We start from the raw sequence: 72,089 nt of genomic DNA, 5'->3' as shown, positions 1-72,089 counted from the left end.
TGGCAAATGAGATCTTTGGCTAGCTATGGTAATACAACAAGAAAAAGAAATTATGGGATTAAGTATAAGTAAAGAGGGAACAATTATTACTTTGTAGAAGATATGATTTACTTAAGAGAACCCAAAGGAATCAACTAAAAAACTGAAAACTATTGAAGTTGCAGCATTTGAAATAAATCCACATAAATTAGGAGTTTATTATGAACAAAGTCTAGCAAAAAGATCTTAATTCCTTTTAAGATACAGAACATAGAAAATATATGGGAGCCTACCTGCCAAGACACAAAGAATTATGTAGCCATAACTACAAAATGCTACATGTTCATCTAAAAGACTGAAGAAATACTAATTGCTTACCAATAGGTGAACCAATAGTATTAAAATAAGATTATTACCTAAATTCATTCAGTGTCATTCTAAATGACCAAAGGATCATTTATGTATAGGAAAAAAATCAAATTCATATGGAAGGACAGAAGGTTAAGAATCTCAAAAGGATGCAAAAAAAATTAGAGTACCTAACAGTACCCAATCTCAAGCTATATATTACAAAGTAGTAATAGTCAAAACAATTTGGTATTATATGAAAACTAGATTGATACACAGTATGTAAAAGCAAATGAACCCAATAGTCTTGTCTCTGATAAAACTAAATATCCCAGCTACTGGGGCAAGACATTATTAGACAAAACTTTTGGGAAAAGTGGAAAGCAGTTTGACAGAACTAGATTCAGAAAATCCTATGCTATGATACCAAGATAAGATCCAACTGAGAATGTGGCAGACATGGAGTGATGTTGTAAATTACAGGAGCAAGAAAGAAATTACCTGACCAATCTAGGGATAGGAGAATTCATGAACAAATAGAAGATCACAGAAAGAAGGGACAATTTTGTTCACATAAAATTAAAATATTTTTGTATCAACAAAAGCAATCCAGCTAAAATTAGAGGAGAAATAGATAGGAAGAAAAAGTTTTCAGTGTTTCTATGATAAAGGTCTCATTTTTAAGATATAGAGAGAATTGATTAAAATTTGTAAAAAAAAAAAGAGCCATTCCCCCAACTGAAAAATGGTCAAAGCATATGAAGTTAGTTGTCAGAGGAAAAAAAAACAAACTAAATAGCAATATAAAACATTTCAAAATCACTAGTAATTAGAGAAATGTATCACACTCATCTGACAACATATGAGAAAAGGACAAATGTGGAGGTGTCATGGGAAAACAGGCTCATTATTAATACACTGTGGTAATGGAACTGAACTGGTCTAGTCATTCTTGAACTTAGGAACAATGCCCCCCAAATCATTAGAGTATACCTTTGATTTAGTGATACTACCACTAGATCTACTGCCCAAAGAGAACAAAGAAAGAAGAAACAGCTCTTTGTGATGGCAAATTGAAAAATGAGAGGTTGCCTATTAATTGAGGAATAGCTGAACAAATTGGTGTATGAATGTGATGGAATACTATTGTGCTATAATAAATCAAGAAGATTGTTTCAGAGAACTGAGAAGATTTGTATGAACTGGTAAGCAGAACCAGGAGAACAGTTTATACAATAACAACAATATTATAATGATAACTTGAAAGACTTAAAGATTGTGATCAGTACAGTGTCCAATCACGGTTCCAGAGGACTCTTAATACATGATACCTTTGGTGAGCACATTTGTTTTACTCAACTATATATGTTTACAACAGTTTTGTTTTTGCTTTCTCAATGGAGAGGAGAGAGGAAAAGGAGAGAAAGTCAATCTTCATGTGAAAAAAAACACAACAAAAAATGGATCTTAAGTAACTGGAAAGAAAAATTTCAGTCAAGGGATGAAGTTGGAAGCCAGACTGCAAATGATTGAGGAATGAGTGAGAGAAGTGTAGGAGGTGTGCATATAGGTGCTTTTTTTTAGGACTTTAGCTGAGAGGGAGGATCAACATAGCTTGAGGGATAGTGGGATTTAGTGGAGAACTTTTAAGCATGGGGATATAGGCATATTGGAAGGTTGTAGGAAAAGAATCAATAGGTAAGAAGAGCCAGTCAGCAAACATTTATTAAGCATCTATTACTGTGTGCCAGACACTATGCCAAGCATTGGAGATTAATAAAAAAAGGTAAAAGACAGTCCTTGCTCAGTCTAATGGGAATAGTCAACTTAGCACTAACAAGATATAGACAGGTAAATTGGAAAGTATCAACAAAGCAGAGGCACCAGAATTAAAGGGGATCAGGAAAAAAGTTTTCTCTAAAAGAGGGTTTTTAGGTGGAATTTGAAGGAAGCTGGAGAAGTAGCAATGAGGAGGGGGAATATTCCAGGCATGAGACACAGACACAAACAATGTCCAAAGTCATGGGATGGAGTGTCTTATTCAAGGAATAGCAAGAAGTTTAGTGTTACCAAATTGTAGAGTATTTCAGGTGTGAGGTATAAGAAGTGGGGGTAGGGCAGGTTAGAAGGACTATGCATACCAAATAGGATTTTATATTTGATCTTGGAGGTAATGGGGATCCTTTGGAGTTCATTGAGTAAGAAAGTTGACATAGTCAGATCTTTGGAAGATCATTTTGACATCAGTGGAAGGAAGATACACTGGAGAGAGATGATTGTGGAAAGGAGTTAGAAAAGGGTGGCAATGTCAGAGGAGAGAAGAGGGCATGTATGAGATGTTTTGAAGGTAAAACAGACCTTGACAAAAGATTGCCTATAGAGGGTGAGTGAGGAGTTGAAGATGACATCTAAGTTATGAACATAGGTAGCTGGAATGATGGTGCTACCACTGACAGCAGTGCAGAATTTTGGAATAGAAGAGGTTTAGAGAGAAATTTTAGACATACTGAGTTTAAGATTTCTGTAGAATTCAGTTTGAGATATCTTGTAGGCAGTTGGAGAGTGAAACTGGCAGTAAGCAGAGAGGTTAGGATTGAATAAGTAGATTTGAGAATAATCAGCATTGGGATATGTGGGATAAAAATTGATTACTAGTGCCCACTCACTCAAATAAACAAAATCAGAGACAGAAGGTAGGAGTAAAAGGAGGCAGTTGTTTATTCCCCGTCATGAAAGAAAGCACTTCAATGATGGGCTAAGAAGTGCCGACTGATTAGGCAGCAAACAGTCAATATATACACAAGGCTCCCCTCCAACAGCTCCCCATTTTGACCTACAAATCAAAACATCTGTGCTTCCAACCCCACTCAGGTAAGACAAGGGAAGCAACCAAGTTGTTCATTGCCCCTTCCGTCCTTCACCAGTCTCCTTCCCAAGCCTGTCCTGGAATCCTTAACCAACAAAAATGTAACAAACTAGCTTTTATAAGCTGAATGCTCATTCTGAGAATAGCATTCTCAATCCTGTCCCACACAGAGACAATAATTGAATCCATAGAACTAATGAGATCACCAAAGGAAATAGAGGAAGAAGAGAGCATAGCCCAGGACAAAGCCGTGGGAACACACCCAAGGTTTTATGAAGAGCTAGCAAAGAAAACTAAGAAGGAGCAGTCAGATTAGTAGAAGGAGAACTAAGAGAGAGCATTATCCCCCAAACCTAGAAAGATAGTATCCAGGAGAAGTGATTGGTAACATCAGACATTGCAGAGGGATCAAGTAGGATGAGGATTGAGAAAAGGGTATAAAACTTGACAATTTAGAGTTCATTTGTAACTCTGAAGAGCAGTTTCAGTTGAATGATGAGGTTGGAAGTCAGACTACAGCTAGGGAATAAGTGAAGATAAAGTGAGAAAATGGAGATGGTAGAAGGTAATCTGCTGGATAGGTGAGATTAAATGGGAATCATGTACATAGAGAGGGGGTTGCCTTAGCAAACAGAAGGGTCACTTCTTTATATGAGACAGGGATGAAGGAGGACGTGGTGACAGAGGACAAGTGGATAATGTGAGATGAGGAGGATGGGAAAAGAGGAGCTCTTAATGAATGGCCTCAATTTTTAAAAATACACTATGAAGTCAGATTCTCAGTAGAGATTGGTGGTGGGGAAGAGAAACCATGGGAAGTTTGAGGAGGGATGAAAAGCTGCTATGGTGAGTGGAATAGTGACTTAATTAGGATAAAGATTAGAGAGGGAGGAGAGAATGAGGTTACAATTTTCTGGACAGTTCAGGAGGGAACTATAATAATGCAAGTGGAAAATTGAAAGGCAGCCAAAATCTGATTGATTATAATGATTAATTATAGCCCTGGAGAGCATGTGATGAAACACACTTTCTTACTCTCTCAATGTTCCATATGCTATCAAAAGTGGTCTCTGTCCAGGTTGGTTTTGCTTATCTGTTACAAGGAAGGATTCAGTGGGAAATGACTACTATAAAGAGGTGAGTTAACATTTTCAGGGAAGGGCACTTCACATCTGAAATGAAGCTCTCAGACCTTAAGTATCAGCTCATTTAATATGTATGAAATCTCACACTGGGACAATGCCTGAGATGCTATCACCTATTGCCTCAGCTGTCTTGCAAATGTAGCCTACTATTTATCTCTTCCACTTTTTTCATCTGGCATCAATGGCACAGTCATATATTAGTTTAATTTTGTTTTATCCTAAGAACTTCTAAAAAACTAAAGGGCAAATTGGATGGAAATGTAGTTCATTTACTCATTCATCTTTGACAGGGCCTAATACAAGAATGACCAAATTTCTTTTTTACAATAAAATATTTTATTAAAAATTTAATATTGAATATCATACCACCAACTAAGCTTAATAATTGGTTATAATTAAATTAATTTTCATACAGAATATAATAGTTTTAGTAATTTCATTGAAGTCCCTGCTCAAATTCTTTGTCCATTTATTGTCTTTCATTTCTCATATATTCCATGCTTCTGATTCTGCATTTTTTTGGCCTCATATTATTTCATAATGATCTTTTCGGATTTTTTTTTGTATTTCTCATGCTTCTCTTAAGGGCATAATAGTATTACATCAAACTAATGTGACATAATCCATTTTATCATCCCCTCATTGTTGTCCATTTATACTTTTTCCAGTGTTTTGTATCCAAAATAATGCTAAGGTAGCTTTTTTTTTTTAACAGTGTCACTCAAAGCATTTTCAGGTGTATTCCTAACAAAAGAATTATTGTTTAGAAAGATATTATTTGTGTTAGTTTTACAGTGTACAGCTAAGTTGTTCTCCAAGAGTTCTACAAGCTTGAAATTCCACCACTAATACATGTGTACACTTGTTTCTCCACATCCCTGCCAGCACTAATGATTTCATTAGTTTTTTCCAGTTTGATAGGTTAAGTTCAAGTTATTTTAATCTGAATCTCTGGTAGTTAGTGAGATCTCAATGTTTTTATTTTTAAATGCTTTTTTGGGGGCAAAATTGTATTTATTAGAGTGTTTTCCCACAATAATAAAAGCCTAAAGAAAAATCTCAAAACAATCCCTTTAAAGTAATAATGAAGAATGACAAAGAGGGAAATTCACCAGAACTTCTTTTGAAAACTGTAGTTCTATATCCATCATTAAAAAAATTAGAAATAATAGTAATGCATTCTTTGCTTGAAAGGTGAGGACTTTTCATTCTTTAAAACATTTTCTTTTCTTTGTCTATATGAACACATGGTTATTTAGAACATTTCTGTTTCAACTGGATGTGGCAGTTCAATTTTTTCCCCAGCTTTACAAGGAGACATCCTTGAGTTCAAGTGAGCTTTGTAAAGGTTTATTCGTAATTTTTTTGTAAATTTGTAAAGGTTTATTCAAGGGAAGACTTAATCCTTAAAATATATGTCTGGCTATTCTGCTGCCTTCAGTGAAAAGCACCTCCCCCTTAATTTATCAGTCAACTCTTTGCATGCTGGGTTGGTTTTACCTAATCCTTAGCTCCATTGGAGTCAATCTTTTGGTCTGTTTAAAAATATGTACTCCCCCCGCGCCAGGCCAATAAGTAATGGTTACCATGACCTGCCTTGGAGCTTGACATTAACCATATATTCTCAAAATAGCTAATTTGCTTATGTCACTGTCCCTGTCCCAGAGAGATCAATAGTGACAAATTACCACTAACCCATACCTAAAAAGCCACAGACATCCTGCTCCTTTCTGCCTTTCAGTGGTATGGCATCTTAATATTTTTCAAAATGTTTCCCATCTACTCATTTTTATCCAAAAAATGCATGCAGAATGATACTCCAGTTTCCCTTTCATTCCCTATGGGGCTTAGTGGATTTTTAAAATAAATGCTAAATAACTGCAAGCGACCAGTATTTGGCCCTAATTTAAGTTATGTGGCATTTACATCCTTAGCAAACCTGTTAAGTTAGTTTAGCAAGTTTGTATGTTTATTGGCTATTTTACCTTCTCAGTATTGATTTAGACCAGTAAATCCACACCCTTTTTTCATGCTGTTACTTGAACTACATTGAATGCCTGGGGAAATCAAATTCACTTTTCTATTGAACTAATGCAATACATTTTCATTTGACTTAAAAAAATGGATTGAATTTAAAAAAATAAAACCTAAGACTTCATAGAGAAAGTTTTGAACAAGAATTATAGTTCCTATTAGCCATATTACCACAGGCAAACACTTGAAAGTAAAACATTTTATTAGTTAAGTCATTTATACCACAAGGAGACATTTTCATCAGCCCCAAACGTTTTCAGAATGTAACTGGTTCCTGTAGTGATGGTTTTCAGCAAACAATTTAAAATGTCATTCTGCTAGAGTAACCAAGTAAGCTTAAATGTTTACACTCATCTTTCTCTGGAGAATGGTGGAAATGCACGAAAACACTATTTCCAATCAGGCCACAGCTTTTGGAAAAGGATCACATTTTCATATATTTTTAAATTTTTCCTCCCAAGCCTAAAAAATCTTTGGGTGGTTTCCTTGGATGGTAGGCAAAAGATTTTTGATATTTGTAAAGGCATTAGCTCCAAGTAATAAATTAGCTATTTGAACAGAGATATCACCATTAAAGACTGACTCTGATGTCCTCTCACTTGCTCTACTTCAGCTACATACAGAGATATGGTGTTACCCTTTTGTTTGTCATCAACCCACCACACGTGTTTCCCTTCCATGTTCACAAATGCTGAAATTCCCTTATCTGAATATAATCTTTTATATTCTATATTTTCCTCTGCCTTATGACTACTAATCCTATTTTTTACCCTCTCTATGACTTCCTATCACTCTACCCCTCAATTCTTTCCCAGAACCACCATCCCTGCACTGGCTACACGCTTTTACCTTCCATATCTTGGTGAGCCGATTCAAGTCTACTTTTCTTTTACAATTGAGATCTTTGTCCCCTTAACCTATTGCCAATCATGTCTTTTTTTTTCAACCCTTACTTTTTGTCTTAGTAACAACTTTGATTCAGAAGGGTAAAGGCAAGGCAAATAAGGTTAAGTGACTTACCCAGGGTCACATAGCTGGGAAGTGTCTGAGGCCATATTTGTACCCATCTCCTCCAGACTCCAGGCCTGGTGCTCTATTTACTATGCCACCTAGCTGCTGTCCCTGCCAATCATGTCTTGACAAGCCTCAACTTTGAATTACTCTCACTATGCATCTGCTGCCTTCATTCCTACTCACATACTACTGGAACAAGATTAGAAAAAATCATAAAACCATTCTTCCTGAGTCTACTCTGAATTTATATCATACGATCTCAACTGGATCTCACAATGGCAAGGCAATCTTTTTAAATATCCCTAAATCATTTCATCATCCCACTCACCAAAGAAGCTATTTCAGACTTTTTTGTCCTTTCTCAAGAATCCTTCCTCCTTCCCCCACCCTCTCAGCCAAGAACTTTGCTTCATGTTTCACTGAAAAAACTAAGAGCATTTGTCAAGATCTTCCTCTTCTCTTCTCTCCCTTCTGATCTCACATCATTTAGATTTCTTCCCCTACTCTGTCCTGTTTTAGCCCTGTCTCACGTCAGGAAAAGCCTTTCTCTTTGCCAAGAAAAGTCCCTCTACATGTGTCCTTTATCCCATTCCTTTCCATCTTCCCCAGATTGCCCCCTCTGTCATCCCCCTTCTCACTAATCTTCAGTCTTTCCCCATCTAAGCAGCTTCTTCTCTGATACTTATAAACATGTCCATGTCTCCCCTCTCCTTAAAAAAACCCTTATTTCATCCTACCATCCTTTTTATCTTTTATGCCATATTTTCTCCATAACCTTCCTAGCCAAACCCATTGGAAAATCCCTCTTCAGTCAGTGCCTATGATCTTACTCTTTTTTTTTAAACCCTCTAGTCTGGTTTCCATTTTACTAATTCCTTTTTCTTTTTCTTTTTTCTCTTTTTCTTTTTTTTTTAAACCCTTACCTTCCATCTTGGAGTCAATACTGTGTATTGGCTTCAAGGCAGAAGAGTGGTAAGGGTAGGAAATGGGAGTCAAGTGACTTGCTCAGGGTCACACAGCTGGGAAGTGTCTGAGGCTGGATTTGAACCTAGGACCTCCCGTCTCTAGGCCTGGCTCTCAATCCACTGAGCTACCCAGCTGCCCCCTCCATTTTACTCATTTAACTGAAACTCTTTCCAAAATTATGAATGATCCCTTAGTTGCTGGATCTAATAACTCTTTTAAAAAACTCCTGAATTCCATGTGAACTGCAATGACCTCCAGGAAGTGATGCAGAGTGAAAGGAGCAAAACCAGGAGATCATTGTACACAGACACTGATACATTATGGTACAATGCAATGACCCAGGGAAATCCAGAGGAACTTATGAGAAAGAATGCTATCCACATTCAGAGGAAGAACTGTGGGAGTAGAAATGCAGAAGAAAAAAACTGCTTGATCACATGGGTCGATGGGGATAGGATTGGAGTTTTGATGTAGAAAGATCACTCTACTGCAAATATGAATAACATAGAAATAGGTTTTGAACAATGATATATGTATAACCCAGTGGAATTGCTTGTCAGCTCCAGGAGTAGGGAGGGAAAGAGGGGAGGAGATCATGTAAACATGGATATATGTTCTAAATTTTTAAAAAAGGGAAAAAATAATAAAATACTCTTCCTTTTTCTTTCAGCTTTACAGACTTTAACACTGTTAATCACCTTCTTGATACTCCATGTCACAAAAATCTAAAAGAAAGACTTTTTGACATTTCTCTTTCTTGGTTTTCTTCCTGTCTTCCTCCTACCATCTACCATTCCTCAATCTCCTTTGCTCTTCATCAAAGTCACAACCTCTAACCTAGGGGTCCTCCAGGGGACTATCCTCAGCCCTCTTCTCTTCTGCCTCTATAGGGCTTGCTTGATTTCATCATCTTCCATATCTATGCAGATGACAGATTTATTTCTAAAACCCTAACATCTCCAGCCTCACATCTCCAACTGCCTATTGGATATCTCAATCTGGATGTCCCATAGATATCTTAAATTCAATATATCAACAACAGAACTCATCTATCTTTCTCCTAATAGCTTCCCTGCCTTCTGAGCTCCCTGTTATTGAGTCCACCACAAAATCCTTCTAGTCACTCAGGTTCAAAAATTTGATGTCATCTTTGACTCTCCATTCTTTCTCACCCTACATAGCCAATCTATTGCCAAATATTGTTGCAACATTTGTCTTTTAGTTTGCTTCTCTCTTTTGACACTCCCACTATTCTAGCGAAGGCCCTAATCATCTCATACCTCATGCCTGGATTATTGAATTAACCTGCTGACCAGGCTCCCTGCTTCAAGTCTCTCATCCCCACAATTCATTCTCCACCTGGCTAGCAAAATGACTTTCTTAAAGCATAGATTTAACCATATTACCCCTGTCCCATAGTAAACTCCAGCATCTTGCTATTAGTTCTAGGATCAAATATAAAATCTTGTATGGCTTCTTCCTATATTTGCAATCTTCTGACACTTTATTTTCCTCTATGTACTCTCTGATCCAGTGACATCCAGGGCCTTCTTGTTGTTCTTCACATAGGATCTTCCTGACTCTACTTTTTCACTGGGTATTCCCCCTTGGCCTGGAATGTTCTCCCTTCTTGTCTCTATTTCCAGGATTCCCTGGCTTCCTTCAAGACTCAATTCAGATCCTACTTTCTATAAAACTACACATCTCCTCCCCAACTTCCAAAATCTTCCCTCTGGGATCACCTACCATTTTCCATTTCTATATCTAAGTATACAGATGTCTCATACATACACAATTGTACTGACCATGTGATCCTGGGCAAGTCACTTAGCCCCCATTACTTATCTTTTACCGCTCTTTTGCCTAAGAACCAATGTACAATATTGATTTTAAGATGGAAGATAAAGGTTTTAAAAAACAGTACAATCAGGGGGCAACTGGGTAGCTCAGTGGATTGAGAGCCAGACCTAGAGATGGGAGGTCCTGGGTTCAAATATGGCCTCAGACACTTCCTAGCTGTGTGACCCTGGGCAAGTCACTTGACCCCCATTGCCTACCCTTACCACTCTTCTGCCTTGGAACCAATACACAGTATTAATTCCAAGATGGAAGGTAAGGGTTTAAAAAAACAAACAAAAAAACCCAGTACTATTAGCACAAACAGATAAATCAACAGGGAAGATATTAATAACAGAAAGGAAGATGACCTTCAGGATATTTAAATGAGTCCAAACATTTCTAAGCAAATATTAGAGGGCAAAGGAAAATGAATCAGCACCTGATGACACAAAAGGTCCTGAAGAAGAACCACAGGACTATGTTCTTGAATGAGTATGTTCCTGAAAGAGAGAAATAAGAATCAGAAACAGAATCTATGTCATACACTATAGAAATAATAGGCAGAATTTAACAACTTCAGTCTTGAGTGGCAAATTTCACTAAAGAAACTAATTGTCAAGCAACTCACAGGAAATGCAGATCCAGTACTTAGAAATGAAGAAAAATCTGGGAGGAGCAATAAGCATTAATGTTAAAAGAAAACATCATCTCTGTATAAGCATAACAAATTGATCTTGAAGACAGACTGTGCAGAGATGCAGGATTATTGGTCTCCCAGAAGGAAACAAGTCAAAAAACATGAATACCATAATGCAAGAAAGAATACAAGAAAACTGCCTATAACTTCTGTTTTCAAAAAACCAAAGACCAGAGCTATGTACCAGAGCAAGAGGAGGACTTGGATCCATACTGGGACAGCTCATGTTGGGTGAGAGAATGCATGACATTTGATATTTTTGTCACCTACTACCCAGTCCAGAATCATAGACCCAAGGTAGAGAGACCTATGCCCAGAGGTGGAATTCAGAGAGAGTGAGTTCTCTCAGGCTAAGTCCTGAGTAAGGAGGAAGTTTAGAAGCAAATCAGTAGATGTAGCTTAGACCTTAGTAACAGAGTGGGCTCTCATTTCCAGCTATCAGTCAGGCTGAAGGCTGCAGAGAAATAACTAAGACAGAAATCCTAGACCAAAGGGAAGTCTCCAGTTCACTCCCTTTAAACAAGGAGAGTTTTGAGTCCAGTAAAAGTCTTACTCTTGCTCAGACTCATACTTGAGTCAGGAACTTGCAGAGCTCAGACCTGAGGGAGAGCAATCACACTTTATCCTGAATCAGATCATTTTGGGATCACTGAAAGCTTGTAGATTCCTAGCTAGAACTATTTCTGAATTCCTGGAATGATACTATATACTCTCAGAAAGCAGCAAAAACAATCACAAAAGCTGTAAAAGAAACCCAGAATTTTTCTCCACAAGTGTGCAGACCCTGGTCCTAAAATAAAGTCAGAATAAAGGGGTAGGCTGGAAGGAAGAGCAAAGAAAACGAAACCAAAAAAAGATTCCTTTCATATAAATCTATTAGGTTGACAGGGACACCCAAGACACCAAATCAGAAGAACAGAATGATTCTAAATTATCTACACCCAAAGCTTCAAAGAAAAATACAGCATGGGCATAAAAGAATTCCTAGAAGTGATGAAGTAAGAGTTGTGTTTTTTTAAGAGTTTTAAAAATCAATTAAGTGAGAATTCTTAGAGGAAAAAGTTGGAAAAGAAATGAAAGTTTTGGAAGAATGAATTGGAAAGGTAGTTAATAGGTTGTCACAGGAAGTATAAAATATTGACCAAAAAGTAAACTCCCTGAAAATTAGAATAGTCCAAATAGGAATCAATGACACCATGAGGAAAAAAAGAGATATTAAAATAAAATGAAAAGATTGAGAAAAAATAGAAGAAAATGTTAGCAAAAAGTTTCACCTCAAGAGTTAAAACAGCTGGCCTGGAGAACAAATCAAGGAGAAAAAAATTAAGAATGATCAGGCAACCTGAACAGTATGGAAAAAAATAAAAAGGAAAAGGAAAAAGAGCCTAAACATAATATTTCCTTTTCCCCCCCTTAACTCTTACCTTTCATCTTAGAATCAATACTGTATATTGGCTCCAAGTCAGAAGAGTGGCGAGGGTTAAGCAATGGGGGTTAAGTGACTTGCCCAGGACCATATAGCTAAGAAATATTTGAATCCAGATTTGAACACAGGACCTCCTGTCTCTAGGCTTGGCTTTCAATTCACTGAGCCACCTAGCTGCCCCTTAAATATAATATTTTAATAAATTTAAACACAAACTGTCCAGATCTTTTAGAACCAGAGGACAAAGTAGAAATATAAATAATCCATCTATCACATTCTGAAAGAAATCCCCAGGAATGGTATAATCACAATCCAGATCTTCTAGGGCAAAGAATAAATATGACAAACAGCCAAAAGGAAAAAAATTCAAGTCCAATTTGCCACAGGCAGGATCCTGTACCAATTTAGCAGCCACTACTTTGTAAAGGAGTGCAGAGTTTATCCAGAAGACAAGGATGTAGGATTGCAGCCAAGAATAACCTACCCAGCAAAACTGAGCATAATCCTGTAGGAAAAAAACACAAAAAACCAAACCAAACTAGTGAACCTTTAGTGAAATAGAGGACTTTTAACACTAGAGCTGCAGAAAATCTTTGATGTTTAAATGTTGGAGTGAAGAGAAACAAAAATGTAAACACAAATGGTAATAAAGGACCAAAAGAGGATAAACTGATTATACTTCCCTCTTCCTTTCCAAAGTTCTTTCACCTTCATTTTCACCCTCGTGAGGTAGGCAGGGGCAGGGACTTCCCTCTACCCCTCATTACAGATGAAGAAATGAATCTCCAAAAAGCAAAGTAGGATGTGTCCAAGGTCAGATTGGTGGCAGAACCCAAGGTTCACAGCCCAGGTTGTCAGATTCCCAGTCCTCTGTATTTCAGCACTTTAAATTAACTAATGCTGGGCACCCCAGGTCTAACAAGGGACCACTAGGGATGGAGAGAGGGAGAAGGAAACAAAGCTGTCTCTTAAGTACTAGGGACTTCCTGGGACCTTAGAATATGGCATTGCCACTGTGCATGATGGGGACTCTACTCTGGAGGAGGAAACAGCATCATCCCAGGGAGTGCTTCCTCCCCTTCTTGAGCCCATCCCAAGTGACATTAGTAGCTACCTTTTCCCAGGAGCACCTCCTCTGACCTCAGTGGCTAAGAAATCTTGGGTGTCACACCAATGGCTGTACTAGTCCAGATTAATCAACTTTGACCCTAAACGAACCTATCATAGTCACCTGTGCCAGGTACAAAGATCAATAGTTATGATTCTGCCCTAGAAACTATCTTGTCCTTTTAAAGAAGAAAGAAATTGTATAACCCAGTTGAATTGCTTGTCAGCTCCTGGAGAGAAGAGGGAGACAATATGGATCATATAACCTTTAGAAACTTATGTGTAAATTTGTTGTTGTAATAAAATAAAGATAAAAATAAAGAAGAATGAATTAAGGTTTAGAGAGGGAACTCTATGCCCAAAGTCACATAGCAAGGTAGTAGATGAGTTGATTAGAATCCTCTTGACATCTAGTGTAGGGCTTCTTTTTTTTCTTTCTCATTTGATTATTCTGCCTCTCTGGAAAGAAGAATGCCGACCTGGAGGAAAGGAGAAAGTAAAGTGGAGGATGGGGCTCAGCTGCTGGAGCACTGCTGGCTTTGATTGCTCAGTCCCTGAAGACTAGAGACCATGGATGGGGAGGAAAGATGTCTTAGGATTGGGGCTGCTTTCCCTTGGCTCCAATAAGAGAGTCTTTGTGTCACCTGAAACCAGGGGCCATCAAATGCCAGACCTCAAGTTCAGATACGTTGGGGTTCTATCTTCCTTCAGGGCAGGCAGGGGAACAGAATTCCCTGGGACTTCATACAACAATTGAGGGCAAATCCAGGCATAAGGGCAGAATTGGAGGGGATATATTTTACAATGGCTCCAGAGGTGGAAGACTGAGACCACATACACCTAAGGGGGGCAGTGATGCAGCTGTGAACCTGGGGTTGAGCTCTGGAGTGTTGATAACAGGAGACTGGAAAAGGGTTTGAATTTTCCAAGAGTCCTCCAGGGACCATGGGAAAATTTTGACTTTGCTAGAGTTCCATGTTGAATTATTGCCATAGAATTATATGTTTTGAAATTTTCAAAATAATCTAGTTTATACCCTGTCTACGTCATTTTACAATTGAGGAAACCGAGGCAGAGAGGGCAAGTGACTTTCCCATACTCACACATAAATGGGAGAGATAGGATATGAACCAAGTTCCTTTTTCCCTACATGATGCTGCCTTCTCTTTAAAAATTTTCTGCAGGAGATGAGGGTTCCTACCTTTCTTTTACTCATCAAATTTCTATTGAAATCAGGCTTACACTGTATGAAATTTCTCAAGCAGTAGAGTTGGGGAGGGAGACACTCTCACAGCAAGTGAAAGGCAGATTTTACTCCCACCAGTTCTGGTTGGAACAGAGATGGATCCAGAAATTGAATCATGGAAATGATCTTGATACCATTCCAAATCCCAGTTTGGCAATGTGTGAGAGTCCCTTCTTTCTAAGTTTTGCTCTTACCAAGGATAGGATAAGGGTGGGTAGGAGCTCTGGGTCTGACTCCAGCTCTTAATCATATGCAAGCACTGGAGAGATTTCTGGAAGGTCTAAGAGGGATGGTTTTATGTCCCTCTTGTCTCTATGCCTATGACCATGCTCTATGTCGTGACCTCTCTTGTCCCTCTTGGATCTCTGGCTATCAAGGACAACCTTAATTCCAATATAATAGTATTTCATCACATTCATATACCATAATTTGTTCAGTCATTCTCCAATTGATGGACATCCCCTCAGTTTCCAATTTTTTTGCCCTCACAAAAAGAGTTGCTATAAATATGTTTGTACATTTGAGCCTTTTTCCTTTTTCTTTGATCTATATGAGGAATAGACAAAATAATAAGGTCAAAGGGATAAGCACAGTTTTATAATCATTTGAGCATAGTTCTAAATTGTTTTCCCCATCAATAGTGTATTAGTGTACCCATTTTCTCACAGTCTCTCCAACATTAGTCATTCTCTTTTTCTGTTACCTTGGACAATCTGTTGGATGGGTAGTGGTACCTCAGAGTTGTCTTACTTTGCATTTCTCTAATTTTGAGTGATTTAGTGGATTTTTTCATATGGCTATTGATAGCTTTGATTTCATCTTCTGAAAACTGCTTATTTGCATCCTTTGACCGTTTGTCAATTGGGAAATAAAATTTTTATAAATTTGACTCACTTCCTTATATATTTGAAAAATGAAACCTTTATTAGAAAAATTTGCTATAAATTTATTGCCCAGATTTCCTGCTTTTCTTCTAATTCTGGCTACAATGGTTTTGTTTTTGTAAAAAAAAAATTTTTTTGGAGGAATCTTAAAAGTCCTCTAGTTGAGAAGGCAGCTAGGTGGCTCTGTGGATTAAGAGCCAAGCCTAGAGACAGGAGGTTCTGGATTCAAATATGACCTCAAACACTTCCTAGCTACGTGATTCTGGGGTGAATCATTTAAACCCCCGCCAATTGCCTAGCTCTACCACTTTTCTGTTTTGAACCAATACACAGTTTTGATTCCAAGAGGGAAGGTAAAAGTTTTTTTTTAAGTCATCTAGTTGGGGCAGCTAGGTGACTCAGTGGATAGAGAGTCAGGAGGACCTGGGTGCTAGCTTCTGACCTTTCCAAGCTGTGTGACCACCTGCGCAAGTCACTTAACCACCATTGTCTAGCCCTTAACACTCTTCTATTTTGGAACTGATACTTAGTATTGATTCTAAGACAAGAAGGTAATGATTAAAAAAAGTCAGCTAGTCAGTCTTTATTTCATCGCTGAATAAACTGATGACAGTTGAGTTTAAATGATTTGCCCAAGGTAATATAGACAGCTGGGACTCAGGTCTTGTGACCCTAAGTTCAGTGTCCTGCACCACAGTACTTCTTTTCAGTAGTGCTGGAAAAATAAGCAACGAAGTAAAACGTTCCAGAGCTTGAGAACAGATGTAGATGATAGAAATTGAGAATCATCAGCATCCCTGAAGAGTACACAAGAAAACGATGTTGTCACCTCATTTCAAAAATCATTCCAAATACTTCCTAGAACTCTCAAGAACAAATGACCCTAAGGTGGGTGAGTGAGTAAAAAAGAATCTGCAGATGAGAAGAAATTTACAATCCAACTCACCCAGGCATGCTGTCTTCAAAGTCCCAAACTGAAGCACCAAAGAAGCAAAATCCTTCAAATTGCCAGAAAGAAAAAAGAAAGCAAATATTACAAAGCAGTAATCTGGATCATGCCAAGTTTATCTTACAAAAAAGGGGGGAGCAAACAAAATTTGGCACAGAGCCTATTTAAGGGTGGCAAAAATGAATCCAATTTCTAGCAAACCTAAGCGAACTGAACATTTGAAAACCAAAAGAACTTCAGAAAAATTAATGGAAAAAACTTATACCTGAAAAGATTCTGTCAATGTCAACAGTGATGATATCCTAGAGAAATCAGGAACAATATTCAATCTATCTCCCATTAAAAAATAGATACTTAAAATCAGTTCACCATGACTACTCATGCTTCCAAAGTGAAAGAGGAAGGAAATAAATATTTCTTAAGTGATGAGTGCTTTTTATATATTTTATCTCATCTGATCCTCACAACAATCCTGAAAGGTCTTATTATGATTCCTTTCTTACAGTTGGGAAAACTGAGGCAAATAAGGGCTAAGTGCCTTGACCAGGGTGACACAGCTAGTGAGTGTTTGAGGACAGATTTGTACTCAGATCTTTTTGTCTCCAGGCCAGCGCTCTATCCACTGTGCCACCTAGCTGCCCTGGCACATAGTGGGTGCTGTAAAAATGCTTATTCCTTTGTTTTATTCTGTTCCTTTGTAGTTCTCTGAACCTCAGTTCTCTTTTCTATAAAATGAGGTATTTGGATTAAATGTCCTCTAAGGTCTCTTACACTCCTAATAGTCTGATTCAAAGAATTCAGTGTGCTGAGAGCTTATGTAGTTACAAGAAGTTAGCAGTCCAAGGGGATAGTTTGTAAAACACGAATAATTCTTCTTCTGATTCCTATTGTTTATCCTCTTCAATTTTCCTCTTTTTAGTGCACTCCCTTAACTGAAATGCACTCAAGGTGGCATTGAGAGGAATTGTAGAGTCTTTTTAAAAAATTTTTTAGCTTCTGATTTAGAATTAATTTTGGATATTAGTTCCAAGGCAGAAGAGCAGTAGGGGATAGACGATGGGGGTTAAGTGACTTGCCCCGGGTCACACAGGAAGGTGTCTGAGGCCAGATTGGAACCCAGGACCTCCCATCCCTGGTTCTGAGGGGGAAATTCTTAATATAAAAATCCTTCTGTGTAAAGGAGCCTCACTCCTGGCATGGAATTCATCAAACAGGCTGGAGTGGAGTTGCTCTGAACTCCTTCTAGCCACTCCCCTTAATGAAATGTGACAGGATGACTAACTGGAAGGAGGGGTGGTGCATTGTCTCGTTACACCAGTTGGAGCTTTCTTTACCAGAACAGTAAATTCCAAGTTTTACTCAAAAAATCTGGATGCTGCACCAACCATGGCTAAGCAAGGTGAGACATTTTACCTGGGAAAAGACCATTCAGAGCCAAGCTAAGCCTGGACCCACAGAATGGTTCTGAAAGAAGCATCTGCAAACCTGCTTGTGGCACTCTTCTACACCTTGATTGCAACTTTACTCACAGGTAATAACTCAGTAGTCATTTGGGGCCCGAGGATGTATGGGGAGGAACAAGGTAAAATACCTTTCCTTTGGTTTGAATGCTTAATACAGAGGTTTTGGTGGGGGAAAAACACACAAAAAAACTTGGGTCTATGTTTTACAAAAAATAATAATAGCATAGAATATCCCCAAAGCTAAATATGAATTTAATTTAGAATTCCGTCCATCTTCCAACTGCCAATCAGCAAGCCTGAAAGGTAAGAATGATCAAAGGTAAAGGTTCTTGGAACATAAATCAGGACCTCTAAAGGCTAAAGGAATTCTGTGAGTTTTGCTTCTTTTTTCTTTCTTGTTTTCTAGTTTATAAATCTTAAAAATGTAAATGTTGGGGGGCAGCTGGGTTGCTCAGTGGATAGAGAGCCTCGTCTAGAGCCTGGAAGTCCTAGGTTCAAATCTGACCTATTCTAGCTAAGACAAGTCACTTCATCCCCATTGCCTAGCCCTCATCACTCTTCTGCCTTGGAACCAATAAACGGTATTGATTCTAAGACAGGGTAAGTGTTTAAAAAAATTTTTTTAATGTATATGTGCCAGAAGCTTCCTTACATGTATGTTTTAAGGAAGAGAATTATGCTATGAGTTTTTAAGTTCTCCCTTCAGTATAACCCTACATGGGGAGGAAGAATTAATTAGAATGAAACTGGTTCTGAATCATTACAAATCTTGAAAGATAAAAAAGCTTTAAAAGGCTAAGAGAAGGAATATAATAATACTTAATTTTTAATTTAAAAATTTTTCCCCATGGTTACATGATTCTTGTCATCTACCTCCTCTTTTCCTTCCCTCCTCCTGAAGTTGACAAGCAATTCCTATAATAATATTTTAAAAAACAAAACAAACACTTTGAGTTGGAAGGAATTTTCTCAGCCAGCAGAGTTTATAACAGACTGCTCTACCATGCTTCAGTTTACTTGTTTCTGCTTGTTTCATCATTCTAAAATCCTAGCCTCAATTGCCCTAGATTTGTTTTCATGCCGTAGCTTGCTGAAGAGGGGTTTCTTCTTTTAAATTTGCCTTTTAAATGTTGACAGGAACCTATAACAGTGGGTTTTTTTCCTTTGAAAGGAAAACATTTTCAGGGTTTGCATGGAACAGCATTTCATAAATGGTGCCATTTGTAACCTTTGGACCATGTTTCTTTTTTTTTTTTTCTGAGAGTTTAAATATCTGTTTTTTACCTGCTAAATCCTTGCTCAAAACAGATGGTGACTCTTTGCTAACTGTGGCAGCCGGTCTAAACTCTCTAGGACCATCCATGATCTGACCCACTCCTATATTGAAGCAGCCTTCTTTCTCTAAATGGAATGTCAACCCAGGCCTCTCATAGGCCTGAGCACATGGCGTATCATTTCCCCCCGTTTTATCTCTGCTTGCGTCATCGATTGCCTAGAATGGGCTCTTTCTTTTCTTTTCGTCTTCTGAATCCTTCATTGCCTACTTCAAGCACATTCTTCTCTACGAATCCTGCTCTGCTTTGGCTTTCATCAGTTCTGGCTTCCAAACTCCCACTGTACTTATCTGTATGAATAATGTTTAATTCATACATATTACATGCAATGTGTTATAAATCGTATTTTATTGCCCAGTTATGTCCAACTCTTTGTGATCTTGTAGACCGTAGTGTCCATGGGGTTTTCTTGGCAAAGATACTAGAGTGCCATTTCCTTTTCCGACAGATTAAAGCAAACAGGTTAAGTGACTTGTGCAGGGCCATACAGCCAGTAGGTGTTTGAAGCCAGATTTAAACTTCTTGTATCCTCAGCTGCCTCCTTATTGAATCTAACTTAGTATTAATAATGTGTCATATTTCCATGAGTCTTAAGAGGCCTTAGTGCTTTACTCACAACAACCCTCCAAGGCAGGTGGTACAACAAAGGTTTTGCCACTCCATAGGCTCAGAGAGGAGAAAGGTGACTTGGCCAGGGTCATACAACTGCTAATTTCTGGAATGAGGATTCAAACCCTAATTTATTGACCCCAACCAATTTCAGTGCCTTTTCCTATATTACACACACAGTTTCATTTGTATTAATTTTGCCTACCTCAATTATAAATTCCTTCTGAGAATAGGTGGTAGGCACTCTATGCTTCTTTGGAATCTTTCACAGAATATATGTTCAGTGCATACTTCTTGATTGATTTTGTGAGAGAAGGATCAGAAAACAGTATTAGTGGGAGGTAAGAATTCAGTATATTTTTAGAAATTCTCTTTTAGAAAAATCCTCTCTACTTAATTCAGTTGAAAGTTTATAATTTCTGAAACTCTTTTTTATAATATATATAAATATATATAATATAATAAAAATATAATATAAAATAAACATCTTTTTAAGTAGCATATAATAGCATATAAGCCATGGAACTCAAGACTCATAGATCTGGAAAAGGAATTTAGGAGTCATCTAGTCCAGTTCCCTCATTTCTTAAGACAAATGTTACAGTAGCTAGAGTGTTCAGCCTGAAATCAGGAAGTCTCATCTTCCTGAGTTCAAATCCGTCCTCAGACACTTATTAGCTTTGTGACCCTGGGCAAGTCACTTTACCTTATTTGCCTCAGTTTCCTCATTTATAAAATGTGCTGGAGGAGGAAATCACAAACCCCTCCAGTATATTTGTCAAGAAAACCCCAAATGAGGTCACAAAGAGTCTGACATGACTGAATAACGACAAAACCCAGAACTCATGTGTTTGGAGTACTAATTCATCACTCTCTCCATGATACCATGTTTCTGATCAGAGATAAGCCTCTTGAACATTTATCATTTATTTATTTATTTCTTAGATCTTCATTCATCCATTGATTGATTGATTGATTTGTTTGTTTATTCATTCATTTATTTATTTTAAAGCCCTTATCTTGTGCCTTAGAACCAACACATAGTATTGGTTCTAAGGTAAAAGAACTGTAAGGGCTAGACATGGGGGTTTAAGTGACTTGCCCAATGTCACACAGCTGGGAAGTGTCTGAGGCCAGATTTGAACCCAAGACCTCCTGTCTCTAGACCTGGCTCTCCATCCACTGAGCCACCCAGCTGCCCCCGCATTTATCATTTATACCTACATATTGCTCTTTGAACTCTCTTACCTCATTCAGTTTTTTACTTATTAATTTTTCTCTCCCAAGATGCAAATTCTCTGAAGGCAAATGCTCTTTCATCTCTTCTTTTAAATGCCCCCACAGTGCTGAGGCTTTTAAGAACTTAACAAATGACTATATCTGCCATTGGATCCTATGCAGTATTGCCGTCATATTTGGTGTTTCAAATGTTCACATTGTTTGTGGCCTCCTGGGACTATAATTGGTCTTCTGGAGAAGTAGATTGCCTTCAAATTGGTTGATTTTCTTTGGCCCTTTGGAGTGCCTATGGCCTAAATTTGAACAAAACCTTTACTTTCAAGATTTTTCATGATCTATCTGCCCTGGAAATGTTGTCACCTTTGGGGGCGGCCCAGATGCTCACTAGCACCTTGGTTGGGGAGAATCAGGGATGCTGTGACTATATTCTTTCACATCTGCCCACTAAGGACCTCACCCCTTCTGCTGACACTAACCTGCCATAATATTCATTACTAAAGTACATGGGAAATAGAGATAAAGCTACTCGTTGATATTAGTGAAAGAATTTTAAAAATTGAATTAAAGCACTATGTAAATGTGAATTTTTTTTGCACTCTCTTCAGCACTGAATAGCAAATTTGAATAATAGCAAATAACCCCAGTGGGTTATCATTTCTAAAAACCAAAAGAAGCAGTTCATTTTCGTGTCCTAGTGACCGTGAGAGATAGCTGACCCTCCCTCAGTGTGGTTTACTGTAGCACACAGTAGGTGGAGAATGTCTAACTATGTGAATATGTGGTGAATTCTGAGAAGGTGTCAATGTGGTTACCATTGAGGGATGATCAGGTGAGGCTGCTGCAGTGGTGAACATTCATATATGTATGTGCTCATCTAAGGATAAGGAGGGAGGAGAGGAACAAGAAGAACATGGCACATACCAGAGTCATGAAGAATTTAGTGGAAAAAGGAGAGTTTCAGGAGTAGAAATACTAGTGCTCATTGGCTATGGCGGGGGTGGGGTGGGAAAAGGGGAGGGAAAGAACATGAATCATAAAACCATGGGAAAATATTCTAAATTAATTGATTAAATAAAATTTCAAATTAAAAAAAAGAGTAGCAATACTAGAAGAAGACCTTTGAAAGGATGGAGAGAGCTCTAAAAGCATCTCCCTGTAAAAAATTTTTTTAAAATAAAAAAATAAAACAAACAAAAAATAAAATCCTCTCCCTGGCTTTGGTGAAGTCCACAGAAAAGGAAAGTATCCAAGTGGAAGCATAAATGGAGAAGTCGTATGAGAAGAAGTTGAAAGTTTGGAACAAAGAAGTAGGGTGAAGAGGAAGAGAGAAAATGGGGGTGGAGGGAGCCACCGTTGGCACTGTTTGTTTTTTGAATTTTATCTTTAATAGGCATTAACAAAGAGGAACATGTCTGTAACATGATACTTCCTCTGGGGAAAATTTGTGGCTAGAATTTTTTAACTGAATATAGAAGCAAGTGATTGGTGGAGAATCATATTATTAATTCAATTGCAATGAATGATTTTATAATTGTAATAATCCAAGGAAGATAGGAAGGTGCTGTGAAAAGAATTCTGGATTTGGATTTGGAGGGCCTAGCTTCACTATTTTATGACCTGTGTGACTCTTAAGTCCCCTTTCATTTCTAAATCTGGGATCCTCAGACCCAGAAATTAGGTAATCTATCACCTTTAATTAAATAGAGAAAATAGATTTTTTAGCATACTTATGAAGAAGGAAGTAAGGAAAGGAGGAAGGAAATAGGTCATTTAAAATACTTATCAGGATGCAGCTGCATAGCTCAGTGGATTGAGAGCTAGGCTTAAAAATGGGAGGTCCTGGGTTTAAATCTGTCCTCAGATACTTCTTAGCTGTGTGACTCTGGGCAAGTCACTTAACCCCTATTGCCTAGCCCTTACTATTCTTCTACCTTGGGACCAATACATGGTATTGATTCTAAGGCAGAAGTTAAGGATTTAAAAAAAAATACCTATTAAATACCAAGTCCTATGCTAAGAGCTTTACAAATATTGTCTCATTTTATTTTCATGACAATCCTGGGAGGTAGGCACTATTATGATCCCCATTTTACAGATGCTGAAACAGACAGACAGAAGTTAAAAGATTTGTCCAAGGTCACACAACTAATAAGTGTCTGAGACTGGATTTGAACTTTGGTTTTCCTGAGTTAAGATCCAGTGCTCTATCCACTTTCTTATCTAGATCAGTAATATTGGAGCAATCCTTAGGGAAGTTATTCCTTTAGAGCCAAGACTATAGTTTTTTTTTTAAATTAAGAACTTCAAGCACTGTAGAAATGATAGGCATCATGATTTGATTTTTAGTCTAATTTATGTGTTAGTTCTTTCCTCCAAAATGACAGATTGGGTTTAGTTTTGCAGGGCAAGGGTGGTAAGTGTTTGACAACTGGCCCTCTGGAAAAAAGATGTACATATGACACTTTAAAATTTAATCTACATTATTGGCATTTTCTCCATCAATTTTTAAAAATCTAGATAATCGAGAATAACAAAAGCCAAGCCTTGATTTATTATTTACTGATTTCTGATGTGCAAATGCTCACATTGAAAAATTGAACAATTAGTTCAAGTCCTATCAGGAGATGATAGCAACACACTCCTGCATGGTCTCTCCAATAATAATCCTGATGACTCATGCTCCATTCAGAGTCTTTTTTGGGAACATCAGACTATGACCTGTATATCTAAAAGGGTTTTTGGTTTCCCTACAAGCACACAAGCTAATAAAAACATGCAATAGAATGTTGTTGTTGTTCAATTGTGTCCAACTCTTCATAACTCTAATTGTTTGTTTGTTTGGCAAAGATACTAGAGTGGTTTGCTATTTCCTTCTCTAGTTCATTTTACAGATGATGAAACTGAGGCAAACAGGGTTAAATGAGTTGACCAGGGTCACATAACTATTAAGTGTCTGAAGCCAAATTTGAACTCAGGAAGATAAGTCTTCAGGGCTGGTACTGTCCACTTTGCCACCAAATTGCCCATTCAATGTAACAGAAAAAGGTAATTTCGGAGAGTAAGGAATACAGAAAGGATTCCTCTTTGAAAACTCACATAGCAGTTGGGCAAGACCTTGCTGGTGGGTGCCATATTTCTGTCCAATTGTTTGTTTTAAAATGACTGCAAATTCACGGAACAACTTAATGCAATTCTTCCATCATGAGTGGACTTGTAGAACTTAAAACAATATGGCATTCCATCTTATGTCTCTTCTCAGCTTTTGCTGGGTCTACATGACGGCGGTGGGTCAGGAGTAGCTGAATCACTCTTATCTGCGCCTCTCAGCATGCCATGGGAAGTCAGGAACAATTCCTGGGATCAGTCTGTTCCCATTCTTACTCCCACACTCTCTTGGCACAGCTCTGGCAATCTGCACAGTATGGCCTCTCACCTGGAATGCTTTTCTGCTCTTGCCTTCTGAATTCTGGACATCTAAGTGGTGCCGTAGATAGAGTGCCAGGCCTGGAGTCAGAAAGACTCATCTTTCTGAGTTCATATCTGGTATTAGACACTTACTTATTCATTGGGTGACCCCGAACAAGTTACTTAACACTGTGTGCCTCAGTTCCTCATCTGTAAAATGAGCTTGAGAATAAAATGGAAAATGGCTTCTGTATCTTGGCCAAGAAAACTTTGAATAAATTCATTAAGTATAAGACACAAGTGAACAAAAATTCTGAGTTCCAAAAGAAACGGCTTTACAGGAGATGAGAAAGGGCAGAACTTGAAACAAGTGGAAGGAATAGAAAGAGAGGGGTTCAGAAGAAAAACAAAAGGGGAAACCCTGAGGGACAGATCTAATTAAATTCATACAAATTTGGGTAAAGTAAACTAAATTGGGAATGATATGAATTGCAAATCACACAAGGACATAGTAAACTAGAAACAATTGACAGGGCTGAAAGAAAGAGAACAGAATGGAATTTGAGTATAATAAATGTGGCCGATTACAAATAGGAAAATATTTTAGATGTGTAAAGGAATCATTTGGGAAATATTCCTATTAGTAAAGAGAGTGAATCATTTTGGATTGGGATTTTTTTTTAAACAATCAAAATTTAGTCAGGTGAAATATTTGATGTCAGGCTGGGATGATTTATTGCTTCACTGTATGCTTTAGGTGGGCAAATATTAGGTTTATGAATGCATATTCACCCCCAAAGAAACTTGAAAGTGAAAAGGTAACTAAAGACTTGGTGACTTCCATGCATAGTGGACACCAAAAGGTAGTCAGAGAGTTTAGAGCTGCAAGGAACACTAGAAATAATTCAACATGATCTCATTGTTAATTATCATTAATAACACACATTAACTTTAGTAAGTAAAATTTGTTAACATGTATTAAATAATTAATAGTAACAATAGCTGGCATTTATATAGCTCTTTAAGGGCTTGTATTTTAAAATTTTATCTAAGGGGGCAGCTGGGTGGCTCAATGGATTGAGAGTCAGGCCCAAAGATGGGAGATCCTGAGTTCAAGGCTGTCCTCAGACATTTCCTAGCTGTGTGACCCTGGGCAAGTCACTTAATCCCCATTTTCTAGCTCTAACCGCTTTTCTGCCTTAAAACCAATAGATGGTACTGATTCCAAGATGGAAGTTAATCAGATTTTTGAAAAGAATCTGTATTTAAGAAATGAACAGACAGTTTTTGGATGGAAAATTAAAGCAACCTATAAGTATATAAAAATGTTCCATATAATTATTGATTAGAGAAATGGAAATCAAAATGACTTTGAGGTATCATCTTACTCTATCAGTGACTAAAATAATAAAAGGAGAAAATGACAAATGTTGGAGGGAATATGGGAAAATAGGGACACTAATACATTGTTGGTGAAACTGAATTGATTCAACCATTTTGGAGAACAATATGGAATTATATTCAAAGAATTAGAAAAGTAGGCTATTTCCTCTGTGATCAAGTTAAAAGGAAAAGAAATCTATGGTTCTCAAATATTTATAGCAGCTCTTTTTTTGGTGGCAAAGAACTGGAAACTGAAGGAATGTCCATCAATTGGGGAATGAACAAGTTGTGGTGTGTGATTGTAATGGATTACTATTGTGTCATAAGAAACAACAAACAAGGTATCACAAAAAACCAAAACAAAACAAAACAAAAAACCCAACCTGGAAAGACTTATATGAAGTGATGTAAAGTGAAATAAATAGAACCAGGAGAACATTATACACAGTAATAGCAATAATATATAATGATCAACTGTGAATGACTTAACTATTATCAAAGGCAAAGATCTAGTACAACTCCAAGGATTTGTGATAAAAAAAAATCTGCCGTAGAAGGAAGAGATGAAGTCCAAATACAGATCGAAACATAGCATTCTTCACTTGATTTCCTCCATGAATTGTTCATTAAGCAATGCAGGTCTTGTTTCACAACATGACAAACAGAGAAATATATATCAAATGATAATATATGTACAATGTATATCATATTCCTTGTCTTCTTGGGGAGGGGGTAGGAGGGGAAGGGAGAGAAAAAAGAATGAGACATAAATGTTTGGACATAACTAATGTAATAATTTGTTTCTCTTGGATAAGCATATTTATTATAATTTATTACATATTTATAGCAAAAAAATTTAATCTACAGAGGTTGGAAGTAAACACGGGCAACCGAGGATGAATCCCTCCAAAATGGACTGATCGCAGGGTCATGACCTCAGAATGATCTTGGTTTAGTGGTGATGGTTATTTTGGCTATGGACTATCCAAAGGATTTTTTTTAACAGCTAGGTTAGGGATAGCAAGGTGGCACAGTGGATAGAGTGCTGGACCTGGAGTCAGGAAGATCTAAGTTCAAATCTGACCTCAGACACTTATTAGCTGTGTGACCCTGGGGCAAGTCACTTAAACCCTATTTGTCTCAGTTTCCTCATCTGTAAAATGAGGTAGAGAAGGAAATGGAAAAATACTCCACTATCTTTGTCCTTAAAATGCCCCAAATGGGGTTACAGAGAGTCTGACATGACTGAAATAACTCAACAACAAATTCTAGGGGCAAGGGCAAGACCAAAGAAGGGATAAGGTTGCTCTTTGGGAGTGAATAGCATAATGAGGATGATGATGAACAATGTCGAAAAGATTGAACTTCTCCATTCCTATTTTTATTCTTCTTTCCTATGCCAGGAAGCATGATCTTTGAATTGGGAGAAACAGAACAAAAAATACTAGTAGGGAGTTGGAACTCAAGATAAATGAGGAAGTGAGAGAGGACATAGCTACCATTGAAATGTGTTCATGTCTCCAGTGCTGGATCAATTACATCCTAAGGACTGAAAGAATTGGCAGATGTCATTACTAAACTTGAAAAGACTGCAGATAATAGGAAAGATGTCATAGAACTAGAAAAAGTCAAATGTCCTTTTTTTTTAGAAGAAAGATGATAGGACAGAGGCTATGAACTATAGAAAAACTAACTTGATTTTAATTCCTGGCAAAATTTTAGATCTTAAAATTTAAAAAAAAATTATTGGTATATTTTATTTTCCCTGTAATTTTGATTTCTGCTTGTCTCCTCCAGTCCTTTTTTCAGTGTGTTCTTCCCTGTCACAAATGAAAAGAAAAAAGAAGAAAAGCATATAGAAATATCAAGTAACATCTAATCTGTATCTAACAATAATACACAATCAGAATCTTCTACTTTTGTAAAGAAGGGATTCTTTCTCATTCTCAGCTACTTTCTGGAGTCTTTTGGCCAGGATTTAGTTTTAGTTTTGGTTTTTTGGTCTGTTAGCGTTCTTGTAGTTATTGTGTTTAACATTTTCTTGGTTCTATTAACTTCACTCTGTATTCATTCATATTAATCTTTCCAAGTTTTCCCAGAGTCTTTATAGTTGTCATTTCCCATAACACAACAACAGTTTATTACATTCAGGTGAAACAATTTATTTAATAATTTCCAAACCAATGAGCACCTACTTTATTTCTAGGCCTTTGCAACCATAAAAATGTTGCTATAAATATTAGCATATATGGGACTTTTATTTTTGTCTTTGACCTTTCTGAAATACATGCCTAACAATGGCATCTTGGGTCAAAGGACATGTACATTTTAGTTATTAAAAAAAAACACAACCAAACACCAAAACACCACAAATCCCAAATGATTGGACCAATTTGCAGCTCCATCAATAGTATATTTATGTGCCTCTCTTCTCGGTGGGTCATCTTTTGACATCTTTGTCAATTTGTTGCTTAATGTTTTTTTGAGCTTAAATTGAAGATGTAAAAGAGAAAGTAAAGAAAGAAGCAATTATTAAGCATTAATCTATGCCAGCTGCTTTACAAATATTATCTTGTGTGATACTCACAATCATCCTGGGAGATAGGCAATCTCATTGTCTCCATTTTATGGTTGAGGAAACTGTGACAGGCAGAGGTAAAGTGATTTGCATAGGATCACAGAGCCATTAATTGTTTGAGGTCAAATCTGAACTCAGGTCTTCCTGGGTCCAGTGCTCAATCCATTGCATGACCTGGCTGGAATAAGAGTTAAAAAAACAAGGGCAAAGAATTTAAGCAAAAGAAAAAATAATATTGAAGAACTGGGGAGTGGGGTTGACAGAGAACTGATGCAGAATTAAACACCCTTTTGGAACACAGCTTTTACACAGGTTATTTTGATTAACAATACGTATCAGTTGCCTGTTAATTGAAAAAATTTAAATTTACTTTTAAAGAAAGAAGTGGAAGATAGTGTAAAAAACATTTTGGTGAAAGTCGTCTTATATAACATAGGTTTGCGGTATTTTTGATAATACACTATTTTTTTTTAAACCCTTACCTTCCGTCTTGGAGTCAATACTGTGTATTGACTCCAAGGCAGAAGAGTGGTAAGGGTAGGCAATGGGGGTTAAGTGACTTGCCCAGGGTCACACGGCTGAGAAGTGTCTGAGGCCAGATTTGAACCTAGGACCTCCCGTCTTTAGGCCTGGCTCTCAAGCCACTGAGCTACCCAGCTGCCCCCAATACACTATTTTTTATTTGGCTGCTAAATTTATTTTATATTCGTGGTATTTTAAAATGTCACAGCTCATTTGGCATCCACAGATAGGCATATATTCTAGCTCTTGATACAGACACAAATTTTCACTTAAGTACTCTCTTCAATCTTAGTATAAGAATTTGGGCTTCTACCTCTAGTCCTTGCTGTTGTTTATATCACATTCAGTCTTATTTTAGGAATTTATATTATCACTGTCACTCTTATCATTTGTTCTTTATAATATTAAATCAATTATTCAATAGGCATTTATTAAGCACCTACTCTGTGCCAAACACTTTACTAGATGCTGAGGATATAAATAAAATAAGTCGCCACTGCAAATAACTTTGTTGTTTTGCTGCTAATTAGAAAAGGGAAAGCGAATGGAGAGGATAGAAAGGAGAAGTCCAAGGGATTGAGGAAGAAAAGAAACATATTATTATACCAACTGCAGTTTGGCCAAGACTCTTTGGTTTTACGTATGGTGTGCATTAATACATGAGTCACAGTATTATAAAGAGAGAAGAATGAATTAGTACAAATTATGGAGTAGAAATAAACTTTTAGAAATTCTGGATTCACATGACACATTATGGGTACATTCATTGTCTATAGATTATTTTAGGGACAAAGAGGGAGAATTTAAATATGCTCTAGAGCAGTGATTCCCAAAGTGGGCACCACCACCCCCTGGTGGGTGCTGCAGCCTTCCAGGATAGCGGTGATGGCCACACTTTTTTTGTATTACATTCTATTCTTAGTTCAATAAATAGCTTCATAATTTCTAAGGGGCGCTAAGTAATGTTTTTTTCTGGAAAAGGGGCGCTGGCCAAAAAAGTTTGGGAACCACTGCTCTAGAGGTTTCTAACCAAAGAGCCCATGATTCTGTGCTTAGACATTGACTCCTTGATGTTTAGTTAAATCCTACTCATCATAGGATATAGAATATCAAGGGCTCTTAGATATAATCTAATCAACTCTCTCATTTTTCAATTAGGGAAACTGAGACTGACAGTTTTACCCAGTCATATAGGTAGCAATGAGCAAAGCCATGGTCCGAATCCAGGTGCTCTGACTTCATATCTAATACTCCAAACATTTGTCTGTCTGCCATTCATTCCTAGATGCAGCTGTCATTCTACCAGCCCCTCTGGACCTTTCGGTACATTCTATTAACATGAACCACATATTGACTTGGAGTCCTGTGATTGTCCCTGGAAAAATAGTAAATTATTCCGTTGAGTACCAGGGGTAAGTTTTATTTTTAAGAATGTTTTTACATGTTCTGTAATATGATTATAATGAAATACTATTATGCTATGTGAAATGATGAATAGGATATTCGTAAAAAAACCCTGAAAAGACTTTTATGAAGTGATGCAAAGTGCAGGAGCAGAACTAGGAGAATGTCAAACACAGTATAACAGCAATAACGTGTGATGATCAATTGTGAATGACTTAACTCTTATCCCAATGTGAAGTACCAAGGCAACTCCAAGAGACTCACGATGGAAAAAGCTATCCACGACAATAGAAAGAACTGATGGAGTCTGAATGCAGACAAAAGCATATTATTTCCCCCTCTATTTCCTTCCTGAGCTTTTTTCTTGTATAAGCGATATGTGTCTTCTTTCGCAACATGCTGAACATAGAAATATGTATTGCAAGAAAGCACACGTACAACCAAGAGGAGGGGGAGGGAAGGAGAGCAAATGGATTACAAAATGTCAGAAATGTTTATTAAAAATTGTATCCACATGGAAAAATATTTTCCTTTAGAAATCAGCTAGATGATATCTTTCTCTCCCCATCTAGTCCCTGGCAGTAGAGCATACCCCATAGGCTATCCTGGAATTTTGGAAGTTCCTTGGTATAGTAGAGAAACACCCACACCCACACCCACACACCCCACTGAATGAATACTTAGAAGATCTTGTAAATTTTAATTTTGCCTTTGTAACTCAACTCCCTGTGTAATCTTGTGCAAGTCACTTAACCTCACAGAGGTTTTCTCCCTGGCAAATGAGGAGCTGGATTAATTGGCTTCTGAAGTCCCTGAAGGTTTTAGATCCATGATTCAATGGCATTTGTAGTTTGCCTCCTTCTATATTGTTGCCTCAATCTGGGCAATCATAGACTTTTGCTTTTGAATGTAACCAGAACAGTGTCCCAGAACGAGGGGAGAGATGATAATCGAATCTGTGTAAATATGAGTTTTTAGAAGGCTATGAGCTTTAGTTTGGGCACATAGCCTGAAAACTCAAGTGTTAGTTTGAATTCACCTAGGTAACCTGAAAACAGATAGAGGTAAATTTTATCTCTGCTTTCTCTGATAGTTTGTTTAGCTTTTTGCTGCATTTATGCCTGTAGGGGAGTTTTAGTTGTTTACTGGGCACTCAGTCAGTGACTGGATGATTTGGAAATATTCTCTCAGTAAGGTGATGTGGATATCAAAGGAGAAAGTAGGACTAGCCAAGGAGAGAGGATGCTCTTGTTCAAATATGGGCAAACATTTATTAAATACCTACAGCGTGCCAAGTACTGGGCTAAGTGCTTGGGATATGGTGAAAGACAAAGTTACAGCAGTCTTCTCCATCAAGCTATTCATGGTCCAATGGTGGATAATTAGTAATAATAATAACGATAGCTAGAGTTTATGTAGCACTTCTTACATACTAGGTACTGTGCTAAGATATCTTAAGACTAAAGAAATAATCAAATGTAATCAGGAGAGTAATCATAAATGCTTGGGGGGCCGGAGAAAGGCAGGTCTTATGAAAACAGTAAAATTAGTAAAAATAGTGGGGTCTAAGAATTCCCCCCCCCCCAGAACTCAGATAACATGTGTCTTCCTGACAAATCTTACTGCATGTTTTTCCATCTTTAACTCAGAGAATATGAAAGATATTATACTAGCTCCACCTGGATCCCCAGCAGTTGGTGTTCATCCATTAGCACCCCAGAATGTAATGTTACAGATGACATCACGGCCACTGTGGCTTATAACTTTCGAGTCAGAGCAACACTGGGCAATCAGAGTTCATCCTGGAGCACCCTGAAAGAGCTTTTCAATCGCAACTCAAGTAAGTAAATTCTTTTTATTCATTTTATTTTATCTTTCATCTATTTATATATCATCTATCCATCTTTATTATCTTCATTTATCAATCACTCTATCTAATCTGTCTAGTTTTTTGTTTATCTGACCATGGAGCTTCAGGAACAGCGCCCACAGATTCTTTAGACATAGCTTCCAAAGCTTGGGTGTAGTAAAATACAAATATCTTTACATATGTATTTATATTGCTACATTCCTGTCCTGGAGCCCACGATCTCCTGCTTGGTGAGTGCCTCACCCAATTTATTCCATCCAGCCATGCTTCATTGTACCTCTCTTTGCCCTCCATATTCTCACTGGTTTCCACCAGCTCCCTCCCCTCTCCTTCTAGTGCTAGAACTATGAACAAATCAATGGCTGCCACTGCTACTAGGCTAGGTCATTTTATGCCCCTATGGCTCCTCTCACTATTTCTGTCTCATTCTAAACCCAAGTCCCCTTTCCTTGTCACCACTCCCTTATCGGTGCTATCTCCTATTAAAATCCAAGCCTTCTGAGGGTAGGGGCTACCTCATTTTTGTTTCTTGCATTAGTATCCTCAGTGGTTAGTACAAGATGTGGCACAGAGTATGTTAATTTATTCATTCACAAATTCATTCATTTAACTGTATCCTTCTCACCCTTTCTCACTAATATATAATACCTTCAGAAGAATTCCCAATACTCACCTCATCCTTTGGAGATGCAGGGAGCCAGAGAATTCTCTCTCTCTTTAAAAAATAAAACCTTTACCTTCCCTCTTAGAATAAATACTGTGTATTGGTTCCAAGATAAAAGAGCAATAAGGGCTAGGCCATGGAGGTTAAGAAGGGTCACCCATCTAGGAAATGTCTGAGGTCAGAATTGAATCCAGGACCTTCTATCTCTAGGTCTGGCTCTCAATCCACTGAGCTGCCTGACTGGCCCCTAGAGTTAGGGATGGTAAGAAGGAAATTCTAAAGATACAAACAGAAAGAATTCTAACAAGTAGGGAAAGGAGCAGCCAGGCAGCTCAGTGGATTGAGAACCAGACCCATATGGAGGAGAAAGAATAGTGGAGTTGAAGTTCTGGGGTCCAGGTTTGTCCCTTACTGGCTGAGACACCTGGGGCAAATCAGAACTTCACTGAGCTTCCTGATCTTTGACAAAATGAGGATGTAATGACTGTGACCTCCTTGACAAGTTTATGGCCCTGGGTGCAAATCCTCAATAGTCTCTTTCCTAATGATTTTCTATTTACCTTTGCATTACGAATATATAGTTATATATTTAATCTTAAAAGCTCTCCCAGAGCACAGGAATTCTTAATGTCTGCTAAGTATGTGGAGATTTTGTTTTATTTTTCCTGAGTGATATTGAAACACTACCCCGATGTACAAAAAAAGGATTTGGTCCAGTTTCCCAGGATTGCCTCTTGACTCTTTAGTTCTTCTTTCCAGACTGAATAGCTTATATTATTATAATACTTTAAGTTAATTCTACATTTTCATGTCTGCTGCCCAGTTTGGGTCACCATGGCTGACTCACTTTCTTGAAGTCTCTCTTCTCCTCTTCCATCTAATCTAGTAGAGAAAGAGATTAAAAAAAGAAAAAAAAGCCCCTGGCACAAAGTTTGGAGCTGATGATTTTAACTTCAGAAGATTTCCTCTTTCTATAAAACTTAAAAATGAAAAAAATCTTTAAAACAAAAATAGGATTCATAAAATTTTTCAATTCCATTGACAAGCCTAGATGTTACTCCCTAAATTTCCTTCTGTCATGTTGTCTCTAGCAAAACACAAACCCCAGAAGCCGCTAAAATAATCTTTTATCTGACCCTTGAATTTAAAAAAATGGGAGAAGGGAGCAAATAACTAATAGGTAAAAATTTAAATGCAAAAGCAGCTCTTACTCATTAATCTTGTCATTCATTGTTCTGGGTAATAAAACAGCAGGAAGAAAGTAAAGACAGAGTAGATTCACCCTTTTTCCAGCTGTTTCTCCAAGAAATCAGAATTTAGTCTTTTTCTGCGGAATTCTCTTAATAAATTTAGCTACAAGTAGTGTTATGCTAGTAAATGTCTCCCCTTCCAGCAGGCCTCCACCTGCCTTAGATACTTCTTTTGAGGTTTCTTAGGGTCGATTGAGACTTGAGGTCAATATGGACCTGCAGAGTCTGTATAACTCATAAGATCTGTAAAAGGCCAAGGCTAGGCTGGCTCTTCTTCATGACAGCTCTGTCCCTTGGTGTTCCTTGTCTCCCAACCCTGTGTTATCTAGGCATCTTGATCTAGGAGTTCCTCTGGTTGCCCTGAAAGTTCTCCAGTGGGTTTAAGAATTTCTCTGCTGGTCTGCTCCTGCATTGCTGCCTTCTCTCTCACATCCTTGGGGTCTTGGATATAGACAGGCTTCCACTCAGGGGTCTTGGCCATTGTCTCTATAAATAGCTTTTATTCTCTTTGCTTTTCTACCTGCTCTGATTCTATCTGTTTCTGCTCTTCCTTAATTTTTTTTCAATTAACCAGCATTTATTTTCTCTGAGAGAGAGAGAGAGAGAGAGAGAGAGAGAGAGAGAGAGAGAGAGAGAGAGAGAGATGGAGGGAGGGAGGGAGGGAAGGAGGGAGAGGGAGAGGGAGAAGGGGTGTGGGAGGAGGGAGGAAGGAAGAAGAGAGAAAGAAAAAAAGGAAACTCATAAAAAATGGACAAAACAAAGTACACCCGAGTTTTTTGAATTTGCTGTGAATCAACCTATCAGTCATTATTAATGCATTATTAGGAGTTCAAGGGGACTACATTGGATTCTTTGATTTCAGACCTTACTAAACAGCTAATCTGCTGAAGGGATTAACATCTTCAGAAGATCCAAGATGTATGAAGACACTCCTCCCAGGCACATATTACCACTGAACACATTATAGTTTCCCATAAGTGCTGAGGAATTAAGCCCTTCTACATGCATTTCTTTTCTACTACTCTTCCAAAGAACTTAAGATTGTTCCTGTAGGAGGAGAAACTATTACTCACTCTGTATTTTTTTTCTTTCTTCCAGCTATCCTCACCTCTCCCAGAATGAAAATTAGCAAGGATGGCTATCATTTAATAGTGGAATTTGAAGACATGGGGCCATATTTTGAATTCAATGTTACTTATTGGAAGAAGAGCCCCAATTCTCAGGTGAGACTTCCTATATCTGACCTAAGGAAGGCCTTTGCCATTCTACTCACTTACATTTTCTGATTTTACCAATACTTTGAGAAACCTGTACTGTTCTGAGAGGAGCAGGCCTGGAACAAGAGCTGTTTTGCAGAGTTTTTCCTCATTCTGACAGCTCAGCAGGATAGTGGTTAGGGTTCTGAACGTGGACTCTTAAAACATCTGTGGAATCAGATAGCCTAGAGTTCAAGATCTTGCCTCAGAAATGTACAAACTTTGTGTCCTGAGGCAAGTCACTTAACCTCTGTTTGCTTCAGTTTCCTCATCTGTAAAATGGGATAATAATAGCACCTATCTCTCAGAATTGTTTTGAGGATAAAATGCCATAATATTTATAAAGTGCTTTGCAAACAAATCTCAAAGTACTGTATAAAGGTTATTATTATTACCATCAACATCATTATTTATTTATTTTTTTCTTAAAACCCTTACCTTCTCTCTTAGAATCAATACTGTATGTTGGTTCCAAGGCAGAAGAGTGGTAAGGGCTAGGCAAGGGCGGTTAAGTGACTTGCCCAAGGTCACAAAGGTAGGAAGTGTCTGAGGTCAGATTTGAACCCAGGACCTCCCATCTCTGGGCCTGGCTCTTGATCCACTGAACTACCCCAGTTGCTCCCCTGACTTCATTATTTGCACAAGATTCCTTTTCAGGGACTAAAAAACAAAACCCAACTTAGTTGCAATAATAATAATAAAAACAAACAGCAAACTCTAAACCTAGCCTTTAGTATGCTCTTAATTTTTTTATTTAAAAATTGTTTTATTAATAGAATTTATTTCCAGATGTCTTAGCCTCTCCCTCTCTTCCCCATCTTCTGGCCTCAGTATGCTTTTACTGAGGATTCTTGGTAAAATATGGACAGAATTTATATAAGATGTGGAGGGATTGATGAAATCTCAAATCATTCAAGAAGGGAAAAAAAGGAAGATAAAAGGGCATGTTGTCTAGGAGACTGTCCTGAAAGTACTGAAATCCATTACTATGTGGAGGGCCATTGGAGGGGTCAATCATAGGCCACACAATGAATATTTGCATCTTTGAGAGATACTATTTCTATAAGGCAGGATACTACTACTGGCACTCTTGAACACACTTGTTGACTGTACTTTCGTCTACTCTGCTGATTGGTTTGTCAGGGCTTTAGGCTGAACCCTTCTGTGAGATCCATTTTTGTGAGTACTGCTTTGTTTAGCTGGCAGCATGCCTTGCCCCAAACAGGAATGAAAGCAATGTTTATGGAATCGAGGGGCAGCATTTATTCCTGGAGTGGTCTAGCCTTTCTCCTGGGGACCCACGTTAGGTCGGTAATGTCAGCATAAATCTCTTGGGAGAGGCTTGGGAGAGGGGAGGGATGACACTATCTTTAACAACAAGCTGTGATTGAACCTTACTATCCCTTGATCTAGTTTTTTCTTATTTATTAGTCCTAATTTGTAGTGACTGTGCCCTAACAAGTTGAGTACCATGGCAAAACACTTCCCAATCTTTTTCATCTTGTTGAAGTTGGCTTAAAAATGCTTCAGTCTGCCAGTGTGCAGCTGGAGGTGGGGCATCTACTACACCCACAGGTGAAAACTGGGATAGGGTGTGTGCTAGAAAAAAGGGTGGGAAAAAGAGCAGGTCTTCGAGAAACAGATTTTGTTATGATAATAAAGGTACTGGGGAAGCAAAGCCTGGCTCTGCCACTTGGCTGTCTACTTAGGTGATAAAATTGGGGTAGAGATCACCAACTCAGAGACTAGTCCTAAATGGGTGTCTGTTGGGGCAAGTCAAATGCTGACTTGGGCAATCAGCACACCAGACCAGGAGAATCCCTGGAGGAGTGATGGAGCCCCAAACTGTAGAGAAAACGCAGTTTGCTGAAAGCTATGGGTCTTTAGTACTCACTCTTACAATCTGGGACAGGAATGAGCAATACAGTATTGGCTGGACCCCCACGAGGATATCAATCATGTGAATTGCATGTTTCGGGAAATGTGTGATGGGAGGACATGCAAGCAATTCCATGTTTCTTTGGAATGGAGCACTTCCTAGATGGGAAATCCCATCACTCTCTCTCTTCCTCAGTCTAATGTAGTGGATAGAACAATGGACTTTAATTCAGAAATGTTTGAGGTTCAACCCAGTCTCATATACAATAGTCCCTCACTATATCACAGTTCACTCTATATTATGGTTCACTTATCATGGTTTAAAAAAAAATCTATCTAATTCTGTATCCAGGAGTTACACTTATCGAGGCACACTATTGGCTAATGGAATGAAAGGCGACCAACCGCAGCACTATGTTCTGTATCCTGAGCACTGATTGGTTCATTAACTGCAGGCTAATAAGAGCGTGGAAAAGGTTTATAGGAGAATAGGAAGGGTTTATAAAGCCTTAAATATATATACATATATATGCACATATATATATATATAATAAAATAAATATAACACTGCTACTTCCTGGATTTTCACTTATTGCAGGGGTCTCTGGACCCTAACTCTGCCATGGGTGAAGGATCACTATATTTACTTACTATATGATACTTAGATACTCATTAGCTCATGTCAAGGTATTTTGCATTTCTGTAAAATGAAAGGGATCTACTAGATAGCCTTGAAGATTTCCTAAAATCTAGGATCCTTTCAAAAACCTTTCTTCTCTTGGCTTTTTTTTCACATGTACTATCTATTAATAAGAATTGATTAAGTGCCTGCAATATATCAATAGGGCATACACTAGGTGGTCCAATGGATAAAGGACCAGTCATGGAGTCAGGAGGACCTTAGTTGAAATCTGGCCTTAAATATTTACTAGCTGTGTGACCTTGGGCAAATCACTTAACTTGTCTCAGTTTCCTTATCTATAAAATGAGCTGAAAAAGGAAATGGTAAACAATTCTAACTTCTTTACCAAGAAAATCCCAAGTGGGATCGGGGAAAGTTGGATATACCTGAAATGACTCAACAACAGGAAAATGTGCCAAGCATTGTGCTAAGCTCTGGGTATGCAAAAAGAAGCAAAAGATAGTCCTGGCCCTCAAGGAGCTTACAATCTTAAGGGATAATGGAGAGGGGTCTTTAGTAATGGAATGGGAAAGAAAACAAATATTTTTAAAGGCCTATTTTATACTAGGCATTGTGCTAAGCTTTTTACAAATATTTTCTCATTTGATCCTCAGAACAACTCTTTGAGGTAGGTACTATTATATTTATATCATATATTTACAACTGAGGAAACTAAGGGCTCACGGATGTTAAGTGACTTGTCCAGGATCAAACAGCTAATAAATGCCTGAGGCCAAATTTAAACTCAGGTCTTCCTGACTCTAGGTCTAGCACTCTATCCTCTGTGCCACATAGCTTTCTTCAGTAACCAATGTTATTTTTGGACACATACATGCATGTACCAGAGCCATGTGAAAAGTTTCTATTGACTTCAAGCAACAACTTTTCATCAGAATCTCTCCTACTGGTTGCCACTTGAGGTAGGGCTAGGGGTAGGCAAAGTAGACAACAATCTAAGGTATAAATGGCAGGGTGGAGGTGGGAAGAGAACAAGAGATACTTTCTAATATGCATTTATATATGCACATGAAACTGTGACTTTATATTATATACAGCTTGCTTTTCTCTTAAAGTATATAATAAATTTAATATTTTAACTTTCAAATGTATTCTGTTTATCTGTGATTCCATCTTGCTTTCTTTTTGTTCTCTTCCCATTGTTCTAGCACTCTATTGCTAATCATTCTCATTCCCTCTTCCCCATTGGAAAAAAAAAAAGAAAAGCCTAAAACAAATATGTATAGTCAAGAAAAACAAATTCCCACACTGCCCATGTCCAAATTTTGATGTCTCTTTCTGCATCTCAAGGCAAGATGTTGGTACCATGCTACTTCTGTTACTCTGGAATAATACAAGGTCATTACATTGATCTGAATTCTTAAATATTCAAATTTTGTTTTTCTTGTTAGAGTCCTAGAATGTAGAGGTAATTAGATACCTGGTAAATGATCTAATCCAACCTCTTATTTTACAGATTAAGAAATCAGGGCTCATTGAGTCAATGTGAGTCACTCATGCTTACGTGGCCCTGTTGGCAATAGAGCTGGGACTTGAATCCAGTATTTTGAGTTCAAGTCCAGTACTTTCCACTAAACTACATATGGAAGCTCACTGACTAGGGTACACAAATGTCTTTCCATGGCCATTCTAGACTCATTATAAATATCTTAGCTAAGTCCTCTATCTCTGATAGAATTAGAATGTTATTCAGTGGGTCCTTGGAAAACAAGTCAATAAAATCTTTCCTTTGCTCCAATATTCCTGGAATAGGAATAAAGCCATTTTTTTTCTATTCATCATTTTCATTTCATTTTATTTTTTATTATTTTAAAAATTTTTCCATGGTTAAATGTTTCATGTTTCCTCCCTCCTTCCATCCCTCCCCATCATATCCTAGAGTTGACAAGCAATTCTATTGAGTTATACATATACATATATTATTACTCAAACCCATTTCCATAATATTCATTTTTGTAAAAGAGTAATCTTTTAAAACCAAAACCCTAAATCACATATCCATGTAAACAAGTGATAAATTATATTTTTATTTTATTTTTCATTATTTTTAAATTTTATTAATCATTTTCAGACTATAACTCTATTCTCTACAAATTTCTAAAAGGTACTCTACAAGATTGTGAGAGAAGGTGGCAGTCTAGTACATTTGGAGACTATGGAGGCTGGAGTTGAATACTGTGTGAAAGCCCAGACCATTGTGGAAGTTATTGAGAGAAGCAGTGCCTTCAACCAGGTGGAATGTGTCAGAGCACAGGGTAAAAAAAGTCCCCACTTGCTTGAAAAGGATTATCTTTTTTGAACATTTGCTTAGGAATAATCTAGCCACATTAATTTTGCTCCTTTCACACCCAAGGTCAGACTAATTTTGTTAATTAAATTCAAATCCACTATTTCTAAGGCACCAGCTCTGTACAAGGCACAATATTAGATGCGAGAGATATGAAGATGAAACAACTAAGCAGTTCTTGCCCTCGAGGAACTTATATTCTACTAGGAAATTTATAACATGTTTTCAGATGATTATAACAGGAGGTAAATTGTGATGAGGACAAAAGAGAGATTTAGATAAAGTGTCCTAGGAAACTTTGAGGTGGGGAAAAAATACTTCATTTGGAAAAATCAGGGAAAACTGAGTAAGTTTCCCATTATGCCAAATCATGGGTAGAACTTTCAGGATCAGACAGCACTAAGTCATTGCTAGTTTCTGGAGCTGGTTAAATTTGGTCTGGTTCATACATATCTATGTATGAACTTTGTGAAGTAATTTGGTTAAAAAGCAGATTTTATTTTTGGTATTTAGGGAGGCATTTATTTGAAAGGATCTAGTAATTCCATCTCAAGATCTGTAGAGTTCTGTGATATTTAAGAAAGTAGATGCCATCAGTTTTATTGGCCAAATTTTTGGACAAATGTAAATCAGTTGAAAGAGTGGTTATTTTAGCTACATGGAAACACTTTCCATGTTGGTTTATTTCACAAAAATTCAGAGCTGAAGGAACTGAGTCAATGTGGCATAATAGAAAGAATTCTAGAATTGGAGTCAGAAGGCTTGGGTTTGAATTCTAGCTCTATTAGTTGCCTCAGGGATTTTTGGGTCCAGATGTCTGGGTCCAGATTCTTCATCAGTAAAATAAAGGGACCAAACTAGATGACCTCTATTTCCCTTCCTGCCAGTTTCATGCTGGTAAATGTTTAACAACTGACTCAAAAAAATAGTACATTCAAGATATTTTTAAGTTTAATCTGCATTATTAACATTTTCTCCAACACTTTATCAAGTCTATCTAGACAGTCAATAAAAAATAAATTAAGCTTGCATTTGCTTTTGCCAATTTCTGAGGTGTAAATGCCAATACTGAACAATTCTATAAATGTCTCTACAGAATTTAAGCCAGTTCTGATGCACTACTTAGAGTTTCTAGCTCTAAATCTATTATTTTATGACTAGTTCATCTAGTCTGGCTTCCTCCTTTTCCAGGTGAGGAAACTGAGCTCTTGAGGGGGAAAAAGCCACCCCAGAGGCTATATAATGCTAGCTAGTGACAGGAAAAGAAAAGAGCGCAAGGCATTAGATCATTTGTTTTCCTTGTATTGTGATGATTGGAAAAGTTCCTAGGGATCTTCATTTTTTTCTTTTGCTCTAAATTTAGAAATTAGCTTTTTCTATAATATGACTTTACAAAGTCTCTAGTGCCTTTCACAGAATATAATTTGGAAACATTCAATCAATCCATTCTTGAAAAAAGAATCCCTACTACATGAAACCTCATTGTTTCCAGAAAAGGGGAACCCCTCATTCTGCTTCCTCAGATAACCAAGGGTACCTACACTGTCTTTCCACTTAGATCAGTGGCAGCTGGCAGTACCTAGCAACTTTGCTTCTAATGGAGCATCTAGCCCGTGTTACCATTTCTTCAGGCTCTCTGTTAAAATGAAAAATTAACCCCACATGAAAGTATTAATGATCCTTAGTGGCTTAGGTTATCCCTCCCCTTTAAGAACCTTTGCATTTTAATAAGTCTTTCTGTAAACTATACCTTAAGCCAGAGGAATGATGTAAATGGTGGAATTTCAGACATGGTGACATCTCAATTTCTAAGTAATTGTCAGCCCCACCCATGAATAAAATTGGCCTTTGCCAGGAGTTTTAGTTGCTACTGTTGCTGCTTAAATTGTGGAATGTTCAAGGTTTGGAACAAGAATGTGTTTAGTAAGCTTGGATAAACTTTTCTTTTGTTTCTTTGTTTCTAGATGAATCCCCTCTGTTGGTTCTTGTCCTGTGCACCTCTGTTGCTTTTATATTGTTTCTAGTGGGTGTGCCTCTCTTGGTCTGGAAAATGAGCCAATTGCTGAGATACTCCTGCTGTCCTGTTGTTGTCCTTCCAGACACCTTGGTATTTATTTATTTATTTATTTATTTATTTACAATGGGGCAGGGACTGGGTTTCATTTGGAACACATGCTTGGGGAATGTGTACATTATGATCGTCTGCTTGCACATATAGACAGGAGGGGAAAAAAGCTGTTTGTTATCTGTTGCTAGATAATGACATGAGGCAGTGGTACTGTTTCTTATCTTTCTTTGCTTTCATGGAGAGAATTGTTTGGTTGCTGGTGATGCTTCTCTCTGGTTTGCTTGTGGTGGTGAGCCTACCGACTCCAAATTATTCCCTCTTGCCTTGGTTTGTCTGAATGATTGCAAATTACTGGGAGCCTGGATGAATGGAATATTCTAGTTCATAAAGAAGTTTCTTTTTGTTTACTTCCTTCTTTCCCTGGGATACAGAACAATCAAAGAGCAATAATTCAAGTCTTTCCACAGGTAGTGGGGAACTGAAATTTTGAATTAGGCTAAGATTGTTGGGATTGGAAAGGAACTTGGGGAACATCTAGTACAAACCCTTCCTTTGACAAAAAAAGAAACTGAGGTCTTTAAAGGCGAAGTGACTTGCCTGAGTGTTCTTTCCATTGCCCTACATTGACTAGGCAGGAGTAGGAGGATGTGACTATTGTGAAGACCATGGAGCCAAAGGACCTGGGACCTTGGATCTCTTCCACTTACTATCTTTGGATGTTTCTTCATCTTTCCGGAGGACCTCAATTTTCTTGCCTATAAAGTGGGGGTTAAATTAACTTGTTTCTAAGGTCCCTTCCGGTACCAACATCTTATGATTTTATAATGTGACATTCCTCTCACTTCTCCTTTTCAGGGGTCTTACACCTTACCTTTCCCCTCTCCTCTCTGCAATCTGTTATCCAGTGATCCTGGTTTCCTTGCTATTCCTAGAATAAAACTCTCTATCTCCTCTTTCTGTCTATTTTCACTGGCCATGTTCTTGCTGGCTCTTGGCTTTTCTGACTTCCTTCAGGTTCCAGCTAAAAACCTACCTTCTGCAAGAAGATTTCCCTAACCTTCAACCTCTCCCCTTTAAATCCTAATCCTTATCATCTGTTTTAGAATCAAAACTAAGTATTGACTCTAAGACAGATGAGGGGTAAGTCCTAGGCAATTGGAGTTAAGTGACTTGCCCAGGGACACTGTGTACTGTGCTACTTAGCTGCCCCTCCAATTTCTCTTTAATGCTAATGCCTGCCCCCTGCAATTATTTCCAGTTTACCCTGTCTCTGTCTTGTTTCTATATAGCTGTTTGTGCATGGTGCTCCCATGAGACTATGAGTTTCTTGAGAGTGGGGCCTGTCCTTGACCTTTCTTTGTATACCTGTTGCTTAGCATAATACCTGGTACATAGCCAGCACTAAATAAATGCTTTTTGACTGACTGACTCACTGATTTTGAGTGAATCAGTTCTGGTCACTCTTTATCAACATTTAATTCCATTTGACTGACATCTCGGCTTACTAAGAGCCAGATGGTGGGTACCAGGGCATGATCTGGCCAACCCCAGCATATATAGAAAATAATGATCTAACTTTATGGTTTTAGGGAATACCTGAATCTTGCTCCATGCCAGGGCTAATAAGGAGAATGTGAGGTGACAGTAACAAGTATTTGTTAAATGGCTACTATGGGTTAGGGATTTTGTCAATCACTTTACAATTATAGTATCAAATTTGATTCTCACACAATCCTGGGAGGTGGGTGCTGCTTTTATCAATAAGGTTGAGGACCCTGAGGCAAACAGAGGTTAGATGACTTGCCTAGGGCCCTCTACCTAGTAAGTATCAGAGGTGGATTTGAACTCTTATGATCCCAACTCTAAGACCAGTACTCTATCCATTGTACCACCCAACCACCTCTAATAATAATAAAGGGTGAAGACAACAGGGATGAAGATTATTTTTTAAGAGTGGGTCTTGTCCATTTTATTCTTTGTGCAGTATCAGCTAGAGTATCTTGGAACAGGACTAAGTAGCTGACTTGTTATAGGCTGATAAATTTGTATATTTGTGGTCTGAAAAGTAGAGGTTTTAAAATAAATGTATGGGGCAGCTAGTAGCACAGTGGATAGAGTGCCAGGCCTCAAGTTGGGAGGATCTGGGTTCAAATATGGCCTCAGACACTTACTATCTTTGTGACCCTGGGCAGGTCATTTAAGTCCCAATTACCTAGCCCTTGCTGCTCTTCTGTCTTAGAATTAATACTAACAGAAGGTAAGGATTTTGCTAAATGTGCAATTAACTTTAGATTCCTTCTAAGCATGTAGGGTGGGTGGATAGGGCAACAGGGCATACGAGGGTGGATCTGGGCAATACAGAGAGAAGAAATTCATGTCAGTTAATGTTTTTAGTTATTTCTGGTTAAACATTTGATTGGTAGAATGTTGAAATTATTGACAAAATTTAGACTTGGGTTTATGTAGTCTAGGGTTCTCCAGTCTTTTTTCTGACAGGATGGAAAGGATCTTTTAGGATGAAAAATAGCTATGGTGTCTTAGAAATAGTTCTGGCCTTAGGTTATGAAACCCTTGTTTAACCCCATCTTTGCTACTTTTTAGCAATATGATCATGGGCAAGTCATTTCCCATTTCTGGGTTTCAGTTTCTTTAAGTGTAAAATAAGAAGATTAGATTAGATGAGATAGATGAGATTTAGGGGCCAGATTTCACATGGGTTTAGTTTTGCAAATTTCAATTTGATCATTGCCAATGTGGAGTGGAAGGTGTTGGTGGAGGGGTGAATGTGACAGTCAATTCACTACAGTGGGAAGGGAGCAAGAAGGCAAGAAGCAGCTTAAAGAATGAGTGGATAAGCCATGAAGATTAATTAGTAGAACAAGATGGATATCTTGGGAGATCCCTAATTTAGGTCTTTCCCTGATTGAGAATTACCCATAGCTAATGTCACAGTTGGTACTTTATCCTGTAAGAAAATTCATTAATACTCATGAATGCTAATCTTAAAACATTTTCCCCTCCAGAAAATAACAGATTCACCTCAGAAGTTAATAAGCTGTAAAAGGGAAGACGTTGAACCCTGTGACACAGTTGTGCGAGTGGTGTATCCAGAAGAGCTCTTCCGTTCATGGATCCAGGAAGCTTTATAGAGGACTATGGCTGGAACACAGATCAGAAAGCACCAGGAGTGCCAGAGAGAAGGACTTCACTCTTAGAAAAGGGAACAAGAAAATCCAAGATGCCTTGTGGTATTTGCCTGGAACTACCAGTTAGGCAGAAATAGCTTCAAGAAAACTCTTACCAGAGATATCTTGGTATCATGGAAGGTGCATTGGACTGGAGATTGGAGATCTAGGCTCCAGTCTTGGCTCTGCTGCTAACTAAGGATGTGAATATGGGCTAGTCACTTCTCTTCTCTGGATCTCAAGTTTTTCATCTATAAAATGGTGAAGTTAGTCTAGATGACCATAGGACTTTATGAAACAGCCAGTCTAGGTGGATTCTTTCTGACATATTCATGGTATAAGCTAACATTTGTGATAGTCAAGCTAAAACTTGGCAATACTCAGCTACCTTCATAAGCACTCTTACCATGAACCCTGGAGAGTTGTGTCCCTTCACAGACATCCCCTACCCCTACCACTACAGGAACTGCTTGAGTGATATAGCTTTGGACATATTGATATCCATTTGGTCATTGCAGGTTTTGAAATATGTTGGTTGAGGATCATTCATATCCAGTCATTGTTATTACCCTTAAAACTTCTTTTCATTGAAAAGGGAATGTGGGTCACGACTATTGTGGGTGCATAAAGACTTGGAGAACCATTTGGGGAGGACTTTTTTGAAATGAGATGCCCTGAGGACTTGCAGCAGGTTATGATGATGGCAGAACTTGGAGAAGTGTCCAGTAAAGGGTCAAATGATTCAGGATCACAGCTTATAGTCATGTTCTTCCATCTGCCACAGGTGAACCTTTCCTATTAGACTGTAAGCTCCTTGAGGGCAGAAATCACATCTTGTTTATATTTTTATCTTTGAAACTTAGAAAAGAGATCTGCCTACAGAATGTGCTTAATAAATGTTTGCTGGATTAATGAAAGTATGAAGGATTTCTTTTCTCAATGTTTGCTTGTGTCATATTTTCTCTCTTTGAAGAAATGATAATTGGTAGTTTTATCCATTTATTTACTTTTAATTTTTTTTAAACATTTAAGCCTTTATGGTACATGGAAAATCCCCAGTATTTAAGCAAGCCTATATTTAATAGTTATGAAGCACTGGCTACTTAAAAAATACTTAAATTATTTACTTCTTGTACTGCTGTGCAGAGCAATTTGTAGACAGTGCAATGTTGCTAAAAGTAGAAAGTTTTTGCTTTTCTGAGTGGCAAAATTTGTCAAGTGAGTATTGGATAGAGGTTAGGCTGGATCACATTTGGGAAATTGTATGTCCCTCTCTCCCAAGGGTACCAGACTGCGTGTAGCCACAAAAACTGTCTTCTATTCTAAAACACACATATTCTCCCGGTGATGTTATGCTGCCTCTGAGGGTCCCGGAACACCATGACTTTATAAGAATCACACTTAGAAATAATCCAACAGTTAATGAAGAAAAAAACCACACAGATACCCAAGTAGATGTAAGCAGGTTGTTGCATATTAACAGAAATCATGTAGGACCTGCATATGAAATGTGGTGTAAAATTCATCATTGAGGACTAGAATCAGATACTTACTAGCTGTATGAATTTGCCTCAGTTTCTTTAACTGTAAAATGAAGATTAAACTATTATTTACCTTCTGTGGTTGTTGTGAGAATCAAATGAAGAAGATATTTGTAAAACACTTTGTTTTGATAGTCAGGAACAGAGTAGGTACTAGTTATATAAATGCTGTTGTTATTATTATTAGTATTACAGTATACCAGAAATGTAAGTGGGCTGGCCAGATAGTAGCAAGAATGAAAATCAACATACAAAGAAACCTGAGTGCCAGATTGGTATCCCAGAGATAATTAGAGAAACAGACGAAAGCCTCTCTTGCATTGGGTAGAACTCCCCAGTGAAGGATTTATGGAAAGACATGGATAAGAACTACATAGTGGGGCACTTAGATGGCTGAAGAGATAGAGAGCTGGGCTTGGAGACAGGAGGTCTTGAGTTCAAATATGACCTCTGACATTTCCTAGCTAGTGACCCTGGACCAGTCACTTAACTCCCATCACCTAGCCCTTTCCACTCTTCTGCCCAAGTACCCTACACAGTATTGATTCTAAGATGGGAGATAAGGGTTTAAAAAAAGAACTACATAGAATGAGAAAGGGCTGAGGAATTGAATTCTATATGATTGGGAAAAATAACCATGTTGATAAAATCAGGGATGCATATAATTATTAAATGGAAAGTAACATTCTGAGAGAGGCAGTGTGGAAAATTTTTCTAATTCATCTCATAGCCCCTTATAATAAGTTTGTATTTGAGTTTGACACCACTGCAACTCTCTATGACCGGAAGTTGTAGAGAAGGCAACAGTCCATATCACTAAGAGGGAATGCTCTCACCTGAGAGTTCCCTGGAAAATGAAATCACAGGCCCAAGCTTTGCTCCATTTTTGTTATAGAGTAAAACATGTCCCGCAGGCAGTGTTACTCCCTGGAAACCTAGCAAACATCCAGGCACCAATAAAACATTTAAAATTAAATTTTTATAAAGGAAATGATAACTTCTAAATCAAATATTTTAAGATTGCACTTAGAAACAGAAAAATATATCTTAGATGAAAGTGCAAGAATTAAGTTTAATTCATTCTAGTCAATCTTTCAGGCTTCCAGAAGAGGGCAGCCAAAATGATAAAGGGCTTTGACATTGTACCATATAAGGATTATTGAAGGAATTAGGGATATTCTTCCTGGAGAAAAAAAGATGTAAAAGGGCTTAGAGTGGGGAAGGTTAATGGTGCTTGATGTTGGTTTTCAAGTATTTGATGACTGTCCAATAAGAGAACAATTAGAATCCTTTTGTTTGGTCCCAGAGGGAAGAAATAGGAGCAGTGGGTAGTAGTTTCTGGAGACAAATTTAGTTTCCCTAGGATCAGGGGGTCTCTGCATAGGAAGGGACTTTAGTTACCTTTTGAGCACAAATTGGACAATAATCTCCAAAATGTACCCAATAAAAGTTACTGAGTTTTTGCTTGAAGATGTACCTGGGGGGAAGCCCAATAAAGTCTTGGCATAAGGAAAAACTTCTCAACAATTGCTGTTGCTGTTCAGTGACATCCAAATTCTCTTGACCCCATTTGGAGTTTCCTTGGTGACAATACTGGAAAGCTTTACCATTTCTTTCTCCAGCTCATTTTTACAGATGAGGAAACTGAGACAAGCAGGGTTAAGTGACTTTTGCAGTGTCACACAGCTGTTAAGTGTCTAAGGCTAGAACTGAACTCGGGTCTTCTTGATTCCAGAACTAGTTCTCTATCCACTGCACTACCTAGCTACCCTAAAAGTGGAGTCATCTAAAAGTGGAATAGGCAGCTTTGGGAGACAATAGATCTCTCTGACCATAGGCCCTTAGACTAGACTGAGATTATAGGCAGGAATGTTGTGAGACTCAAATGAGTCTTTGGATTTAGGCATTTTGAAAAACTTAAAGCACTATGAATAAACCAGTTATTATTGTTATTGTTATTATCCTATGGTTAGTTACTCAATCTGGTGATGACTACATTCCTTGAGTCTTCAGGGTGTGCTAGTAAATGTTTAATACCCAGAAGCATGGGGAAGGAATGTATGTATATTCCTTTTAAATTTCATATGCATGATTAACACTTTCTTAAGTTTAGACAATCAACGGAATAATAAATAAAGCTCAGATTTGTAGCTTGATTTCTGATGTGTAAATACACATGCTAAAAATTTAACAATGGACTCGGGCTGGCTCTAGCAAACTCCTGGAAATAGATAGGCTTTGGACATCCTTTTTGTTACCTTGAGCTATTAAGATATGATTTCCTGAAGTATGGGAACTCTCTCCAGCAAGGCAAATTGTGATATATATATATATATATATATATATATATATATATATAAGAGGGTACGCTGTAGACAGGATTCTTTTTCAAGTTTGAGTAAGATTAGATGGCCCCTGAAGGATCTCTTCTAACTTGGAGAGTCTGTGAGTTTGGGCTGCATTCTGAGATGGAGAATCTACATTGTGGCAGGAAGGTAAGAAAGAGAAGAACATACCTGACCTTTGAGAGTTTAGCATCTCGCTTGTTGACCTTGCTAGTGCAGGTGTTGTGGTTTAACTGCACTGACAAGTGCTTATTGGAGCAACGGATATAGCCCTAAATGATCTGTGCTCTTTGAGTTCTCTGAATTTTGGGGCAGCCTCCTGTGCTGTTTGTGTGGTTTTGAGTTCAGTCAATCAATATGCACTTATTAAGCACCTATTATGTGCCAGGTGCTGTGCTAGACACTGGGGGCATGGCAATACCGTTCAATTCATAGGACACTCACCACCACCCCCATCCCCTTTCTTGATGCCAGCCCAAGTTTTGATCCTGGTTAAGGCTCAGATCCTTAAAGCTTTACTTGACCACACCATCCTGAAGTGTATTCCTTCCTCTGAATTTATAGAGTAGTTAGTTATTCTCAGAGTTCATTTAATGATCATAGGTGATCTTTTAGCATCCCTTCTATTAATTTTGAGCTGTTAATCTATGATTTCCTGGGTGGGGGAATGCCTTCCACCAAAGTGGATTGCACTATATAATTTAGAGTTTTAGGGAGTTGTCTAAAGCTCAGAGAGATTAAGTGACTTATTATCCTATCCCAGGTTACAGAGCTAATAAATGTCAGAGATGGCATTTCAACCCAGGTCTTTGTATTTCTTTAACCTTTCTAGTACTCAACCATACTAGTTTAAGGTACATGATAGATACTTTTTAATTGATTTACTATCTTTAATGGGCATAGCACTTTATAATTTTTTAAAACAATTAATGCAAATCTCACAATATCCTTATAACAAATCTGACTTGTTTAGGAAAGATCACTGAACTACAAAGTGGGAGATCTAAGTTCTAGGTCTGGTTCTGTTACTTGCCCCGTATGACTCTGGGATTAGAACTACTAGAATTCTTTGGGTCTCGTTTTCCTTATTTGTAAATCTTTTGGGTTGGACTAGATAAGGTTTAAGGCCATTTCTATCTGTGACATTCTGTGATTACATGAGAATTTATCTTTCATATGCTATATTAATTCCTATATATATTAGGGAGAATTACTATGTATTCCTGTGTCTGCGATCAGAGTCAGAGATACCATCTAGTCTCCTTTTTGCTTTTTCTTTGTCCTTGTGAATCCCAAGAAATATCTTCCTTTTAAACAGAATTTGGTTAATAAATGAAGGGGTCATGGGTTCTTCTCCTGTGATACATGACCTACCAACCAGTGAGGATGGGGAGGGGTGGATGGGTTGACAGACCACCTCTTAATTAGCTATCATAAATTAAAGATGTTTTGGGGTGATGGTCAAGGGAGGAGGGACTGAATGAGCTCCTAAAAATCTATTTATTAGGCTGCTTGAACCATCTCTGGTCATCCTTGGTTGGAGAGAGTCATGGAAATCATTATTACTTTATTGGCTATGATGCTGGTCTAACCAATAAATGTGATATAAGTTATATTCTTACCCCCAAATCAGTCTCTTGAGATCATTTTAATCATAACAGTTCCAAGCAGGAAAAATCCTATTATTTGCTTATTTTTAACATGTAAACTTGGCATTAGAAAGGGATAGGGGAAAAGAGAGGTGATTAGGAATACTTCAGCTAGGTGGTACAGTGGATAGATCTTTGGAGTCAGGAAGACTTGAGTTCAAATCTGAATATCTGACTTCACACTTAAGAGCTTTGTGATCCTGGACAAGTCATTTATTCTCTCAATGACTCAGTTTCCTTATCTGGATAATGTAGATAAGAATGTCACCTACCTTCTAGGTTGTTGTAAGAATCTGAATGATATGACATTTATTAAGTGCTTTTCAAATCTTATAGCACTATATAAATGCTAGTTATTATTATTATGGTTCCATATGCCTACTTTCTCATCTCTCCAAAGTCTTTAGGCAATAATTTATACATGCATTAAAGGCATTTTTGATGAAAACTTGAGAAATGGAGAAAGGGGCTCTTGTAAATGATATTTTATAACAGACCACACATTTAGAGTTAAGCAACTGAAAATATAGAACAAATATATCTCAAAATGTTTATTAGAGCAAAAAGGCAACACTAAAGATTATCCTCCAAAAAAGATTCTTTAATGGGACTCTGAAAATATTAATAAATTCCCTGTTATAACAACAGAAATAATTTGATTTGATGGTCCTCTGAATAATATCCGATGAAACATAAAATAGGGGGATGTATGCTTATCCTTTGTGGAAGTCATACAAAATAGAGTCCAAAGAGAAGAAAGAGTCCCTAGAGGTTCTAGTGGATGATATTTGGCTGATTGCACTTTCAGTGGCCAATAAGGGGATTGCTTCATCATTGCAAACCATGGAGTCCCATCCCATCGGTGCTGAGTCGTATCCCAGTGCTGAGTTAGCGCTTGTGGTTTACCAGAAGCAAGAAATTTTTTTTGTTTCATGCTGTATTCAATTCCAGACTGCATATATTTACATGTAGATACATACATATATGCATATGTGCATATACATGCATTTATAGGTATATACACATATACAATAAATATGTGGACACATATATTCACAATCTTTGTATATTTATATAATTTAGTTAATAAACATATAGATACATAAAATAAATACATGGTAATTTTGGGAGGGAAGGTAGTAGAAGCTGAAGGGATCAGAGGCTTCCCATAGAAAGGAGAACTTGAATGGAGTACTTCAGTGGTTCCAAAGGGCAGAGGTAAGCAGGGAACAGATTCTAGGCATGAGATAGACGTTGCAAAGGCACCAGCATAAGAGATGAAATACTGTGTTTCTGGAGCAGTGAGTAGGCCAGTATGTCTATATTTCAGAGTACCTGGAAAGCAGAAATTTGTAAGGAGACTGGTGGCCCAGTTGTGAAGAAATTTAAATACTAAACCAAAGATTCCAAAGGTAATAAGGAGCTACTGGAGTTAATTGAGTTGGGTGGTAACAGTCAAGATCTGTACTTTAGGAAAATCACTTTTGTAGCTATGTGGAAGATGCATTGGAGTTAGAAAAGACTTGTAGAAATTGAAGAGAGACATTGTAGAGGGTCTAAACTAGGGGGTGACAGTGGGATTAGAGAGGAAGGAATGCATGTGAAAGAGATTATAGGTGAGATCTGGCAACTCATTCACTATGTGGAGTGATAGTGAGTCGAGGAAAATATTGAAATTTGAAGAGACCATTTATTTTAGACTACAAGAAAGTATTTTTAGTAAGCTATGATGTGTTGTAAATTGATGAAGCAGCATAGCACTTTCTATTTTGTGTGGTTTCTTTTTTTAATGAAAACCAGATGAAGCCAAGCTTATGATGTATTCCAACTGAGTCATCACTCTCTTGTTTTGTTTTTCTTAAAAGCCTCACATGCTGATGGTATTTCCTAAATCAATTCTTGTCTATACTTGCTTTAGGAGTAATTATTAGTAAACTTTTGAAAGTTGTACAACCTTCATAATCTATTAATCAGATCCAATGTTATTTTGTATTATAAAATAGAACTGACAGTTTTGCATGATAAGAGATCAAAATCATGAGCCCCATAAGAAAATATTATGCTTGATTGTTTCAGCTGAGTGTCAGACTCTTGCTGGTTTTGTTTTTCTGTTTGCTCTACTGAAGACTAGAGAGATGTTGTACCTGGTTTATTTTTGAAGAGAACCAGTGACATCAAGGGGTGATGTCTTGTCTCTCTTGTGAACTGAATTTAAGTGAGGCAGAAGTGTCCAAAATTGTTGGCTTTCATTCTTCCAGAAACGTGGAAGTCCAATGGCAAGATGAAAGTCAGGATGACTAGAAATGGCCTGGGAAGCAATGGATGACCTTGGTCCCTCCATATCTGATCGAACCCTAGTTGCTCCACAGCACCTGCTTCAGCTACTGTTAACTTGGAACAAATTGTTCTCACCTGCCATTCAACCGGGGAAGTCTTCACCTGCCTGGTATAGGCATCTCTCTAACTCACTTAAGGGTTTGAGGTCTCTTAGTTACCCTGGACTTGGTTTGGGCGTGCTTCAGCTTCTAGGAATCACAGGTGAGAGTTGGGCAAAAGGTAGACATCAGGGGTGGATGAAATACCCTAAAATGGGCTGACAAACCTTCGTACCAGAGGTGCTGATCTTCTTGGAACACCCCACATACTTGACTAGAGAGATAGCAATATGTAGAAGACAAGAGTGCTGGACTTAAGAGTCAGAAAGACGTGAGTTATTAATTGTATGACCTTGTGAAAATCACTTACCTTTCTGATTCTCACACAACTTTTGAAAACTCTGCTGAGTTGTGTAAAGGTTGTAATCTGACTCAGTTTGAGTATCGGTGTGATGTGACTGCCCCCTATAGTTTATATATTTACTACATTTTCCTCCAACAATTAAAAAAAACTTTTAGGTTTAACCAGTTTTATTAGGGAATTCAAATATATAGGTACCAATGGCAATTTATCAATAATTCCCTTTATAGACTTTTAATATTCCTTATGATTGAGTACATATGCATATTTTCCTATCGTATCTACACATTTTTATATAGTTATAGTTGTAATCAATGTGTCTAGTTATTGTAGTTTTACTTTTTAAATTTTCCATGATCTTATATCTATTTTTCATCTTTCTATGTGTTCATATCTATCATCCTTTATGTTAACAGAATGCTATGTGCCATTGATGTATTAGGGCTGTGCTGGTGAATCTATGGCATTCATGCCAGAGGGGGCTTCTCCCTCCCCGCCTCCACCATGCTGGAGGACATTTCTCACTTCAACCACCCCTCTGCCCAGTATCCAAATGGGAGTGCTTTCTCCCTCCCTCCATTGTCTGGGATAAGGCTGGGGGCTCACATGTGGTGTGAGGGTTGCGATTTAGGCACTCAGTCTCTAAAAGGTTCACCATCACTAGCATGTTGATAGTATGACCAATCTGATGGCTCTCCTTGGGTATATACAGACTGTTTTTCAGAAAGATGACCCAAGTTGGTATTGCACATGAATTTACTCATGGCATCATAGATTTAGAGTTGGAAGAGACCTTAGAATTCATCCAAAGTAATGCCCTTAATTTGTAGTAGAAAAAACAGAAATAGAGAAGTAAAGGGACTTGTTTAAGGTCATACAGGTAGTAAAGGGCAGAGTCAGGAGTTAACCTTAAGCTCTCTGACTCCATATCCAGAACACTTTCTATTCTAATTCCTCTGAACATTCAAATTGATCCTATCTTTGACCCCTGTTTTGCTAGTTTAATGGGCATGGGGTGGTTTCTCACACTTCTTTTACTTTGAATTTATAAAATTACTGAGAAAGGTGAACAACATTTCAAATGTTTGCCTATTGTTTGTAATTTTGGGAACTGTATGTTGATAGACTCTTGAAATTTATCTATAAGAGGCTATATTGCCTTTATTGATTTGCATTTGTTCCATAAACACTTTGGACACATTATTGTATGATATATTAATGTGTAAATTTTCAGATCACATAAATTTAGCACATTTTCTTGTGCCTTTCTAGTAAAGAGAAATATGATATCAATTGACTAAACATGTATGCGTATATTTATAATTAATTGACTATATACATACACACATATATAATTCTACATAAATTTGGCATTTCCTATTTATAATGAGGATCAGAACAGTGAAATAACTTTCCTAATATTATAAAGGTAAGAAATGGATGGCAAAGCTAGGTTTTGAATGCAGGTACCTTGACTCCAAATCTCCTGGAAACTTAGACCTAGGAGGAAATCTTGATGCAAGTAGCAGATGAATTATTCTACTGATGAGTGAGAGAAGAGCCTGAGGGTACTAATTTACCATAAAGTTACCAATGGGATTGGTGACAGAGGGTTTTTTTGTGGAAAGACAGACAGGTTTCCATGGTTCTACAAGAACCATGTAATTTGGGGGGATTGTGGGAATAGTGTAAGAATACTGGAAATATATTTTATTTTTTATCTTTAAAGAATGTTTAGGAAACTTGTCCCCATACAGACCATGTTAGAGCTTGTCCCTTGAGAAAGAAGACAAGAACTCTCTGCTGGAGGAGACCCAAATTGTAGAAAATTCTGAGCAGGGCAAGAACTAATCAATAGAAAGCAGAAACTGAGGAGTGTTACCTGCCAGAGGAAAAACTCCATCAAATGATGGAGGGCAGTGACAGGAGAACTGAGGAGTGAGAGCTGAGTAGTAGGAAGTGGAGACTGTGGAGTACAGTGCTAGGATGAGAGGCGAGCTACAGCAAAGCAGTGAAATAGAACCAGTGAGAAGATCATAAAGAAATCTGTTCATGTTTTGAGCCTTGTGAACCAAAGTGCTTAGAGGAGGATCTGGTGATTCCCCTTAGAGGAGTGTAAGATACTGAAGTTTCTCTAGCATTTGGATTAAGATAATGAGTCAGAAACATGAAAAATCCCTTGAGCATACCCATGCCATTCATGTCAGGAAGGTGCCTCTGACATAAAGATTATTATTCTAGAGTGATAATGGTCTCTTTTGGCATTTGGAAAGAGGAAAAGAACATGAGAAACTGCTTTGTTCTACCTCGAGTCCCTCCTTGTTTCCCAGGTGGTTGTAGTAGTGACACTGGAAATGAGGGGAGTATACGTTGTGCTTCTCTTTCCTTTCTGGAATCAGTAGGAATAAAAATAAAGTTTTGAGTCCTTTCAGGTAGTCAGGCTGGTTTGGACTGTTTTCTGTGATTTCTCTTTCTTCTCACAATGATGACAGCATTTTACCTCTGTCCCACATTGGAGTTTATTTTCTAGTATGATTACTTTTGTTTCTGAAATATCTTCTTGCTAACTTTTAAATACATTTCCAAAAGATAAAAAAATAAGGTTTATTTCTCTTTATACTTCAACGCCTTGCACTTAGTGGGTATTCGGTAGATGTTTATTGAATGGATAAATAAAAAAAATTAGAATTATGTCCGTGAAATAACAGCTCAATGACTTGCTACTTTATTTTGGTTTCAGAGTCATTCAGTGTCTTTGGCTAATAGTTTCTTCTACTGAAATTGTTTTGAAGAAATTATTCAAGTCTAGGTTTAAAAACAATCAACATACTTTTCAATTGAATTCTTAGCATTTTTCTTTTCTCCATCACTGCAGGGAACTATAATAGGATGTAAATTCTAAAAGGTCGTAACTTCTGGGTATTCAGTATAATGCTTAGCCTAGTGAAATTTATATTCAGTACTAAATGGTGCCCAGATGCTTAAACCTATAAGCAAGGTTGCTGCAGGTTTAAATTTTCCCAAATAATTTAAAAGGTTGGTGTATGGACAAGAGAGTTCTATTCCAATGTCTTAGTGCAGGAGAGAGATACCCTTAGTTTCTTGAAAGTATTGAGTGGCAATTGAATGTAAATTTTGGCAGCTTCTATCAAGTTGATGAGACTTTGAAACCCACATCCTAGTGATGGACTGTAGAACTATTTCCCGAGGACTAAGCCTAGCCAAATTCTGAGTAGCTCTTTCCTGGAAGACTGGACACCAAATTTTGAATTCTTTTGTTTATAGCAGCTATCAACTAAGACAGAAAGTGTTGGATTCTGAATTAGTGAAGGCTAAGATTCATACTGTTGAAATCACAGATTATTTTGACAAACAAGGAGCAAACTGGGAAGGTAGATAGAGACAAAGTCAGTCACTGAATCAAGAAGACAAGAATTCAAATTCCAACTGTTGACACATAATGGCTGTTTAATCCTGGGTACTTAAGCTTTCAGCCTAGGCACCTCTCCAAAACTTTACATTACAAAAATGTTATCTGGATTAGTAGAGGGAGTTTCCCTCTGAGAGTTCCCTACATCACTGATTCCTTTAACTGGAGTTCTCAATAAAATTAAAGATGAAAAATGTAAAAAATTAGAGATTAATAGAACAAGGTCTTCTTGAATGTGTCTACAATGGAAGTGGGAGGAAGGATTGGATAGCATGCAATAAGCTTTCTATTAGTGTGTATTTTTTTTAATATTATCTTTGTAAACTTGGACATGCATACTGAATCTACCCTGAGAGAATTTAAAGGATAAAGGGTTTTGAGGCAGCTTTCTAATTTCTGATCTCCAGTTCATTCTCCCTCATGGGCCATGTTTGGTAACTTTCTACCCTTCTCGAACCAACATAGGTTAAAATAGGAGGCACTGGCCTCCCTTAATGCCCCCTCTGGAAGGTGATTGAGTTTGTTGTTTCTCTTTGAAGAGCATCCTTTAATGCCACGCAGAACTTGCCCTTGGTGACCTTTCTACATGTTGTATTATAGCCAGGAAGTTATCTATTCAACATGACGCCTTTAAAAGGACCAGATCAAGCATTCCTTGGTACCAGTGAATATGCTCAAAGCACTTCCACTATGGGAAGTCACTTTATTAACATTTTGTTGGACTAGTTTGGAGTAAATGAGGTAAAAAAATAGTCAAGAATAGCACTATGTCCTTGTTATGGATATCACTAAGGTTTGGGGTAGAGGCTTGGAATGAGGGTTTCTATTAATTTTTTCTTTTCAGCTTATCTTGGTCTCTCTCCTATATCTCATTCATCAGTGAGACCATGCTGTGGTCATTTAGTATGCTGTTGTTAATAAGGATTTGCCGCCATCTTGTGGTCTTGTGGTAAATTGGGAAAAATTTCCAATCTGGTATGAAATTTCTGAGATTTGCTCTCTTGGTCTTCTTTTAAATGGAGAAAGAAAACTACAACCCAGTTGTCTCAGAGTGACTGTTTGCAAAGCTTCATATACTATTCATTGCTCTGAAGTTTTTATTTAGGCTGTAAATATTTTGATTTTAACTTTGTCAGATGTCCGTGCCTGCCTTTATCCTTTCTCCACATAGCTGTTTCTCACTGTGTGGCACCAGTTTCCCTCATTTCTTCATGCCCCTCAGGGTAAAGGGGTAGACAAGCACCTCCCTGCAGCAAACACATTAAGAATATTTCTATAAACCATGCCCCATAAAGGTCCAACAGAAACAGAAGGAAAAAAGAGAAATAAGGGCAGCTAGATGGCACAGTGGATAGAGCATCAGTATTGGAGTTGGGAAGACCTGGGTTCATATCTGTTTTGAGATATTGCCTATCTGTGTGACCCTGGGCTAGTCACTGAATTCCATTTGCCTAGGCCTTGCCCTTCGGTTTTAGAGTTGTTACTAAGATAGAAAGTAAGGGGTTAAAAAAAAAGGAAGGAAGGAAGGAAAGAATAAAGAAAGAAAGAAAGAAAGAAAGAAGCAGAAACAAAGTATTCTTTTAGTTTAACTTCCTTCTTTGTTTCCCCTTATATTGTGGACCCAAGTAAAAGGTTAGAGTGGAGGACTTATCTTCCCACATTCAATTATATCAGCTGGTGGTTATTACTATTATTTTTTTTTTACTGGTCTTGTGGTTTCATCTGTGTATTAAATTCCCTGGAGAGGAGTTTTCTCTACCAATCAATTGATAAATGTTAATTAAGCACCTAGTATATGCCAGGTAGTGTGCTAAGCACTGGATATATAAAAAGAGGCAGACAGTGGTCCCTGCTAGCTTACAATTTAAAGTCATAGATAACACACAAACAAACATATAAAAAGTAAGCTATATTCAGGATAAATAGAAAATAATTGACAAAGGGAAAAGATGATACTTTCCCCTATAATTTCCTTAGGAAGTTGCCTAGAAGCATTTATTTTTTTAAAAAGACATGACATAATTTAATAGATAACATAACTATACTATAATAATGATTTGTTCTAAAGATGTAATGCTATAATAAATATGCTTTTCCAAGAGAAACAAATCTCGACATTAGCTATGTCTAAAAATCCATATCTTATTTTTTTCCACCCTTCTCCCCACTCCAAGGAGGAATACATATTTCCCTTCTTGTCATGTTGTGAAACATTACATATAATGCTTAAACTAGAGAAAAATTCATGGAAGAAGCAAAGTGAGGAATGGTGGGCTTCAATTAGCATTGCGATTTTTAAGTGACTTTTCTAGGATCCTCCTCTGGTGTATAATTAGAATTTGCTCCCCAGAAACTCTTTCTCCCAGCATTCCATGTTCCTTCTCATGTTATATGCGAATGTATGGAGGATATAAGTTTTGTGTGACCCTACCCCTCATGCTCTTTTTCCCTGATCAAGGTTTATGGAAGCGGGGTGGGTCCCAGGCAGGAGAATTTTTCTCACGTGTTTTTTTCTCAGGCTTTTACTTTTTGTCCTTTTATTTCTTCTACTTCAAGTGATTATTAATAAATTTTATAAAATATAATACTTGGAATTATTGGATATTAATTTAACTTTTACATTGTTGGTGACCAGAAGTTTGGAGTTTAGGCCCCTTGCTCCTCTCTAAGTTGGTAGAGCAACTATTTTTAATAGACAAAAAGACAGAATAGTTTTAAAAGCCTCTGCCACCCTTGCTGCTCCTCTTCTTCCTCCTGCTGCTGCTGCCTCCTCCCATGTTTGACCAGACATTGCCTGGGGGTCCTTGTATGAGGCTGCAGCTGCTTCTCTTCAGCACACTGTCTGGGAGTCTTTGGGAGTCAGTTTCTGCTCAGCTGGCAAAGTATAAATCCCCCCCTTTCCATTACATTGCTAGTCCCTGAGTGTTTGCTGCTGCTTTAGAAGCCTTGGTGTTTCTCTTAGTCAACAATTAACTTCCTCAGGGCTTTCACCTGGGGGCAAGCTTCTACCCTCTTAACTCGCTGCCCACATAGCTGGGGAGATCAATCAAGGGGAGAAGTAGTCCCCTGCCCACATGGCAGTGAAAGCAAGTGGCTCCCTGGCATTTTTACCCCTGGGGGGAGGGTAACCTTTCTAAACTTTTTAACTTTACCAAGTATGTACTAGGGTAGCACCACCTATGGACAGGAAGTAGAATTGCAAACATGGCCCAGTTTCCTGCCTATCTCAAACAGCTCCTGTTCCTAGAGAGCATTATCAAGCTTGCACAGCTCAACATTTTAGGATGTATTTTCTTACTACTTTTCCTAGGTGCACTTGTCCTTTCTGCTAGTTTGAGTAATCTCAAGATTCAGAAGGGGAGATTCATCCCCCTTACTATCTAAGCATGTCCAGCCTCTGCAACACATCCAATATGGGGTTTGTCCACACTATGCTCAGTGCAGAAATCTGCCCCTGTATGGGGAACCTCAGAAGTATGACCAAAGGAATCTAGATGGATGATGATACTCAGGAGGGGATGGAAACTTAAAGAGCCTGGAGGTGAATTGTAAGTCTTTTCAGTCTACATTGCCTTATTGATGTTAGCTGTTTCATTTTGTTCCCTTCTAAATAGTGAAGAAGTCTTTAACACAGCTATCAGAATTGGAGAAAAGGACTCTTGAATTCGTTGCTCACATTCTGTCACATATATTGTATTTGCTGATTGTTTTAAGATTTAATTTTGTTTTTTAAGTTCACATATTATCTAATCTATTATCTTCTGTTACACTAAGTCATTTTCAGCTACTGTGTTTTGGCCATTAGCTATATGTTCTGTTACATTGTCTTTATTTGTACCCTCCCCATAGGACTGGTCTGGAGAAAATACCATTATAAAAGTCCATAAAGAACTAGGACAAACCCTTTTCTGTGGCAAAAGCATAGGTTCTTATGGATGCTGGGTTTGTTGCCTAAGTGGCCTTTTATTCCTTTTTGCCTTTGTTACTTGTCACATAGATGATGGATGTACTCCATCAAACTGGTTACAGCCTGTATTAGCAACTTTTGGAGAATTTAATGAGCTGAAAATCTCAATTGAATTTTAAGGGGTCTTCAGAAGTGATTTTCAGATATCTACTAGTATCACTACCTCTGACTGATCATTTGCCTACCTTTGAGTTGTTTGTAACGAGAGGTAAGGGTCCATTTAGTAGTTGAAGTAAAGTGCAACAGCACTATTGCATTCCCCACTTCCGCATTTATAAAAATGTAATGGATGAGACATCTGAAGTGATTTTCACTATTATATTCTTCACTTCCACATTGCAATGGATGGGACATATAAATACATGCCTTTTACAGCTATTACTGTCTCATATCAGAGGAGGGAGGTTTCCCAAGGGACTTGGTTATCCCATTATGGATTATAATCTCATCTGAGAGGTGAGAAGGATTTCCCAGGGGGCTTCATAACCTCTGGATGGCTCATGGAGGGCAAATTTTCCCATGGAGTCTAGTGGCTCCTGGATGGTTTTTAAATTTGTAACTCTTCAACTTCCACCAGAATGATCCATATTCTTGGTGACATTTTAGACCCAGAAAGGTTTTCATCAGCAGTACAGAGGTTTTTCTGGTTTCTCTTGCCAAATTTTGGAATGATGGCAGTAATAGACTTTGGTAGAAATATCTTTGCCAAGGTTGAAAGATTTGCTAGATCTGGAGAATTTGTGACAAGTATCCATGAGCTTCAGAGGTTTTTTAAAATGTCACATAGAAAGTGACTATAGAGAATCATGTGAATCCTTATGATAGTGGGTTTGTTTGCTATTGTCATTAATTGGGCTCTTATGTTTTGGGAATTTTGGTACTCTTTTGAATGTGCATTAACTGCTGTACTGCTGTTTTAAAAAGCTGTTATTTAGTGAAAATCATGTGCACTCACACTGTGGATCATGGCCACGTTAAAAAGGAAATAGATCTCATTTTTATGTGGGAAACCTTTGTATTGTGCCTCTCCTTGGGTAACACAGTGTGTTATGGTATGTGAACTATATATTTTTGACTTTAAAATTTTTATTTTTGTTTTTCCTTATATGTGTAATAGAGTATTTGAGTTTTCTTTTTTCTCTCATTTTTTTTTTCTTGAAGCACATTATCATTATTAGGTTATTTTTTTTGCACTAGGGCAAGTTTAAAATGTCCATTAGCACTAATGTAAATGCATACCCAGAGCTTTAGACTATGGAAACCTACCACTGATAGTTAAATATTATGGGACTTTAATTAATGATTGTGTCTGATCCCAGGAGAAGGAATTACAAAAGAGCCACTACACAGTGCCAAGGAGCACAAAGTTAATCTGCACAGTGCCTACAAGCACAAGATCAAGGAGACCAATCAATCCTGGTGGGATTGATGAGATTCTGTGCCAAGACAGGGGACTTGAACTTATTTTGGGGTTCAAGGAAGCAGCTGTTTGCAAGTCAGATGCAGGATTCCCTTGTGCCAGATCCAGACCTCTATCAAGTACCTCAGTTTGGTTGCCATTTTGACTCCTCTATCCCTGAGAGCAAAGGTAAAATCAGACCAGGGAATGATATTTCCTCTAGTCCCTTTTTCTCTCTCGTTCATAGTGTAGCAATTTTCTGTAGTCCTGGCTGCTGATTGGGTAGGTGCAAAATTCCTACTACAGGCTTGTGGGACATAAATCAATTTAATTGGGCCCTGTTTCAAGGACTATATGGGCTTATTCTTCCTTACCTAGAAGTTTTACACATGAGACTTTGATATTTTATGTTTTATCCAGAAGTTGCTTTTTTTCTCTTTTATTTGGATTTTTATGTTTTTGATTTCCTTTTAACAATTGATTCATATACTTCATAACTCAGCCATGTATCCTTGGGTGATCCATGTGTTGGTCAACATCCTTCTCGGGGGGATTTTATTATTGTCATAAAATTCTAGATTTATAAAAAATTTTCTTGCTAGAGAAATTTTAGAATAAGAAGCTTGCTACTTTCCTGAATCAAGAAAGTGAACTGTTTGGAGAAGGTGCCATAAAGAAGCCTGCAGAAACCACATACTGCACCAAAAGATCCAGAATGAACTTTGGGTGTAGGGAATTGAAAATTTGGGGGCTAAATGCATTTATTTTGAATATAAATTCTTATGCCAAAGGAGACTGCCCCCTAATTGATTTTGTCAATACACTTAGCAATGATTGGTTTTGTTCTCTTTCTCTTTTTATTTTCCTCTTATCCCCAAATTATTGTAATTTCCCCTTAGAAAGTGCAATATTGTATGTACCTCTAATTAAAAATCTTTAGAGATATAAGTTGATATGTGTATTGATTCATTGGGGAAACTAGAAATGTAAATCTGAGAGATTCTACATGCTCATTTTCCAATGGAATCACGGGTAGGGGCATTGTATAATTAGAATTTGCTCCCCAGAAACTCTCTTGCCCAGCATTCCATGTTCCTTCTCATGTTATGTGCTAATGTAAGGAGGATATAAGTTTTGTGTGACCCTGCCCCTCATGCTCTTTTCCCCTGATCATGGTTTGTGGAGGTGGGGTGAGTCCCAGGCAGGGAAATTTTTCTCACGTATTTTTTATTCAGTCTTTTACTTTTTGTTCTTTTATTTCTGCTACTTCAAATGATTATTAATAAATATTACAAAATATAATACTTGGAGTTATTGAATATTAATTTAAATTTCATAGTGGGTAGAAATCACTCTGGGCCAGGACTCAAACTCAGCTCTTCTTGGTTTCTGTTCTAGCTCTCTATCCACAATGTCATGAGCCTCTAATAACTAGCATTCATATAAAGCTCTGAAGTTTTCAAATTACTTTGCAGACAGTATTGCATTTAAATCAAACCACAACTCTGTGATGATGAGGCTCCAGGATTATCCTCAGCCCTCTGAGGTAACCCCACATTATTTGTGGTTTTACTTTATGCTTTCAATTCTTGACAGTTAACCATGAATTCCTACCAGGAGGGAAGCAGGAAGAGACTGCTGTCATTTGAGGGAGGGGGCTGGTACAGGATTCAAGGACATGGGGAGGCCAGGACCCAAGCCCTGAGAGACCATAGATAGCTACTTTAGGGCAGGCAGGTGGGCAAAGTGGGACAAAGGTCTCCTTTATCTGTGCTGGAGTACTGTCGTAGGCAGTGGTCTATGTATTTCTGTGATTTATCATGTTAATTCTTTTGCTTTCACTTGGAGGATTGTTTTTAAGGATTTTTTTTTTGGTGGGAATGGGAGACCATGAAATGCTGAACTGAGAGGAATGAACAGGGAGAAAGAGCACAGTAATATACAATAAAGTTAACATAGATGGTAAAAGTTAAAAGAACTGTCCTAGGTTTTAGGCATCCACTGTGGGTCTTTGAATGTATCCTCCATGGTTAAAGGGAGATAGTCTGTATAATAATGTACAATGTACTTTGTTATTATGGTATTTAATGCTGGTGATGTCTTGCTGTGTGTTTAATTTATCCATTAAACTTTATTATACCTATGTATGTATAAGCAAATTATATTCTATATGGGGTCAGCAGGTGTTCGCTTTTATCTATAGTTTCAGCCATCTGTGGTAAGTCTTGGAATATGTCCTCCATGGTTGTGGGACCTTATTGTTCTTTACTTTGCTTATTTGTAATAAAGATTTTTTATTTTTTGTTTTTCCAATGGTCAGATTAGAAGGACGGAGAGTGAGAAAAACAATGATAATTAAAAAAAAGTATCTATATACTCATCAATATATATTAAAATATGTCCATCTGTTTCATATGTCCATATGAAGTTTTTTCTAGATGGGCTAATGTCCAATCTTTCATATTTGGGACTTATTATATTCTCTCCTTAGGGTCCAATTTATATCTTTCCTTAACTTATTTTCCTTCAGTCCTTAAGCTCTTTAACTTGTCTGATTTCTACCATAGTCTCCTATAAACCATCTGTCCAGTGGGTGGAGAAAATTCCCCCTAGTCTTACTGGGGAACCTATGGATTTCTAATAATCCAAGATGGAGTCTGACTTTTTGGAAAATCAAGAAGGCAGCAAGTTATAACTTAAAGGGACTCTAATTCAGCTGAGAAAGGGATATTTCACTCACTGTTCTGGATTATTTCTGGTGTCACTCTATACTCCTAAGAAAAAGGACTTCACTGACCTTTGACTAGGAATTTAGGCAAAGTAACAAACCCTCCAGGGGTTAGAATATCATCTCAGATTAACCAAGCCTCTAAATAAGAACCTTCTCCCCTCATCATTGCACTAAGGAATATGCAAAGAATATAAAATAGGACCAAAAGGAAATTGATAATTCAACTGGGGAGGCAAGACTAACACATATGACATAAATAGCAAATAATGTGCATTGTGCTGCACTGTACATGTGCTATATTGTATGGCTTAGAGAAGAGATGTCAAACTTGACCAAGGGCTACATTTGCAGCTGCCACACTCCTTAGAGACTGAACCAGATTAAAATGTAACTGGGAAATATTTAACAAAATAAAATACAATAGATTTTAGATAATGTTAATAAGTGTTTTACTAAGTCAATGCCCTTTGGGCATGGTTCTAGATTGTTCTCCAAAATGGTTGTATCAGGGGGCAGCTGGGTAGCTCAGTGGATTGAGAGTCATGCCTAGAGACGGGAGGTTCTGGGTTCAAATCTGCCCTCAGACACTTCCCAGCTGGTCCTAGGTTCAAATTTGCCCTCAGACACTTCCCAGCTATGTGACCCTGGGCAAGTCACTTGACCCCCATTGCCCACCCTTACCACTCTTCCACCAAAGAGCCAATACACAGAAGTTAAGGTTTAAAAATAAATAAATAAATAAAAAATAAAAACAACAACAACAAAAAACCAAAATGGTTGTATCAGTTCACTTTACCACCAGCAGTGTATTAATTGTCCCTATTTTTCTACATCCCCCTCCAACATTTCTTTTTCCTTTTTTGTTATGTTAGCTAGTCTAGTGGGTGTGAAGTAAGGGGGATTAAATAAATGTAGTAAGGGGGTTAAAATGGGTCCCTCACTACAGTGGGAAAAGTGGGAAAAGAGGATTGTCAGTTAGATGTGTCAGCTGATTACAGGGAATTGAAAGGGTAACTGAATAACCACAGGTAAAAACACTTAGCTGGGATAATATATAACAGAATAATAACCAATAATAACCAGGGAAAGTAACACAGTAGGTTCAATGTTTCAACCTAGTATATGGGAAAGGACTTACACAGGCAGAATTGTACTATATAAATTATTTAATGAATAAGTGGGATGGGGAATGAAGGGGATTAGGTAAACTAACACTCTGGTCTAACGATAACTACCAGGGATAGAGGGATGGACAAAGACCACACTGAAAACTAAATCTATGAGCAGACTGCCTAAGGCAAGGTCTGGCTTGACAGGGAGTAAGGGGTCTCGGGATGTCATAGTTGGTCTCAGGAAAATCAGGATTCACAGCCAGATAAATCCAAGTGTGAAGTGAGGGAGATTGGATAAATCTGTGTGTCCATTACAACAGATCAAATCCACTTCTCAACCTGTTACTTGATTGAAGATAATAACGTCCAAATCTAAGGAAACAGCTCCAGAGTTTGTTGAGTCCACCATAAGACACAGGCTCACCCAGACAGCTGCTTCAAAGTGTCAGTCTGCAAGAGTCAGTGTCCCCTGTGGCAAGATTCTAAGTTCTCTTGCCAGCCAGTCTGCTCAGCTAACTAACTCAGATCTATATTTCTCTACAACAGGTGTAAGGATTTATCTTAGAGTTATTTAATTGGCATTTCTCTAATTAATGGTGATTTGGAACACTTTCACATAATTAAAGATAGTTATAATTTCTTCACTGAGAATTTCCTGTTTATTCATATCCTTGGAACTTTTGTCAATTGGGGAATACAAGAGATACTTTATTTATTTATTTAAAAATCCCTTTACCTTCCATTTTAGAACCAATACCATACATTTGTTCTAAGGCAGAAGAGTGGTAATGGACATTCAGTAGGGGTTGGGGGGTGGTGGTAAGAGACTTTCCCAGGGTCACACAGGTAGGAAGTATGTGAGATTTTAATCTGGGATTTTTCCACTCTAGATCTGGCTCTCAATTCACTGAGCCATCTAGCTGCCCCCTACAAGAGATATTTTAAAGGAAGAAGTTATGGGTGGTTTTGAGCATGGTTGAGCAGAACAATAGCGAGTTGTGGTCAGGAAACTGGGAAAATGAAGCACTACTTAGACATCTAAGTGGAAATGTCCAGAAGGCAAATGGAAATACTGAACTGAAGCTGAAGAGACAGGCCAGGAGTAAAGATAGAGAATTAAAGATCATTAGAGTAGGAGCAATAGCTGAAATTGTGAGAGTGTATAACTTATCCAAGGAAATGAGAATAGAGAGAAGTGCAAAAGTATGGACACTTAGTCTTGGTGAAATGCCCATGATTATAGGTCAAGGGAAGGAAAAGAAGCCTGTAAAGTGGTTAGACAAGACGTAATTGAAGCTGGAGGAAAACCAGTGTAGCTTAGTACCTTCTTCAGTTATACCACCTGGCTTCATGGTGCTCTTGGGATTAACTGTCCATTCTAAACAATTACTCACAGCCCCCACCAATGTATTTCCTTAGACTAGACTAAACAGCATGACACGTTAATTTAAAGCAAAAAGTATTCAATTAGAAGAATAGAACAAGTAAAGGAGTTAAAAATTCCCCCATCTCAGCATATAAAGAGATATAATTTACACATATTCCCAAACTAGAAACAGTATAGAGAACTCTTAGAAAAACTCATGTTCCTGTGTTTGTCCTTAGTTTGTCCTTGACAGAACACTTCTCATGAGTTCATTTCTTTCTTTCTTTCTTAAATTTATTTATTTAGAATATTTGTCCATGATTCATATTCTTTCCCTCCCCTCTTCCCTCCTCCCTCCTGTAACTGACAAACAATTCCATTGGGTTATACATGTATCATTGTTCAAACCCTATTTCCATATTCTTCATATTTGCAATAGAGTGATCTTTTAAAGCCTCAAACTCCAATCATATCCCCATCAAACCACATGATCAATCATATATTTTTCTTCTGTGTTTCTACTCCCACAATTCTTTCTCTGCACGTGGACAGCATTCTTTCTCATTCTTTCTCATAAATTCCTCTGCATTGTCCTGGGTCATTGCATTGCTAGTAGTAGAAAAGTCTGTTACATTTGATTGTGCCACAGTGTCTCAGTCTCTGTGTATAATGTTCTGGTTCTTTTCCTTTCTCTCGGCATCAATTCCTGGAGGTCTTTCCAGTTCACCTAGAAATCTTCCAGTTCATTATTCCTTTCAATACAGTAATTCATTATTCCATCACCATAAGATACCACAACTTGTTTGGCCATTCCTCAATTGATGGACACCCCTTCATTTTCCGATTTTTTGCCACCACAAAGAATGCAACTATAAATTTTTTTGTACAAGTATTTTTCCTTATTATCTCTTTGGGGTACAAACCCAGCAATGGTATGGCTGGACCAAAGGGCAAGCATTCTTTTAAAGCCCTTTGTGCATAATTACAAATTGCCTTCCAGAATGGTTGGATTAATTCACAACTCCACCAGCAGTGTATTAGTGTCCCAGTTTTGCCACATCCCCTCCAACATTTATCACAGGTTCATTTTTTAGCAACCTGCTAATCACTGCTGGCTCATCCCTGCTCCATTGCCTTTGAAGTTGCTTTTGGCCATCTATGTTTAGTTGTGACCATTTGCAGTTGGGCTTTTTTGGTTAGGCTGCTGTCATCTACTGAAGCTGTTGGGGCTTCTTCCTCAGAAGAAGTATTTATCTCTTTTGTGAGATTGTTTATGCCTAAGGAATATTTCAATTTAAAAAAAAAAGAAAATTAGGCTTAGAGCTATAGTCAACTAACTTAGAAAAGTTTCCCTTATTATTCCTCTCTTCCCCATTCACTCCTTTCTCAAACATCTCTATTTTTATCAAGATACTGTAATAGTTAAAAAGGGTAGTTGTCAATTGTAATAATTACAATGAAAATTATGTGACTGTTGGTAGCTTTAACAATTTAGTTTAATTAAAACAGAGGTAGTAAAGAGAGGGAAATATAGGAAGGAGGTAGAGAATTGCCTATCCTATCCTAAGTGCTGATCCAGTGAAACTAGCTCACTACTGACAAAGGCTTCCTCAGGTCCTAGTCTCTAGCTAGAAGTCCATGGGAGTGTGAGCCTTCAGCAAGAGTCCCCAGAGTAAGCATCTTTCTTTAGGTTGAATCACAATGCAGGAGTCTGAAATCTAAGTCCAAAAGCCTCTTCAGTAAGGGTCACCAGCAAAAGAGGGAGTCTCTTTAGCCAGAGTGTCACCAATCTAAGAGTGTTTCTAGCCAGAGTGTCACTAACCCAAATGAGTCACTTACTCCCAAAGAGGCTGAATAGTCCCTGGGTCTACTTATACCCACATCACACCTCAGGAACCAATCATAGTTCCTTTGCACTGCCCAAGGGTTAGTGTCTGTGAGATCAGCTTCACGTCTCTGAGGGTGTGAACTTCCTTTCTATAAGGGTATGAACTTCCTTGCAATCAATGCTAAAGTATATTCAAGTTCCTGATTGATTTAAGTGAAAAACAAAACAAAACAAAACAAAGGGGGGATAATTCCATTTTCACAGTACCACCATCTTTCTAATCACCTTCTTTTGCAATCTCAGTCACCATAACTCCTTGCTCTCATTCATTTCCCATATCAATCAGTTAATAAATCTTATTAATTCTACTTTGCCACCTCATTTGTATCTGAATGAAGGATGGATTGAGTGAGAAGAGAGTTGTGGCTGGGTAAGAAAGTGATGGCTGCTGGTGCCAGGGTGGTGGCATTTTCAGAAGAGAGATGGAGACATATATAAGAGACATTTAAAAGGTAAAATGGACATTTTTTGGCAACAGATTGAACATGAGGGATGAGAAAGAATGAATTAAGGATGACACGTAGGTTACCAGTAAAAAGTTTCAGTATTGTTCTATAGAGTTCTCAGGACTCTATTTTGTAGGATAGAGTCCTGTAATCACATTGGTATCCTTATTGATTTTTCTCTAGTCTGGTATTGGGGCTAGTTCTCTAGCTTCTATTATATGCTGCCTCTCATAAGTTTTACAAAGTACCTTCCTCATAACAGCCTTGTGAAATGGATTGAGTGTTATCATCTTCATTTTACAGAAGAAAGTCTGAGGCTTAGCAACCTAGGATCATATATTTAGATTCTAACATGACCTTAGAGGCCATATAGCCTAAGAGTCTTATTTTATAGATGAGGAAACTTCGACTCAGTTAAGTGATTTATCTAAGGTTGCATAGCTGTTAAGTGACAGATCTGAGATTTATAGGGAAACTCTATTCTTTTTTTTGAGAACTGTTTATCTTTATTGTGTTACTTATTAAAATTTTCTGGTAAATTGATTTGTGGGCATCTAGGTGGTACAGTGGATAGAGTGCCAGGCCTGGAGTTAAAAAGACTCATATTCCTGAATGCAAAACTAGCCTCAGTTACTTATAGCTGTGTGGCCTTGGATAATCATTTAACCCTGTTTGCCTCAGTTTTCTTATCTGTCAAATGATCTGGAGAAGGAAATGGCAAACCAATGTAGTATCTTTGATAAGAAAACCCCCAGTGGGGTCACAAAAAAGACAGATGGGACTTCAAAAGGACTGAAAAAACTGATTTGTGATACCATGGGAGTGAGGGGAAGTGGGAATAGTAGAGAGGCTTCCTGACAGTCTCATTTTGGGAGTTATAATAGAAGCTTGTTTGGACAGCTTATGGTTTGACATTTGAAGATGAAGAATGAAGTCTAAAGAAGACAGCTAATTGCTTAGTCTTTGTCTAAACCCTTGCATCTGTATTCTTAATCTGATCCTTTCCCGCCTCTTTTGGAGTCATAATCCACCAATAATCTCCCCTCTTTTCATCTTTAATATTTCTCTCTTCATTGGTTCTTTATTTCTCTCTTCATTCTCTTTGGGCTATATATACATACATTTATATATATATATAAATGGTCTCACTTTCTCCCTATCCTGAAAAACTCCCCATCACCCTTCCTACTCTTATGCTCTCATCATCCTCTTTCCCTTGATCACTGAAGTTCTCAAAAAATTAATTTTAAATCTGGAATCTACTATTTACTACAAATGTGACCTAAGTCAAAGTAGTTCATCTCTTTGGGCCTTAGTTTCCTTCTCTGTAAAATTATGTTAGTGATAATCTTTATAAGATCATAGATTTAGAAGTAGAAGCAATCTTAAAATTTTCCTAATTTAACTTCCTCATTTTATAAGTGAGGAAACTGAGGTTTAGAGAGTTCAAGTGACCTGACCCAAATTAAATGGGTTAGTAAGTGGCAGAGTTTAGATTTGAACCTACTCTTTAGATCTCTGGAGTTGAGAAGTGTTATGAGGAAATTTTGAGGAAAGGTGTTTGGGATAAGGGAATTGAAAGGAGGATGTTGGAGACTTGCTAAGTGGGTAATCTCGGTTACAGGTAGGCTGGGACTAAAGGAGATTCAGGGTATAATAGGACTGAAGTAAGGAGTATAATACAGAAGGGAAACAGAAATCTCTTCAGGAAGAAGAGAAATTAAACTAAACAGACAAACACAGCAGGCTTACAGACTGGGACTTAGACTCAAACACAAGTTGAGGGAAATAGACTAGACTGAAATTAACAAACAGGCTTTAGTTAATTTCACAGGAAGGGACTTGTTTTGAAGTAATACCTTCCTTCAAGATGGATGCCCCAGT

The 72,089-nt window shown here is 37.7% G+C and overlaps 1 protein-coding gene across 1 annotated transcript; it reads left to right on the top strand.

Moving 5' to 3' along the window:
- The first annotated feature begins 17,958 nt into the window (after positions 1 to 17,958).
- Positions 17,959 to 45,559, top strand: IL20RB (interleukin 20 receptor subunit beta). Its single transcript, XM_044669150.1, has 7 exons — positions 17,959 to 18,031; positions 30,319 to 30,445; positions 32,087 to 32,277; positions 35,320 to 35,444; positions 40,160 to 40,310; positions 42,307 to 42,449; positions 45,434 to 45,559. Exons 1-7 carry the CDS (start codon positions 17,959 to 17,961, stop codon positions 45,557 to 45,559), a joined length of 936 nt encoding a protein of 311 aa, XP_044525085.1.
- Positions 45,560 to 72,089: the final 26,530 nt, after the last annotated feature.

Source organism: Gracilinanus agilis, chromosome 3 (assembly GCF_016433145.1).
Source record: "Gracilinanus agilis isolate LMUSP501 chromosome 3, AgileGrace, whole genome shotgun sequence".
In the NCBI taxonomy this organism is placed as follows: domain Eukaryota; kingdom Metazoa; phylum Chordata; class Mammalia; order Didelphimorphia; family Didelphidae; genus Gracilinanus; species Gracilinanus agilis.
Note: the sequence above shows the minus strand (reverse complement) of the source record. Positions and strands in the feature narration are given on the sequence as shown.

What these genes read in the sequence shown, in the direction of transcription:
- IL20RB (XM_044669150.1), top strand. Translation starts at nt 17,959, where the DNA reads ATGGTTCTGAAAGAAGCATCTGCAAACCTGCTTGTGGCACTCTTCTAC. An exon ending in GATTGCAACTTTACTCACAG is followed by an intron (nt 18,032 to 30,318) that starts GTAATAACTCAG and finishes ATTCATTCCTAG; the next exon opens with ATGCAGCTGTCATTCTACCA. An exon ending in TTGTCCTTCCAGACACCTTG is followed by an intron (nt 42,450 to 45,433) that starts GTATTTATTTAT and finishes TTTCCCCTCCAG; the next exon opens with AAAATAACAGATTCACCTCA.